This window comes from Scleropages formosus, chromosome 7 (genome assembly GCF_900964775.1).
Source record: "Scleropages formosus chromosome 7, fSclFor1.1, whole genome shotgun sequence".
Classification (NCBI taxonomy): Eukaryota; Metazoa; Chordata; class Actinopteri; order Osteoglossiformes; family Osteoglossidae; genus Scleropages; species Scleropages formosus.
The window spans coordinates 23,458,710-23,530,798 of record NC_041812.1 but is presented as its reverse complement, the minus strand read 5'-3'; the positions used below and the strand labels follow the sequence as shown (position 1 = coordinate 23,530,798).

Sequence of the window (72,089 nt, the reverse complement as noted above, 5' to 3'; positions counted from 1 at the left end):
TGTTTGCCATATGAAATATTTATATGAGAATAAAGCCTCAGGCTTTGTTTTCCTTACATCATGTTTGTCATTTCTGTCCAAACGATATCTTATCATAAAGAAGATAAGAGCTGCATTACAAGGTGAACTGCAGTAGCACTTAGTAAATACACAGTAGTTCTCCTAGATTTATGAGATTTATGCATTTTTCTTTGATAAAGAAAACTAAGTAGCAGGGTAAATGGAAATTATTTTTTTCCGATTTGCACATAAGAAAGCTACCATAAAGTCTCAAAATTTCACTAATGTCTGAAATATTAATGTTTTTTCTTCTTTCTGATTACCAGGTAACAGCATAAATACACCCACCCTCGTCAAACACTCCATTTCACATCTAACCTTTACAAGATGTGGCAGCTCCCTGACGATGCTTCCAACAAGAGATGCGAAACGTTGGAACCAATGTCCCACACGACGCGGTTTAATGCAGAAGAACAAAACCCCCAGTCAGCTGACACCAACCATGGAAGCCTACGGATTTTGAACAGAATTGTTTGTAGCCATTTTTAATTCAATCATCTAATGTAATTTTGATAATGTCTTTGGTAATAATACCAAAAACTACAGAATTCAGAAGGTTCCAGAGAACAGCAGAATATTCATAGTCCCCAAGTTTTCCTAACTCTACTACCTAAAAGTCTCAGCGGTGGCTGTTCCTTACAAGACAGCAAAATATCACAAAATGGAGGTTTTTTTTAATAGTTCTTCAGGAATAACATTGTTTTTGTGCCATCAGTACCAGCAGATATCTAATGTCTTGTTTAAACCTCAAATTATTAACTGCACAAGCTGACTTTCTGCCAAAGAATTTTATTACTCTGAATATCATTATATTCTTATAATATGAATAAAAGTGAAAAGTGAAAGATGCCTAGTATTTATAGAACAAATTGACAAAAGAGTCCAACTCCACAATACGTATGAAAGATACAAACAGGTCTGAATGGCAGAATGCTGGATGCAGTCAAAGTTCTTACCTTATAGGTCACGTTGCATTATGAAACCTTTTTTTCAAAAACTGAACTTGGTAAGGCACTTTTAAAATAACATGAATGGTGTGTGTCCTTTGTGCATGAGTCTATATTGACGATAAGATTAAGGCTAAATCTGATTACTCTTTCTTTTTACATTTATATTGACATTTATTCATTTAGCAGACACTTTTCTCCAAAGCAATGTACATCTCAGTATAAAACGCAGGATAGATGAATCCTGATAACCTTCCTACAATTTTTTTATAAGGTACAGAAACATTTACATACAATACAGGAGTAGTGGCTGCGTAAAGGCTTATCTGGGGATGATCATAAAGTTACGGTGCATGAACATTTACACCGTACGTGAGCAGAAGAGATCTTGGGAGACGTGAGTCCGGAAAAGGTGAGTTTTCAGACCCTTCTTGAATGTAGACAGAGTTTCAGCAGTTCTGAATGAGAATGGGAGGTTATTCCACCACAACGGAGCCAGAACTGAGAAGCTCCATGCTTTACTTTTCATGCATGGGACCACGACGCGAGCAGAAGTAGACAAGCGAAGGGGTCTGGTTGGAGTATAGCGGTTGACCAAGTCTTGTAGGAGCAGTTCTATTGATGCATTTGTAGGTAATAACCAGGGTCTTGAATTTGATCCAGGCAGGTATAAGAAGCCAGTGCAAAGAAATGAGTAGAGGAGATACATGGAAACGCTTTGGAAAGTCAAACACAACTCGTGCAGCAGCATTCTGTATCAGCTGCAGAGGTTTGATGCCAGTAGCGAGAAGGCCACACAAGAGAGAGTTGCAGTAGTGCAAACAGGATGTCACCACAGCCTGGACAAGTAGTTGGGGAGAGTAAGTTGTGAGGTAAGGACGGATCCTGCCAATATTATGCAGGATGTATCTGCATGACTGGGTTGTATCTTCGATGTGCTGAGAGAAAGATAAACTTGAGTCAATCATCACTCCCAGACTCTTAGCCAAGGGTGCAGGCAAAATGAGTGAGTTGTCCAGTTTGATCGATAGATCGTGACAGGAGGACAGACCATCTGAGAGGTGAAGAATCTCTTGTTTTGGAGGTTGAGTTGGAGGTGGTGATCAGACATCCATGCAGAGATGTCTGACATGCAGGCAGCAATGTGTGCAGAAATGTCTGATGCTCCAGGTGGAGAGGAAAGGATAAGCTGGGTATCATCAGCATAGCAGTGGTATTTGAATCCATGGGAGGCTATGACCAGGCCAAGGGTGAAGGTATAGATCGAGAAGAGAAGAGGATCTAGTGCCAAGCCCTGCGGGACACCGGTTGAGAGAGGCAGAGGAAGAGAATGAGAGCTCTACCAGACCACTTGATAGGATCTGTCAGATAGGTAGGACTCAAACCATCTTAGTGCCTTTCCATTGATCCCAAGCTGACTAAGAGAGGAGAGTAGAACCCAGTGGTTGACAGTGTTGAATGCTGCAGACATATCGAGGAAGATGAGGACCAAGGAGAGGGAGGCAGCACTAGCCGAATGAAGAGCATCAGACACCGCCAGAAGCACCATCTCAGTGGAGTTACCAACTTTGAAACTAGACTGATATCCATCGAGAAGATGGTTCCGGGTGAGGAAATCGGATAGTTCATCACAGGCCGCCCGCTCTAGACTTTTAGACAGAAAGGAAAGGAGGGAGCCTGATCTGTAGTTTTGGACCGAATTGGGATCCGGGGAGGGTTTCTTTAGAAGAAGTGAAATAAGAGCAGTTTTGAAGGCAGCTGGGAAACAGCCAGAGGAGAGCGAGGAGTTGATGATCTTAGAGATGAAGGTGGAGAGTTGTAGGGGGATGTTCTGTTGGAGTGACAATGGGATCGGATCAAGTGAGCAGGTGGTGGCTCTGTGTGACATCAGGAGGTCGGAGATTTCAAATTTGGAGAGCAGCTGGAATTTAGAGAACATAGCTTGGCAGGGAGGTCCAGCATGAACTGGACAGGGTGATGCTGAGAACTTGTCAGTGATTGCTTCGACTTTGTCTCTGAAAAACAAAGCAAAGTCATCAGCTATGAGAAATGAAGAAGGAGGAGGCAGTGGAAGACAGGGAAGAAAGGAGAAGGTAGGGACAGCTGGTAGTGTTCCTGCCTTTTTATCCAACGGTTGCAGGTTCAATCCCCACCTCTGGGAGTAGGGTACTTACCCTAAAATTGCTCCAGTAAAATTACCCAGCTATCTAAATGGGCAAGTAATTGAAACTTTAACATTGTAAGTTGCTTTGGAGAAAAGCATCAGATAAATGTAAGGTGGTAAAAAGACTGTGTAGTTTTTTTAGTTGCAGACTGTGTTTTGTTGTGGTAGAAGGTAGTTTTAGATGAAGAGACCACAGACTGAAAAGTAGCTAAGTAATTTGTAGGCACCCGGGTCCGAGCAAGTCTTGGATTTTTGTCATGTTCGCTCTACAGCGCGGAGTTTGGTCCTGTTAGCACGTAACGTATCAGTCAGCCATGGGGTGAAACTGGGGCATGCTGGTCTGGAAGATAGTGAACAGAGAGAGTCAAGGGTGGAAGATAGGGCAGAGAGGAAAATGTTAGTGGCATCGTCTGTTGATAGATCCAAGAATTGTGCAGCAGAAGGGAGAGTGGACAGTGTGGCAGAGGCAAAGCAGGAAGGTGAGAGAGACTTTAAGTTGCGGTGGAAGGTGATAATGGGTGCAGAAAAAAGGCGAGGAATTAGTGGTGAGGCAGGGTTGAAAGGAAATGAAGAAGTGATCAGAGACATTCAGCGGCGTGACAGAGAGCACTGGACAGCCACAGTTACCGGAAAATACAAGGTCAAGACAATTGCCTGCTTTGTGAGTAGCAGGGGATTGGGACAGGGAGAGATCGAAGGACCGTAGGAGCAACAGAAGGCCGCTTGTATGAATGTCGTCAACATGCAGGGTGAAGTCACCCAGGAGAATCAACGGAGTGTTCTCCCCTGGCAGAGAGCTCAACAAGATGTCAAGATCATCCAAGCAGTAGCCAAGAGGGCCAGGAGAGCAATAAAGAACAACCACAACAAGATTGATTGAGGCAGTGATAGAGACAGCATACCATTCAAAGGAGGACAGATCATGCAGGTGGAGAGGGAAAACAGAATATTCCCACCGGGTAGAGATGAGCACGCCTCTGCCTCCACCTCTGCCGGAGGTACAAGGGGTGTGAGAGAAAGAGTAGTTAGTGGAGAGAGGTGTGGGTGTGGCTGAATTGTCTGGGGTGAACCAGGTTTCAGTTAGGGCCAGGAGGTCCAGTGAGAGATAGGATGCATAGGATGGTATGAAGGCAGCCTTTCTCACGGCAGACTAGCAGTTCCAGAGTCCCATGGAGAAATTAAAGCAGAATGGAGGGTTTGACAGGTGAGAATAAACCAGGTTGCTGTTGTAGCAGGAGCATCCAGGTGTTCGGCGGTGGCGACATCGCGTGGCCCGGTTGCCATAGACAACTTTGATGGTCGACATGGATGACACAACATCCCTCGCGGCACACAATGCTGGTGGCCTTCCTTGGATGACTCCCACAGGTAGACTCCCTTGTCTTTGCACCTCAAGTCTTCGCATGAAAAGGCTGCCGCTGCGGGGTCACCAGCCGCTATTTAAACCAGGTTAATTCCTATGAACTGACATTCCTAATCGAAATTGAAACTACTCCAACAATGGCAACCAAAACAAACAGACGCGATTAATCAATCAACAGAGTCACGCCCACTCTCCACTATGGGATACAGAATTGTTTAGATGAAAGCGCGCCGTAACAAAGCACAAACTACAATTTAACAAACAAATTAATAAAAATACCACTGACAACTACACAAACACACAACCAATTACCATTTCCTGGCATAGGATTTAGATGCTGAAGAACTGAAACTCCAAGCCAGCACACATGGCAATATATTCTGAGTGTATGCATATAAATTCGGTCATCTCACACTTGTTTGAATGAACAAAAAGTCATCAGTTGAAATTCACATTATACTACAACTACTGAATATTAACACATTTCTGGGTCCAATTAATCATTACAGCATCAATATCTAATTTGCATGAAAATTATGTTCTTTAAAGAGACTATGTTTGAGGTGACAGGGTTACCTCATGAATAATGCATATTTATTATTCTATTCCAGATGCAGTCTGAAACGATAAAGGGATGTATGTTGTTTGTGAGTTGATATCCAGCAGCCTTCCATCTGCCAGAGCAGAGGAAGTATAGTACACATTTAAGAAACCAATATGGGCTCTATGACAGGACAACATTTTATTCAGGCATACTGAGATTTTCATTGTTATGGTATGTTTTTAAAGAAGGTTTGAGTATACTTCTGTATTTCATTTATTTGATTTGTACATGCCAATACTGATTCAGCCAAATTGTCTTGTCTCTTACTTTTTATTTACAGCCAGTCAGATCAATATTTAAAAATAGATGCTCTGTTTCTGTGGGAGATTTAATATATAGGTGTCACAATAGGAAGCTGTGATGAAGCATTCAGTGTGATGTGTTAGGTATGGCCAAGGCTAAAATAGCTTGCTGATTGCTAATAAGAAGTAAGGAATGCAAAAGCAAGGATGTGGCGAGTTACTGTGTTGCCCTTTCACACTCCGGACAAGACAGAAGATGCTTGGTGAATGCAATCCATCAAGAGACTGATACCTTGGAATGAAAGAATGTATTGAGGGTCTTGAGAAGTAACTGACAAACACAGCAGAGGTGAGAGGCTCCTGTCACCAAAATGGGTATCACTGACTCCCCCCTGTGAAGGAAATTGTCTGGTTTAACATGCTCTCTCTATTTTATCTACACATAATTTAATATACGTAAACTAAGTTAAAAAAATTGAAATAAATGCAATTCATAAAGCAAAGAGATATTAAAATGAAATGGATAATGTTATAAAATCAATCATTAAAACAAGCAGATTACTTTATTCATCTGTTGTTTATGTTAATTTCATTCAGCACCATAGCCTCCCCTTTAATAAACAAATTATTATGTAAAACAAATGTTCTGTAGTAATTTACTGTAGCAATTTACTTTCTACTTAAGTATTGTTGCAGAGAAACTAGTTTCATGAACATAAGGTCCTTACCAGAAATGAACAAATCGTTTTGATTTCCTGTGTGTCTACTGTGTATTTCCAAGTCACGCTTCAGTTTATCCTCTCATGCCTTAAGAACAGCAGGAGCTACATTCCAGAAGGAACTTAATGGCCATTAGAAAATTAATCCAAGGAGAGTTCTGGGCAAACTATTAAATCAGTTTGAACTGCAGACTCACAGAATGCATCAGAGCCATTAAATAAACATACAAAACATTGACTGATATGAAATATGCAGAAGATTATGAAAAGGATTTTGATGGTTAAATGAGTTTATGTTCAATACATTAGATTTAGCCTTGCTGGGATCTCAGCGGCTATTCCTAACGGCATCTTCAGCCTACAGATAAACTTTTATAATACAGGTTTCCTTCACATAACAAGTGTAATTTATCCATGAACATACACATAAAGAGAACTCTTCTAAAAAGTCTTCATTACAATTAATTTAACTGGGAAAATAGGAAATGCATTTCTGAGCCACAGAGGGTTCAGCTATTTTTTTATTCATAAAATAACTGCTTCACTTGTCTACTTCTGCTCACTTGGTGGTCCCACGCACGAAAGGCAAAGTGCGGAGGTTCTCAGTTCTGGCTCCATTGTGGTGGAATGACCTCCCCCGCTCACTCAGAACTGCTGAAACTCTGTCTGCATTCAGGAAGGGTCTGAAGACTCACCTTTTCCAGACTCACTTCACCCATGATCTCTCAAGCTCATGTATGGTGTAAATGTTCATGCACCTTGACTTTATGATCATACCCAGAGAAGCATTTACATAGCTGCTACTCCTGTATTGTAAGTAAATGTTTGTGTACCTTTTTTTAAAAAAAAAAAAACTGTAGGAAGGTGATCAGGATTAGTCTATCCTGAATTTTGTGCATCTACTCATGTGATGAACATCAGTGCATCAAGTGGAAACAAACAAACTAGGTTTACTTAAGAATCACATGCCTGCAGCTAGGTCTCTCTTTCTATTAATGTAATGCACAAATTGTTTTTTCTCTGAGATGTACGTTGCTTTGGAGAAAAGCATCTGCTAAATGAATAAATGTAAACATGCAAAATCCCAGGCTTGTCATTTAAACTTGGAGAAATATCATTTAAAAGCACGCACGCACGCACTTTCTGAACCGCTTGTCCCATACGGGGTCACGGAGCCCAACCCAGCAACTCAGGGCACAAGGCTGGAGGGACACACCCAGACAGGACGCCCATCCGTCGCAAGGCACCCCAAGTGGGACTCGAACTCCGGACCCACCGAAGAGCAGGACCCAGTCCAACCCACTGCGCCACCACACCCCCATCATTTAAAAGCAAGTACAGAATATCAAAACTGCTCCGGATGCCTTGAAATCCAAACTTAAGACCTGCATGTTTAAATTCACTTATACATTGCACATTTGTTCTTCTTTTTATAATCTCTTTCCCTGTCTGCACATTTGTTCTTCTTTTTATAATCTCTTTCCCTGTCAGAATACTATTATTTTCTTATTTTATTTTGTTGGTGTATTCTGTTGTTCATGTGCTGCAGGGTGGCACAACAAGAAGCTCACCACTCCTGGACAAAGCTCAGTTTCTGAAGTTTGCATGTTCTCCCTGTGTTTATGTGGTGTTCCTCCCAGAATCCAAAGACATGTTTCAGGTGAAATAGTGTCTCTAAATTGCCTCTAGTATGAGTATGTCTCTGGTGAATAACTGGCAAAATTCCGTTTGAATTAAAATAACAGTATGGGGAGAACAGGGTAAGATGAGCTAATTTTTACTTATCTTGTCCTCTCGACACAAAAAAAAAATGAGAAGTAAGTAAAATAAAAACATCTACTTATATTTCAGCATGTCTGCCATCAACCAAAATTATAAAAATGCATCTATGACAAATAGCCTTGCAAAACTGACTTCTCAAAAAAGTGGTCATGTGGCTCAGTTTGCCCCAGGTTAGGGCTAAGTTAATCCAAGTCATTGGGTAAGTTGAGATATCTGGGGGAAACTGACCATCAGTCTTTTTAAGTTTAAACATGAACATAATTTAATAAATAAGCAGCTGCACAGTTTTGAACTTGTGATAACAAACCACCAGAACTTAACAAACAGACATGCCACAGTTAAAGCTTCAAGACCACTGAAGAACAAAAACAACTATTCAACATTCCATTTATCAAGGTTACTCGGAAATACGAATTGTTGCTCCCTCCTTGCAGTTTCTTCATCCTTTTGAGGCTAAGGTAGCTTCATCAGCTCATCACTCAGTGGGAATGATCCCTCATTTTCTTTGAATGCAAAGGTGGGTTTCTCACTGCCAGTGCTGCCCAGGATTCTTCTCAAAAATCTTGTACTCACTTCGTCGAACTCAAGGCTCTCAACCAAGTCAAAGTAATGGCAACTCCTGCATTTGGTTGCAAAATTGACTATTACAAAGTCACCAAATGACAAATCTGAGATGTCAGGTTCACCTCTGTCATCCTCAGAGCTCTCATGATCAGAAGTGTCATCAAGTGGGATAAGAACATCACTGTCCTTAGAGCTGCTGAACTCTGAATTTTTTCTTCTTTGGGTTTCCTCTTGAGCTTTCCTTGTTCTTTGATGATACTTTATTTTTCCCTATTTTGTTCATTTTCTCTCTCTTGCTGAGCCCTTTCAATTGCCTGTTTTTCAGGTGTATCAGTCAGTATCCTTGTTTTTATGCGCTTTCATTTTGTTTGTGCCCTGGGATGCTGACCTTTGGATAAGGGTAGATTTTCAGTAGGAGACACATATCGAGTGTGTTTTGGTTGCAAATTTGGCTTGCTTTGGTGAAACACTTGGATGTGTAGGGCACAGTGAAGGCAGCTCAGCAGAGATAGAGGTTGAAACCATGGGTGAATCATCTGGAGCAGCAGGCTGCAGCTAAGGGTTTGGCCTGTCTGACACGACGGACGGCTTAAACTCTGCATCACAGAAAATATCTCTGTTGTAAGAGAAAACCCCTGTGGACTTGAATCCAGAAGAGTGAGTCCGTGGTGTCATTGCTGACATGAAAGTCTCATTCACACATCCAGGGATTTGGTATATACTGGCTTTTTTGCCTGGGTTTGATCTCATCCAGCCATCAAGAGCTCTATTGTAATAGGTCTTAAATGGACCACAAACACACTTGTCCAGAGGCTGCAAGCAATGTGAAGTGTGGGGTGGAATATCTAACCCTTGGGCAGATAAGCATGGGAGGGACTGAATTCCTTTCCTTTTTCTGCCACTACCTGCTTTGGTGTCTGCACTATTGTCACACCTGCTTCATCAACATTATAAATCATGTTTAGGGGGGAATTAAATTGAACCATCAGCCCAATTTGCCCTAAAACTTTTGGTTCACTTTGCCCCATTGCCACCACTTTGTAAAAAATGCATAGTTTAGCAATTCAGACAATAAAATAAAAATCAAAAAAATCAAAAACAGCCACAATTTACCTTTCACAAGAATTCTACATGTTCCATAAGTTCTTACACTGATGAGGCTTCCTTTGCAAAACGGCAAGAATTAGAGAAGCCAAGGCCCACAAGGGGAGAGCTACTCACCTTGTCTTGTACAATGTCACGAAGGTGCATATTTTGAAGTGAAGTTTCTGACCTCATGAGTTTACAGCTCATTATGCAAATTTTATGGTACAAATTAAATTTTCATGTAAATCAGAATTCTCAGAAAAGGAGTCTTTGTTATATGAGGGAAACCTGCATAATCTGTTATTATGTTAAAAAAAGGAATAATTGAGGACCATATTAAACTGTCTTACAAACAATTTGCCACATATGTAGACATACATATTGTCTTCATAATACATACCTTTAAACACACTGACTTTAATAATCTAAAGAAAAAATCTATCAAGTGAGGTAGACTACTTTGTGCAGACCACAAAACCATTTAGAACATGTTATAGTTCAATAAAAAGTCATTTACACTTTATTTTACACCTTTGTTACTTAAACACCACTACAGCTTGTTAGCTATGCATGTACTGTATGTTTGCTTAATTTATAATGTACAGAGATTGTATTGATTACATTTACAAATGCCTGAAAATACCAAGACAAATTGCTGAATTATATTTTTTTAATTTGCGTACACACACACACATTGTCTGAACCACTTGTCCCATATGGGGTCACGGGGAGCCGGAGCCTAACACGGCAACAAAGGGCGTGGGGCTGGCGGGGGGGGGGGGGAGGACACCCAGGGCGGGACGCCAGTCCGCCGCAAGGCACCCCAAGCGGGACTTAAACCCCAGACCCACCAGAGAGCAGGACTCAGTCCAACCCACTGTGCCACTGCGCCCCCCTTTAATTTGCGTATAGAAGCTGGATTTAAAACTTGTATTGATGTAGAAAGATGTTTTTCAGCTTTCTCATACTAATTCCAAACAAAAATTACATGAACTGGTTACCATCAATTCACTTAAACATACCGCACAATGTATAAATAAAGTATATAGCTTATACCGCTGACATTTACGGATTTTGGCCATGATTTCTGAAATACTGTCAAAGGGATTCAAAAGCTGTGTAAAGTACAGAAAGCCAAGCCTCGAGTTCTCTATATAGTTAGTGTCTATGTGATCACAGCCAAGAGGAAACCAGCCCACAACGCAGACATTCACAAAGACTGTGTTAGTTTCATAGGGCTGTGAACAGCTGAGGACCAGCTGTGTGTGTCAGTTCTGGAGAGGACTCAGAATGAAAGAAGCCACAACATGTAGAAAACCTTAATGTAGTGCATCTAGATTCAAAACAAACCATTACGATTGAGTCCATCACTGAAAGCAAGCATGGCGCACAGTTACCTTTCCTGTCATCCACCGTTTCAGATGTGGCGAAAAGCAAATTGTGCTACTTGCATCTCTTCAGTTCTCACCTCATGGACAGAGAGGGAGATGCATAACTGCACATCATGAATAACAAGAAACAAGTGTGAAATACAGCAATCTCGTCATACGTTAGGATCCCAGCACCAGAGGCATCCACAAAGAGAGATTTGTCCAACGATGTTACACTCCTACATCTTCCTACACAGTTAATATTTACATTTGTTTATTTAGTAGATGCTGTTCTCCAAAGCAACTTCCAATGAAGTCTATACAGTGTTACTAGCCCACACACCTTATTCATCAAGGTAAATAGAAAAGGTCACTTATCCATGCATCAGTGGAACACACTCTCTCTGTCACTCACACACTATGGGTGAACCTGAACAGCACGTCTTTGGACTGTGAGAGGAAACCAGAGCACCTGCAGAAAACACACGCAGACACAGGGAGAACATGCAAACTCCACACAGACCAAGTGGGGATCAAACCTACATCCTCTCATACTACCCCGGTGCTGTGAGACAGCAGCACTACTCGCTGTGCCACTGTTCCGCCCATACATATACATAACGTGCATATTTAAATATTTCAATAAACATACATAATTCATTTCAATTTATTTTTATAGAGAGCTCTTGTCACACAGTGACACATAACACTGAACAAAGGATCAGAGACACAATATAACTAAATGCTTGGCTATACATAAAATTGCTACAATAACTATGGAATTATGAAAGCTGTAAGTAAGCCAACGAGCTACAGGGGAAAGGAACAAAAAACTCTTGACCAAAAGACAAGGGAGAAAAAACCTCTGGGGGTCTAGGTGCCAGCGGCTGCCCACCATTCCTGGGCATTCTAGATTTAAAAAGACAGCTATTTATAACATTGTTGCTGAATGCTAATAAGTTTACGTCCTGGTTCGCAGAGTCACGTTGCATCCACCATGGCATGCAGTAATTAGCTTCTGTCAACATGATGTGCCGGTATCACGGCCAGCTTCCTCAGGACTTGTCATGAGGAAACAACGCTCAACAATAAAGAAAGGGTTGGTAACTAATGAAATAAAGAGATTACAGAGTTTTATGCTGAAAAGAGAGAACACAGCAATTATTACAGCAATCATGGATACACCAGAGTATACTGTACGTGTAAGTCTTAAACCTGGATTTAAAGGCTAAGACAGACGAGGCATTCCTGACAATAACTGGCTGACTATTCCAATATCCAATACTATTCCAAACTTTAGGCACTCTATAACTAAAGGCACACCCTACTACTGAGATGGTCACGTGTACTTTAAGGCAACCCACATCCAATGAACGAAGACAATGTTCTGAAACTTAAAAGTCAATAACCTCACTAAGGTAAGCCAAAGCAATGCCATTTACAGCCTTATAGTTCAAAAGTAAGATTTTATAATCTATTCTAAACTTAACTGGAAGCATATGCAGTGATGAAGAACAAATGTTGTATGGTCTTACTTCCTAGTTCTTGTAACAATTTTGGCAGCAGCATTCTGTACTAACTATAACCTGGATACAGTTTGATATGGACAGCCTGATAACAAAGAGTTGCCACAGTCCAACCTAGAAGGAAACAAAAGCATGAACCAGTTTCTCAGCATCTACATAAAAATCACCTTAATTTAGCTATATTTATCAACTGAAGGAAGCACAACCTAATCAATGCAGCAATCCAAGAAAAAAGACAGGTTTCCATCCAACAAAACACCCATATCCTTAACAAACACCATGAAGTTTAATTCATGAGTGGTGAAGACTGATGTTACTGTGTCAAGGGTTTTAACCACCCACCACAAGCACATCTGTTTTACTGGCATTCGGAGATTTAAGAAAAAAATATTTTTCATCCACAATTTTCTATTGCTAAAATAATCTTCTAAAGATACAATATGTGATAGGTCATCAGGCTTCAACATAACATATGACTGTGTCATATGCATATGAATGAGAACTTACATTAGGCTAATGAATAGTATCACTTAATTATAAAATATAGAATGAGAACAATAATGGACCCAATACACAGCACTGAGGCATGCCATATTCAACCACAGAGGAGAACCAAGGATGCAGTCATCAGATTTTATAAACTGTTTACTGTTAGATAAATAAGAAGGGAACCACTTCAGAACAGTGCCCTTTAGTCAAAACAAGGATTCAAGACTACTGAGTAAAATATAATGGTAAAAACGGAGCACTATAGTCTAGTAACATAATGACTGAGGTATGACCAGCATCAGGCAATACAAAAAGATGATTAACAACATGGGCAAGGGCTATGAGCAGGGCAGAAACCAGACTGATTTTTTTCAAATATATTATGATGATTAAGGGATCCAACAATTTGCGAAGGTAGAATCTTTTCTAAAATTTTGGATAAAAACAGCAGATTAGAGGTAGGTATCTAATTAATTGGGTCATTACAGTCAAGATCCGATTTCTTTAGTAATGGTCTATTAATGGTGATTTTAAGAGCATTACGTAACAAAGTATTAATGATATTAACAATAAATCAAAGCTATTTAATCGGTGCAGATGGCATATAGCCTAATATTACCAAAATCAGCACCCCTTACACTAGCTAGAACCGGAGTAGACGATGCAATTCAATTGATGCCTAGATGTTCTGTAACGTTTTGCAAAACACATAAATTCATCATTAGTAACAGAAACAGAATATCACATGATTAGAGGTGTTTACCAGTCATATTAGATATGGTGTTGAACAGAAACTAAATATTACTCCAGTTTATATTTACTTATTTAATACATGCTTTCTCCAAAGTGAATTACAATGGATACTATGTAGTGTTACCAGCCCACCCCTCAGTCACCAAGGTGACTTACACTGCTACATACACTACTTATAATGGGTTACTCAGCCATACATCAGTGGAACACACTCTCATTGTGTCACTCACACACTATGGGGAACCTGAACAGCATGTCTTTGGACTGTGGGAGGAAACCCACACAGAGAACATGCAAAGTCCGCACAGATAAGTGGGGAACAAACCCACATCCTCTCATACCACCCAGGTGCTGTGAGACAGCAGCACTGCTCGCTGTGCCCCTGTGCCACCATTCCACCCATCTGTAAGCTAGTCAATTTTCATCAACTAACTTTAAGTAATATTTAAACCTGTCATTAGAAAGTGCTTTTCTATATTTTTTTAGACAATCGGGCAGACTACATCATAAAAGTGCACTTTAGTTGTAAGCCATTTATTCTCTAATTTACATTTTAACTTTATAACATTAGTTGACTCGTTGAACCACAAGTTTTTTAGTTTGAATAACTTTAGGTTTAGCTGGAGCCACAAAATCTAGGGCAGGTTTTACCATGGAATTATAATCAAAGTCAGTTGGTCTATATCTGTGTTAAGTACAAAATCAGATTTGTTCATGTAATTCATACGTTCAAAGGTACTGTTTTCATCGAGACGTTGTACGGTTTTGGTTTTAATAGCGACGAGTGAAACCAATAGGTGTAAATCGAAGGTTAACAAGTCATGACCGGAAATAGTCTCATTTAAAGGAATAATATTTAGCTTACATTATGAACATCCACACTATAAATTACGAGAATATCGAGGTTACGGCTATGGGATTGCGTAGGACCATTCACCAACAACTTGAGTAAAATCGACGAGATTTATGAGAGACATAAAACTTCAAAAGAGAGTATATGACAACATGTCTATATGAATATTAAAATCACCCATCAACATTACTTAGTCATGAGTGATGACTAAATGGGCTATAAAGTTACTAAGGTCGTCAAGAAAAGAGGAGTGCTACACAGGTGGACGGTAGATAAGCCGGTAGATATAATTATGTTAACACTTAACATCTAGAACTAGAACTTCAAACAAAGTAAAGTTATCAAGATATGCGGAGGTTATTTGTGGCCCATTATTAAAAAGGACACCAACTCCACCTCCATGATGTACAGAATGAGATTTATGAAAATAATTACATCTGTCTGGAGCTACTTCAGCTAGCGGAATCATATGTGAGTCACATGATTGAGCCAAGTTGCGGTAAGAAGGAAGAGATCGCACTTGTATCTTAGTAATGTAGCCCACTGCGCTCGGTCTGGATTCGAAGAAGTCATTGTGAACGTTTCACAAGCTCTTCTTAACCTTCTCACACTGCCCAACAGGCGCTCTCGACCTTATAATCCCTTTCAGCCCCCACAGCAATTGAACAAATACTTTATTTTACATCTTTCCCACAGTTCCCAACTATTTACAATAAACACCTGCTCCCGCTCAAACATGTCGACACCCCGCTCCGTAACATGGGTGTTACAGTAATTAAATCATTTACCAAAGCAGCTTTACTAGTTAGTATGCCGATATTTAACAGACAGCATTTTAAGCTACTTTTGGGCAACGGTGGTGAGTTGAGTTTGTTTTAATGTTTAAAGTTACCGGTGCAAGCGCTGCTGTCTCGAAACCAAGTGAAACGTTGTGGTCTTAAAATAGTCTCTATTTGTTGCCTGTAACTGTTGCTTCCATTTATAGTACTAAGGCCCAGAGTGGACAGGGCACAAGAAAGTCCATCACATAAGAACTGACTACCAGTAGCAGAAGGAGTAACAGAGCCCTCACTGCTGAAAAGAGCAAAAGGAGATGACCCACAGCTGAGTCAATCCTGTAACTTAGAGGCCATGTTCTGAGACAGTAAGAGGCGGGCTGTACACCATCACACCTGAGAAACCCTGGCCTTTCCCAAGAATCATCCCAGTTGTTAAATGATCTATGATTACAGCAGGACCACGTTGTAAACCACCAACAATAACTTCTGCAATAGCAAAAAATGCCCACTGTTGAGTCTTTGGTTGTATTATATAAGTAACATCAGTGAAACACAGCATTTCGTTGATGCTTATAGTTTAAAAAAATTAAATGTAGTTAACTGTACTTAAAATCTTGTTTGTACCTCACAGCAAAATATGAAGAAATTATACATCAAGAATACAGTACTTTATTCAAGGCTGTCTATGCTTCAGTAGCATGCATCATTATCCTTAAGGAGCCAAAAACAAAAGGGAAACCCAACCACAGCTGTTATCATAAAAATGCCAATAAAAGAAGGCACTACGGGCCCTTTGGATTTTACACCGAGTGATCTCTGACTTATAATTTGTACTTTTGTAAGGTGATTTACAGCACAGGTGTGTGCAGTTCACTGTAGGTGAATGGTCTTCAGCAGAGGTCATTCAACAGAAGCTAAAGCTCTGCAGGAAGACCTGGGTGCAGCTGCTACTACTGGCTGGACAAGAGAGAATACAGTGACTGCATTGTCCACAATTATACAGAAATGTTTAATATAAACTATAGAATTTATGTTACCAATATAAAGCTGTAAACTAAGGCATGTTGAAATTTATATTGTTATTATACTTTATTGGGAGGGAAAATCAACAGTTTAAATGTATATAATCAATAAATATATTAACAACTTTTGCCTCATTTTTAAACTTTTTCTAATGGATCATATTCAGGCACAAAAAAAATGAGAAGAAAGCAGTATACGTATTTTATTTCAAGTGTACAGTGAGAGATTAAGAACTGTTGCTGCTCACTGTTACAGAGATATGGCAACAAAAAGGCCAAATGAGCCTCTTGCTGGCAAAGAGCAGCTACTGCACTCACTCTTCCTGCATTCCAACCACTGACTCATTCTGAATTCCAGTTCAAGTGACACATCTGTCAAGAGCTCATTACAAAACATAGAAAGGTCTTCTAGGTCTAAGAGTTCGCATTGATTAGCACTCTCTGCCCGAGATATCATCTTCTGTGTATGTGTTAACCTATACACTTGCAAGGGAAACCATTATTGATCCACACAGCAGCTTTGGAATCAGACTAGAGGTACATCTGAGATGCAAGAAAGCAATCCTTAGGAAAATCAACAGCATGTAAACTGGCTATGTAATTCATTATGACACACAGGGACACCTGTCTTAAACTAGGTGTAGTCAAGCTGCACAAAAAGGTGAGTTCTCTTATTTTTTCAAAACATGACATTCATAATATTAGTGAAAGTATGCTAGTTCTGAGTTAACGTTAATATTGATTTACAAAGAAGGGTTAAACTGGTATAAGATTTCATTATTATTGTAATATGTTTATTTTGTATATTCCTTGGTCCAGTTTTAGATGTAATATAAAATTATCAGTGTCCATATGGATAAGCAATGCATAAGAAACTACAGGCCAAATGCAAAGATTAATGTGGTGAACACCATTTTCCTTTTTTGTGTCTCCTGTGAAAGAAATCTGAGAGCAGGCACTTGAATATGGGATATCCTGAAGGAACAGGAGACACCAACTAAAGACCAAAAAGTTGTTGCTTTTTCCTTTAAATGAAGGCGCAATGCTCGCAAACGAAAAGTACTGAAGGTCATGACTGGACATTTTGAAAAGTTGCTTTCAGCTGCAAAAAAGACTGCACGTGAAAAAATTAATGGTGGTTACTAGATCTCTGACTCCTGAACACTGAATGAGGACAGTTGATAGAAACAATTAAAAAACCATTTGAAAAATAATTGCAAGCGTGAATAAACATTGCTGTGATAGAATGTCAAAAATGATTGCAAGGTGGGAGCTTCTAAAAGTTGGAATTGACAGAAATCATTTGTATCCACAATCAGTCCACAAAAACAAATAAACAAGAGCAAAGACCACAAGAACAACTTTTCCGTTGTCTTTACAATGGTGTGTTCGGTGAAAGCTTTAGGGTGTCTCAGGTCAACCCACAATGCCTGCACCCAGCACTGAGTTTGATCAATATGGTACCGCCAGTCATTTTGTAGGAGTCACTGGCTCCCACGATAGCTGTGAACAACTATTTTACAAGCAAGGAATACAAAGCAATTTCTCTTAAATAGTTGCACCATACAGTGCAAACAATGCCTCAGTACAATGTTCCTGTTATTCCAAGACACTAATTCCATCATGCACACCAAAAAACCATTTCATTGGTAGTTTCACAGGGGATGTGGTGGCGCAGTGGCACAGTGGGTTGGACCGGGTCCTGCTCTCTGGTGGGTCTGGGGTTCGAGGCCTGCTTGGGGTGCCTTCCGACGGACTGGTGTCCCATCCTGGGTGTGTCCCCTCCTCTTCCGTCCTGTGTTGCCGGGTTAGGCTCCGTGACCCCGTATGGGACAAGCAGTTCAGAAAGTGTGTGTGTCACTTTCACAAAGTGGTTTAATTCTTTCCATAGTAACCCCAGGCATCAGATTTAAACATTACTGAACTTACTGAAAAGTTCAGAGAATGTGATTTTCCACATTCTTCAACGCCCAAAGAACTGGAGTCCTTTCACAAAGAGAAGTGCAATTTCAAACTAGGCTCTGATGATCACTTTTATGACAGCATTCCAAGACGGGTTAAGCCAGTTCTGAAGGCAAAGGGTGGCCATACCAATTTGTATTGAGTTGATATTCATATATGTTCTCATTGTTTTCAGCGAAACATTCATATGGTGTTTTCATTATTTTTCCAGTACCACTATTTGCACAGTTTCATTGATCTCATTCTAAGGGGTTTTTCAGTCAGTCATTCAGTTTCCTGTTCTCAAGACAGGGTTATGATGCCATCAGGCTGAGCAGGCAAGTCCAAACTGCAATTTCCATTAAGGGACATGGGATCCCCAGGTGTTCCCAGAATACCTGGGAGATGTAATCTATCCAGTATGACCTGGGTTTCCCACAGGGTCTCCTCCCAGTGGGAACTGCCTGGTATAACTTCAGCTGGAGCTGACCGGGGACATCCTTATGACATGCACAAACCACATAAAGTGATTCCTTGATCTGTAAGAGGTTAGACTGTAGGAAAATAACAGGAATACGATTGCAGCGGTAGAAAGCGTAAGATTAGAAAGACCTTAGAATAATGCCTGGGTAATTTTATGCATGTAAGAAGTAATTACTATAAATGAAATGACCCATGTGAGTTATTTATTTCAGTAACTTAAGTAACTTAATGAAGTCCAGGACAGAAAGCGCTAAAAGCTGAAGTAAGAGAAGTCAGTGAGAGCCGTCCCACAGTCACGTCTCCACTGAGGAATCCCCTTCCTGCCACACATTATGTAAAGCGGTGGGAGCCACTAGCAAAAAGAAGCACCGCACAGTGGCAGCTCCCAGGATGCCGCAGGTTTGCTGCTGTTTGAGGCAATTACCACAGTACACCTGTACCGCCACCATCTCCTGTGTGAGCAGTCGCATGGGGTCTCATTAGCATTGCAGCTGTACAGGGAAGTGCATAATAGCCCATAATGAAAAATGCCAAATTCTCAATCTAATAAAAGTGAAATTGATTAATGAAAACCACTTTCGAGGGACGAGTTACACTGTTGTTGGAAATAAAAAATGATGTATTAATCCGCCACTGTTACAGATGGTTCTACCCTCCTGACAACAGCTATTCATTTGAGATGCTATTAGCATGCATAATTATGCTAATTAAGTAGTAATTAAGTGTCAATTCTTCAGAGACCATTTTTTGTCTATAATTTAATATAACTTGGCTGTTAAGATTTATTAAAGCTTTTGTTTCTCACCACTTATTCTTAATCTTTTTTTAAATAGTAAGGGGAAAAAATAATGTTAGATTTAATTGCTTTTGAGTTCATTTGTACTGGAGGAAAAAAAAAAAAAAGGTTTGAAAAGACTGTGCCCACATTTCTATCGAGGAAAAGTCTCTAACGTGTTGTGTGAAACTGCAGTAACACAGGTGAGAAAATTCAATTGAAGTTGGAATACTGGATTGGTTCAACTATGTTTTAATTTTCCTGTCATATTTTACTTTTCATATGGAATTAAAAATGCAAATATTTTCATTTAGTACAGAAAACGGAGTATTTTCTAAATCCATGCATACTAATGCATGTACAACATGAACCACCACCTAGATTTTTACATTCAATTTTCCTGCTATCATCAAAGAAAACATGAATCACTGTCCAGTGTAATAACTAATGCCATTCACTGTTTTTGGGGTTCAGTGTGAGATGTTGAAGCTGTTTACAATGTTACACTAAATGTTTCAAAACTAGGTTAATGCTGTATGCGCTACTGCAAAGCAATTATCTTAGCAAATGAAACACTTCTGAGGCTGAGGAGGATAATAAATAAACTACAAGTTTAATTAAAGCAATTAGGCAAAATCCCAGGCGAAACATGATAGCCAGGGAAAAATAAGCCCTGATTTATTCTGCTACACATAGTTGGAGTGAAACAGCTCCCAGAGAGTGCACAGAAGAAGAGAAATGAAAGCTCCAAACAATCACGGGCTGTGATAAACTTAAGGTCAAGCTCATTTTCACTGGCATGTTATAACTTAAACTGGACTTTATCATTGGTCCTTCAGATCTCATGGGGGTCTATGTCCCCAGAGCTTGGTTAAATGGGCCTTATAACCCCTTATGGATGCAACGCTGATGTTGCCTCATGACAGCCTCTGGACAACTGCGATTCTGCATTGGACAAGCGGCTGATGAAAGCAGAAACAATAATGGAAATATAAGAACAATCTTAATCTTTAATCTGACATATCAAAAAATTCTATAATGTCCTTTTGAGAGGTTATTGCAAAGTATTTCAGATATATATATATGTTTATATAAGATATCAGACAAAGCAGAAACCAAGGAAACAAAAAATGAACAATTCCAGAAATACAAATTTGTGTTTAAAATTATATTTCTAAGCTAATATCCTTTGCATTGCCACAAGTTACAAATGAACAATTTACAGCATACGGTCCTTAACGGTGTCCTGCAACATTAAAGGTGGACAAAGAAGAAAAAGTGGTATTTCATGGTATTTATTTATACTTTTAAGTTTATCCGTTAAGAAGGACATTTCACTGCACTTTAACCAGCTTTTCAAGTTAACCACTTCAAAGTGTCAGAAATATTTATGGATGTTGGCGCCTTGCCTTTAAGCTCTGGTGACCATGATAACATCTCACCATACTCGTACAGAAAATCCTCTGCCTACCCCAATCTAGCAATACTTCTTCATATCACAATAGGGTGTGTATCACCATCAACTATGCTTGCTTAAAAAAACAGCCCAAATTTTCCAAGGCTGCAGTGAAAACAATTCTATCTCTACCAGGACATTTTAGGAAAGATAAAAGTTTTATTACAAACCCTTGAAAACTGGTGAAACTGCAACATAAAACAATCTAAGATTCATAAACTCAAGTGTCCTGCTACTGTATACTGCTGTTGTAGAGTCTGTTGGATTCTGCTTTATGTTATTCAAAATATGCTTACATTTATTCATTCAGCTATTGCTTTCCCCAAAGCAACTTACAAAGTTAAGCTACCAACAATTATTTACCCATTTATACAGCTGGGTAATTTTACTGAAACAAATTAGGGTAAGTACCTTGCTCAAGAGTACTACAGCCAGAGGTGGGGGTCAAACCTGCAACCTTTGGATCCAATAGCAGCAACTCTAACAAGTACACTACCAGCAGGCCCCATATTGCAAAACTTATTTTCTGTTCTGAGGGTAACAAACACAATTGTTTCATCCATGTCACGCCGAACAAAGGACGTGCAGGATGCTGGGCCCAAGTGCAGGATCATTTATTTAAAACCGAGGGGTCAGACGTGCTCTCATTGTCGGGGACGGGCAAAGGGTCAGTTAATCCGCGGTTAGGGTTAGAGCGAAGATCCAGAGTCGAAGTCAAGAAGTGAGGCAAAGGGCCAGAACCCGGGGACCAAAGAACAGGCGATGAGGATGAAGGGGAACAAGACATGGCATTGAGTGAGGATTGTTGGCACTGAGGAGACAGCTGTCTCAAAGAGATTCCACGAGTGCGAAGGGGCTGGGGAGTGTCTTTTAAAGCTGAATGCTCTGATTATCTTCAGGTGTTTGATTGGAGCCAGGTGCTGCTGACTGCGATGTGGGTGTGGATGTGACAATCCACATTTAAGATCATTTTCAGTTCAGAATTTCTTACAACTATGATACAATTAGACACCAAAAACCCACTCTAAAATATTTTTAGCCAATACTCTGCTAGAGACAAAAGGGAAGCTAGAATTTTCACCGAAAACCCAAAAAGTATCTTCAGTGGGAGTCAAAAAAGACCACTGTTAGCAAAAGGGTAAGCAGAACCACAGCTCTTTTTGAAATGGCAGTGTGGACAAAATCAGGGCTTACTGACAAGCCAGATGTTGCTAAGACAAAAAAAGTAATTTAGGAGATTTTAAAATAATATAATAAAGGTTGGTAGCATAGTGGTTAGAGCTGCTGGTTTTCGACCCAAAGACTGTAGGTGAAAGTCCCACTTCCAGTTGCAGTGCCCTTAAGCATGGTACTTGCCTTAAATAGCTACAGTAAAATTACCCAGCTGTACAAAGAGGCAAATAGCTGCATGTAGACTAACATAATACGTTGCTTTGGAGAAATGCATCCGCTAAATGAATATATATTTAGTACAAATACACTGTATTGAAGCTTTATTCCCAAAACAGAAAAAAAAAGAAGCATTATGAGTTCTTTAACAGTAATAGAAAAAGACAACTTACAATTAGATGATAGAGGTAACTTGTTGGTCTCATTAAGGTAACATAACATTAATTAACTACATTTATCTTTGTGCAAAAAGTTTTATGTAATTCCAGGGAAATTATTGGCATTAATATTAGTGCACTTAATGACACCTCTTTTTCAACTTTTAAAGACAAATTCAAATACAGTAAGACATTTTAAAACTGCTTCCTCATACCATTATCTACATTAGGAAGACCATGAAAAATTACATCCTTTTCTAGAAAAACCAGGTTTTTGTAGAAGAATCCTCATCTGGCTGCTTGATATGTGACTCTGCAATCCAGATGTTCCAAGTCTCTAAATGTACTGATCAGCACATACTCTAAAATATGAACATTTGAATATGGTTTTATTATAAAAATGTTTCCAGGAAAATTCTCTATAGAAAGAAACCTTTTTTCTAAATATATCAAAATTATTATCTCATGAGCTCAAACTGCCGGTTCAAAAATAACATAAAATGTACGCAATCGTCCATTTTGTCATCCTCTACTACAAGCCGATTTGCCATGGAGTGGTTACTGATGCTTAGAGTTTTATCCAGTTTTCTACAGTAACAAGTAAACTAATAAAAATACTAAACAGTAATACTTCAGTATCTTTTTTTTAACAAAGTCCCCTGCAGAAATTTCTGCCTTACATGTCAGAAAGTAATTATCAATTCAGGCAAGGGTCTGTACCAAAATTAGCATGTCAGCGAGGTACAAAGACGTTTCGTTGCAAAAATGTGTAGACATTTTAAATCTGAATGTGTGAAATATCACTTAAAGTTGAACCACTGAAGTTCAGGCATAATAATTAAGACAGTGGAAGTTAAGTGTCTGGCTCAACGGGCAGAGCCCATGACAAAGGATTCTTCCTCTGCTCAGAGCTGGCAGGAAGGATAGTTGCCTGAGGAAATTAGAACGTAAATCCAGAGAGGCAGACAGGTGTTCTCATTGGACATGATAGCATAATTTCATTATATGTGATATATGTCACACTGGATCAATAGACCAGATAGCCCCAGGTAAGAAAAGGGTTTTACTTTGTGCCAAACTGTGGGCATCAACATTTTTTTCATGCAACTGAGCCTGGTTCAACAGCACACACTGCAGCCTCATTAGAGCACACTTGACAGAGAGCAATTTCTTACTGAAAGGTGATGTTAAAGAATAATTTATATAAGCCACTCTGCAGAATGAAATGGAATTTGCACTCTATGTCAGCCAGAGTCAAAATCCACATTTTCATATCATGGTAACATGACATGGGAGATTAACAAAGCACTCAAAATATGAAAAAAAAAAAGAAATTAGGATTCTTAATTATTTGCATAAAAAGACTCCCTACTGACCAAGCGGTCTAAACTGCAAATACTGTATATGGAATTGAAGCTGTTTTACCGATTATTCTGTCATACTGTACAAGTCTATCTCCTCTCTGTTTATATTTACCGGTGAATTTCATTTGATATTTACCAGCGTATGACTGGCGTAGTAATAAGTGATAAGTTTATGATTGATCTCAAAAATATCCAGAGCTAAAACACAAAATATTCAGAAACTACGAAATCAGTCCTCTAGTTCACAACCTACAGTGTCAGCGAACTGTGTTTTTTTTTAACAAATTTTCAGGCTACGTGTAAGTACTTCCTCGGGGAAGGAGATGAAATAGAGGGAATGACAATACTTCCACAAGGTAAAGATTTCTACATTCTCAGCTTGGATGATATATTCATTGTTCTTCAAAGCTAGCGACAAAAAATACTACAAGGACCAAGAACAAAAGTAAGAACTTTGTTCAGAATACTGAGTGACAACCAACAGGAATTACCATTAAAAATCAACTCTGAAATGTTATCACTTCTGCTAGAAACACTCAATTGAATACTCTTTTCAATATCCTAGTAGTCACAGACTTACAATAAAGACCTTGTGTACTCCAAGATGTCTGGCAGTTTCTTCCAATTCACATATTTCATCTGTAAAGCAAAACAGTAGCTATACTGCATGCCAATGTTATGCAAGGGAGTATGCATGATTTTTAATTACTATTATAGCTAATATATTCAACACTAACAATATGTAAACATCTACCAGACCATCTCTTCTTCTGCAGAACACTTCAGGAGTTGTGTTTGTAGACACAAGAATGAACAACCGCTTCTGATTTGATTTCTTGTCACTGTTAGGCTGCTGAAGCACTCCAGAGGAAACACCTGAAATGGCCTGATGATAAGTGTTCCTCTCCTGGGGATCATTTTTGTTGTTATCCCAGGCCTTTTTCACAATATTATTCGGGCAGGAGAAACAACAGTTCTCGAACCCATAATGCCAGATGACAGGAAGACACAGGAGACATCCTGGGGCAGAGAGTGTTTCATGAGGCCAGAACCTGGCTGGTTTTCCAGATTACATCCCATCATCTCCAATCCAAGTGCAATTTCTATCTGCCTGATGTTTTCCTCCTCAAACATTTCAGCTTGAGCTTTACCAGAGGGAATTCAGATTTGAGCCGGCAGACGGAGTTGCGCGACGACGGCTGACTGCTCTTTTCAGCTTTGTGGTGCTGGGACGGCTTTCAGAAGTTTCACCCTCCACCATTTGAGGAATTCATCTTTTTGGCATTGCTGTCAGTTCTTCCTGGGTCTGAGGCGGGGTACATGGACGTTTGAGCAAAGTGGCAGTGCTTCGTTGGTTCACAGCACTTGACAGGGAATATGTTCGTGCAGCAATCAGGCTGGTGGCAGCTAGGCACATCAGGCAGCCAGAGACATGCTGTGCTTTGTCCAGGGATCCTAGCAGTTTGCTGCGGACATACATGTGAAGGAATTCCCCCCAAAATTTTCGGCTTCGCAGTATAACACAATTTTGTAGTTTTGTGTACAAAATAAGAAATAATAAATTATTCTGTTCTAAACAATGTATAATAATAAAGTGAATTTTTGTTGCATCACTGTATTTAATTTAATATGCATTGACATTTATTCATTTAGCAGACACGTTTCTCCAAAGCAACAAAGAGTTGCATAGAGTGTGTTTTGAGATGTGGGGGGATCCTGTAAATGCTATGCAGGGTGAACCTGCAGGTCCAAGTTGTGGCTTCCACGTGTTGAGAGAAAGAAAGACTTGAATCAATCATAACTCCCAGGCTCTTAGCTGAGAAGGTAGGCAAAATGAGTGCATTATCCAGTTGGATAGAGTTCACAAAAGGAAGATGGGCCGAATGGGCGGTGAACGATCTCTATCATATACGGATCTTTGTAATATATCGTATTCCAGGGTGATCCTGAGCGACACATTGGGTGGAACTTGTGTCTTACGCCTTGAGGGCTGTGGGTTTAAATGTGGGCTAAAATCCTGTGTGAAGTTTGAATGTTCTCCTTGTGTTCACACGGGTTTCCTATCAGTGATCCTGAATTGCCCTTAAGATATGTGTGTGTGTGTGTGTGTGCGCGCGCATGTATCTGTATTTGTATTTGTGTTTAAATGAATGAGCGTGCGATTACCCTGTCTTCGTATCCAGGTCTACCCTGCTTCTGAGATACAGTAGGCTTTGGACAAATGGTAATTTATTGTGTATGGATGGATGGATGGGATATCATATCCCAGAATAATTACTAATTGAAATGGAAAGTAGTAACACAAAGATAATCCAGCAGTTTTGTACACAGTAGACAGCCAAAAGTCTTAAATCACACTGCTGTTTCACACCACTGTTCTGTAAGCAGCAGTACATCGACAACCTTACCACTTTTACTTCAGGAACACCACACAGGAACAGTGCCATAAAAGACAATGAACACATCAGTTCAGTGCTCCCTGCTTGTCTAAATTAAACACTATTTTTATAGCAAAACTCCAAAAAATATCATATCAGGCTGTTAATTTCTTAAAATAGTTTAAGGTATTTTTACATTTGCGATTTTATGCAAGATGACCAGGGAACTTTAATTGGACTGCATATTTAGCAGCAGTTCAGTTATCATTCTTTCTCTGTACCTGTTTACACAGCCTCCCGTGAGCACAGACTGATATTAAAAGCATGGTAATTGCTGATATTTTTACACTGTTTATTAATATTGTTTACGGACTCTTTAAGACAACAGCATATATAAAGAATTTTCTTAAAGGCTTTATGAATCATGTGCATTTGACAATATATGCATCGTGTGATTAATGTGAAAACAGCCAAAACATCTTGGCAAAACCCCAGCAGAAAACAAGGTGTATTAAAGACTGAATGTTCATCTGAAAAGAGCTCAGTACAAAATACTGGAAATGCAACTGCCACAGTGGTAGAATAACAAACTTGTCATTAGAAAAAGGTCTACAAATTAAAGTTAAACGTTTCCTTTTTAAGTCATTTACTGTTCTTGACTGGTAGTTATTAATACAATAAATGTCTCTGTTACTATCACTTCATTAAAACAGTAGATATTATATAGTAATGCTTGGTGGCATTTATACCCCAGTTTCAGAGAACAGCAACTTGCTACAGATTGTTTATTTGAAGGAAGCCACAAATAATGGTCATTAAACCGTCAGAGAGCTGGCAGAAAATCACATTAATGAAATTACTTAAGGTGGGAGCATGGAGGCCTTCCTCTAAGAGAGGGGTCAAGGAAAATGGCAAGAAACTATACTTTTTCTCAAATAAATAGGCGTTTGTGAAATGTAGAAAAATATATAATTAATGCTGAGACAAAGATGTTTTGCTGCACGCTGTCACAGGAAAGCGGCCGCAGAATTCAGGCTCCGGCTATCCCGGGTTGTGGGACTGCAGCTACCCTGGTCTGGCAACCTGCCGGACAGTAAATCCCACGCCATGTGACCGCGCTTTCAAACAGCAACAAATTACCTGGTCTGCAGTACGCAGCGTGGTGCTGGGACCCCACAAGTGACGTCTCCTCTCTGCTGCTCCCCGCTGAGACAGAAAAACACCACCTCAGCACTGCCAGTCATGTTTGGTGATACCTAATGGAAACAAAATACATGCACAAAATGAAAACAACTACATGAAAAATTTCAGCTAAATAGAATATTCAAATACCTTTACGCACTTTGTTCATTCAATTTATAATATTAAGCTTGTTATTTAAATATATGCTGATGATGTATGAAATTTATTGAAACTGTCCTTTCTGTGATTATCCTTTCTTAGGTGTACTTTGCTCTGAGCACAAGATTTGGAATAAAATGAATTAAAATGGAATGCAACAAAATAAACATTTGCAAAATATAAGTTTAAATTCTACAAATCTAATTATAAACGTCACAATAATTATTTTTTTAAATCTTTACATCAGCCACTATTTACTTTTTTCCTTGCATTATTTGATTTATAGGCTGTGATTGTACATTTATTTTCAAAGGTAAATGGAAAAAAAAAGAATGTCCTTCATGAGCTCACAATTTATTCCTTTGCTGAGATATTCCTCTAACGTGAAAGAATGCAATGAATGCCCTGACATACCACGGTGAGGCTGCAGCGGAGATCCACTTCCTGTCAGTCTATGTATCCGTACACAAACACGGATGCCCCTGGGGCGCATTCCCATTGCCAGCTTTAAATTAGCAGCCAGGCCAGGCCCCATCCCAGAGCCCAGCTGTGCCAGAGCCTGTCACCTATTTGTCAGGGAAAGTTTTCCGCCCGGGAACTTTATCCATTGGCCTCGTCCCCGAGTAACGGAGACGTGTCACCCAAAGAGGCAGCAGCGGTCATTTGTGATGACTGGACTCAAATCAGAGCCTGCTGTCTCTGTCAACAGTGGCTTCACCCACGGGCTATAAATGTCACTGTAAAAGAATGCTGATGTGTCACGTTTGGAGGGGCCAGCGCTCAGACGGGGATGCACGTTCACAGGGAAGGGGTCAACACTTTAGGTGGGATGGTGTTTTCATTTTTCAGTGAGGGACATGGAAAGGGGCTTAAAGTGGAATACGCTTGAATTCTTACCTAAAAATAGCACGATAATGTCATTGCTCAAGTGATGCTGGAAAATTTGTTCGCTATATCTCTACTCTACAGATGCTACAAGTAATGACTGTATTCAGAGCACAGGCCTAGCCATTAGGGGGAAAGCAATTCATTGTCTGGAAAGGTTAAAAAAAAAAATTTAAAAAAATAATCACAGATGTATCTTTTTGGACAGAATTAGATGCTTTAGGATCAAGTTTCATTTGCTCAATAAAATCATGAAGATCATACTAGGCAGACATTAAAATATTTGTTTGTCAGTTACTTGGAGGCATAATCTGATGGATAAATACAAATTAATTTCTCTCTACACATATCAACCCACGTTGTTTTTTCATTATAAAAGCTATTTGACCTAGTATGTCTGATTACCATGTTTGTTAAAAAAGAAAAAAAAAAAAAAAAAAGAAAAAAAACACACACAATTAGGACAGGGACAATCTGCCAATAGTATTCTCATGTCGGCAAAAACCGGTGTCTCACTTGAAATATTGTCAATATCAATACTGGGCAGTGTTCTTAAAATGTAAATAGGAGAAATCTGTCTGAAATTTGGATAAAATTAAAGTATGGTCACTGCAACTGGAAAATAAAGTATTTATCAGTCCAGATCAATATGATTTAATTTCTTTGTCTCATGAAATTACAAATTCCATGTGATTGTATGTTTATTTTGGGGAAAAAACAATATCACCCTCTAGTGGTGTTCCCTAATATAAAGCACTAAATTAACAACAAATTAGTATTTTTGTCAACAAACTTTATAACAAATTGATAAATAATAACGTTATGAACGCTTTACTCCAAAAAAACAGAACTTACAATATTTCAAGTTTTAAAACAGTTCACTGAAGCAATTCCAGTTCAGTTCAGCACCTTACTAATGGAAACAATAGCAATACAAACTATCAGGTACTATGGACGGAACACACCAGCAAATGTGTTACTCTATACAACCTCATAAAATATTTAACACCAAATATTTAATATTTAAGGCATCTGTTCAGTGCATTTAATAAGCCCATTCCAAAGCAAATGCAAAGGAACAGCGAGAAGTCCAGTGTTTAGGGCAGTAGCCTTGCGGTCTGAAGGACTTGCATTTAAATTATCACCTCTGATGCAGCACCCTTGATCACGGTACTTACCCTGAGCTACTCAAGTAAAATATGTCATTGTGCAGAACTGAAAAAGACTTCAGCTAAGTAAATAATTTTCATAACTTTAATTTAAAGTTGCTTTCTACTTCACACACCCCTTTATATTGCACTACTTTTTGTAAGAATACATTGAAAGGTGCAAAATAATTTAAGCCTTCAAGTTGCTTTGTACACCAACTACATGTGTTTCAGGTATTTTACTTAGAGGGCAAAACAATCTTGTATTATTATATATATTTTAACATATCTTAAATGGCATTTACTTGGACATATGGATAAAGGTTCTTAGTATTGCTCTTTGTACTAACAATACCTAATCTGCAATGCATATTCTTGCCTAAATCTACTTAACATTGTGCATTGATTACCGCCAAGTGCTAATTGGCAGAACTAATTTATTTATGAACTTGTCAGTCCAAATCATTGATTAAGAGGTCCTTCATTAAAGATTTAATTATATGCAAAGAGAAAAGATTTGCTAATGATTGTGATTCATCCAGCTAAGGATTTGTACAGCAATAGAAACGTTCAGAATTTTCATAACAGTCGCCTTTGGAGGCAGGATCTGGTTGTGAATTTAATTAAAACGATGTCACCAAAACACTTCTATAGCACAAACTGTGTGTGTGTGTGTGCATATATATATACACATATATATGTAAATATATACACATATATATATATATACACACACACATATATATATATATATACACACACACACACACACACACACACACACACACACACACACACACACACACACACACACACACACACAAACAATTATATATATACGTATATAGCACAGGAAGGGGTGTGGTGGCGCAGTGGGTTGGACCGCAGTCCTGCTCTCCGGTGGGTCTGGGGTTCAAGTCCCGCTTGGGGTGCCTTGCGGCGGACTGGCGTCCCGTCCTGGGTGTGTCCCCTTCCCCCTCCGGCCTTACGCCCTGTGTTGCCGGGTAGGCTCCGGTTCCCTGTGACCCCGTAAGGGACAAGCGGTTCTGAAAGTGTGTGTGTATAGCACAAAGTGTCAACAAGATATAAAACTGTAAATGAGACAGGCATACACAGGCAGTCCCCAGATTACAAACGACTTCCGTCTTTAAGTCGGATTTGTACGTAAGTCGGAACAGTTCGGTATGGCGGGGATATAACGTCAGTTTGTCAAATGTATGTTTTAGTATATCATATCATATACTTTTCTATGCATAAAAAGCATTAAAGAAACACTCCCAGATACACTAAAACATCTTTAACATGACAATACAGTAATAATAATAATACAGTGTAGTGATGTAACCATAACAATAATAAATGTAACAACGGTATTTATAATAGAGAGAGACACAGAAAGTGTTAATAAATGTTATGACTGTCATGATCAACAGAGGACACAAAGGAGGCTGGACCCAAGTGCTGGACCATTTATTCGGAATCAAAGGGCTAGATGTGTTCTCGTGGTCAGGGACGGGCGAGTGATCAGAGCACTGAACAGAGGCGAGAATCCGAAATCGTGGTCAGGGGACAAAGCAGGCGGTCATTATCAAAGAGACGTGAAACGGGACTGAGGAACAATGAGGGATAGGACTTGGAAGAGAAAAGCAAGGTAGGTTTGAGAACGCAGAGGGGACGGTTGTCTTGAGTGAGATTCCGCAACTGGGAAGAGACTGAGAAGTGTCTTTTTTAGCAGAGTGCTACAGTATTTATATTAATGTGTGTAAAACACTAAAGAAACTTTAATGTTCACTTTTCCAACGTTCGTTGGCATTTCACCTTTTTCCGATCGCTTTATTACTTCCACTTTACTTAGTTTCAACCATGATCGTTTTCCTTTTCTTTCATGCATCACCGTCACTTGAATCACATTTACACTTTGGTGTCATAGTTAAGAGGGTAAAAACAAAAAAAATTAAAGACAAATACAGTAACACACAAGACACTTAACAGGAAAAGAAGGAAGTCCTTGTCTTACTTCGGGCTCACACGCCCTGTGTACGAGCTCAGAAACTGCGCAATGTTTTGATGCGCGTCGCAAAGTAGCGCCCACTTGTTATTACGAATCATTGAATGTAGCTCAAATTTTTAATACACTAGGCTTTATTGGGTGTGGTTCGTAACTACGGGTTGTACATAAGTCGGACGTTCAAAACCCGGGGACTGCCTGTAACTTCAAAACACCAGCATCAACTGTTTACCAGATCAAAATGTTGCCGTTATATTAATTTGCATGTGAAAAAGTGTCTAGGTATCATTTCTAAGCATTTCTGTGGCTCTCTGATGTGTGCTCTTTGGTACTCCTTCCTTCACAAGGCTTTAGTAGTACTACCATATTTTACAAGAAATACCCTCGTTCAGACTTTAATACTCAGCACACTCAAGACATTCACCAAGGCTGATGTTCATATCTTTGGTGCATTTTTTTTCACCTCATTACAGAAGCATCATCTCTGACATCCAGCTATCCCAGTCATAAAGAATCCTTCCTTGTCGCATTAATTTGCAAAGAGGTGAGGACTTAGGACATGGTAAAAGGGGTATTACTGTAATTACTGCTGCTGCCGGACTGTATTACTGCTATCATAACAATACTGCCACTAGCTTTACTTGAAACAGGTTTCACACAAACGCTTTAGGTTTGTGGTTTGTTTTACTGCTTAGTGCTGACATCTAGTGGCGCTTGTTGGAAATTGCATGAAACACTTTCTGAAAAGCAACTTTTCCAGGACACTGAAAACCACTGCATTGTTAAAAAAAAAAAAAAAAAAAAAAGAACTATTTTAGTTGTATTCGTGCATTAGTGACATTTTCAAACTGTTTATTCCTTACCTGAAAAAGGTGCTATGTCGCGCAAGGTTTTTTACGTGTAATTTGACAACTTTGCAGTGAATGTGTGTCGTGTGGAGCAGGTACGATATGCCTGAAGTAGAATTTCCATGAACTCGAATTTTGGCGAAGGAATTTTACCTCAGGAAAATGTAAAACGTTATGAAATTAGCAAACGATACGAGGAAAACTCTACTGAGACTCTTCGATCATCAGCTGCTGGATCAAGTTCTGATTTCGCTCAGCAAACGCTTGTAAAATATATCTGAGGTAGTTTGAGTCGCCCTGTTTTATCTGCTTTCGTTAGCCAATATCTGAGGTAAAAATGCTAATTTTTTAAAAGATTTTGATTTTTACGTCCAGGAGGAGGTTTTTTTTAACCACCGGAGAATCTACTGTAGCCTTGTTAGTTGAAAATTATATACCAGCTATCCTTTTTCTGCCTCTTTACCTTTGCAATTTTGCTGCAAAAATAATTAATTGGTTAATCGTGAAAAGGAGCGCTCCTTGTCAGTCTGTACGTTGCGTTATTGCACTGCTGACGAGGCGGACGCTCCGCTCTTCTCGAGATCCACTTCTTAACTGTAGGCGCAGCTCACTGTAGCCACCAGGTGGCGCTGTAGCGCGGGGCTGAGAGCAGTGATTTCCTCTCAAGCTCCGCATTGCATCTGAATACATTGATATCTGGGCCTTTTCTTCAAAGGGACTTATTTCAGACAATTACTTCACTTATGGTGAGATTTGAACCTGCAACCTGTGGGGCCAAAGACAGCAGTGCTGTCCCTTACACTACATTTATTTATTTATTTAGCAGATGCTTTTCTCCAAAGCAACTTCCTGTGAACTCTATGTAGTGTTATCAGCTCACACACCTTACTCACCAAGGTGATTTACACTGCTAGATACACTACTTACACTGGGTCACTCATCTATACATCAGTGGAACACACACACACTCTGTCACTCACTAACTATAGGTGAACAGCATGTCTTTGGAGTGTGGGAGGAAACCAGAGCACCTTGAGGAAACCCACACAGACATGGGGAGAAAATGTAAACTCCACACAGACTGAACAGGGATCAAACCCACATCCTTTCACACTGCCCAGGTGCTGTGAGACAGCAGCGCTACTCACTGTGCCACCATTAGCAGTTACTCCTTACACAACTGTGAGTAATTGTGATAATGTGACTTGATTCTGTAACAATTCCAACAAAACTGGCATGTGTTTACAAGGAGACAGCGGAGAATATTCACATACTGAGGGGTATGTTCTGATGTTTATAGTGTCTTTACAGGGGTGTGGCTTTCCTGGAACCCCAGAGCCATGAAATGATGTCACTTTCAATGCACTGCATTATGTTTATATACTTTTTCCAACACCTTTCCCTAAAGTGAGAGTTTATTATGTTGCTTATGGTGATTTACCCATCTATACAGCAGGATATTTTTACTGGTGAGTACTGGTGAGACTTTGTGGCATCTGGAGTTGTGACTGAAGCAGAAATTTTTACTGCTGGATGTCCTTCAAGGGGGGGTGCGATAGTGCAGCAGGTTTGGCTGGGTCCTGCCTTCTTGTGGGTCTGGGGTTCAAATCCTGTGTGGGGTGGCTTCTGACAGACTGGTGTCCTGTCCTGGATGTGTATCCTCTGCCTTCAGCCTTGTGCCCTGTGTTGCTGGGTTAGGCTCCAGCTTGCTGTGACACCACAGGGGGCAAGCAGTTTCAGACTTTGTGTGTGTGTCCTTGTCCTTCTTGACACACACACTCACCATTTACCCACACTTAGGAGCAGCACTGAAAAGACCATTGACTGGTTGAGGTCAAGTACCATGGTCTAGGGAGTAAAAGCAATAGCCAAACCAGCAACTTTCAGACTTCAAGGCAATGATTCTACCTGCTTCCCCTCACAGGTAAAAAACAGTATATGTAATTTATTCAAACAACATCTGGAGCTCTTGGGAGAATTCTCTCTTTAGTATTTGTTTTTAATTCACTTTGTTCACAGGAATACAATCAGGGCTTCTAAATTAAGCTCTTATGTAAAGTGTTGGCATGAGTGCAGAGTCTCACTCAATAGCAGACAGATTGCGCTGATTGAACTCGTAAGAGTGGAAATTTCTGGAAGCCTCTGTAATTCTTGAAGAATGACAGCTTCAACAGAAGCAGTCAGTGTAAATCTAAGTGGAGGCCCAGGGAGAACTAACAGGACTTTCGTAACATTGTGACCATTTAGACAGCTGAGCATTTTTGTGAAGATGTATGCATTTTAAAATGTCTTTATTTATGGACAAACCTGCCATAAAATAAGTATTCTAAAAATGTCATTAGGCATAGTTCTGTGCTTGAGTTGCCATCTAGTATGTTAATTCTGTCACTGTACTTCTGATTTACGAAGCCTCTAAAAAAATCCTTCGTAAGGTTCTTCAAAAGATGATCTACTGGAAGCTGCATCCTTTGAGAATAAATGACATTGACGTTTAAAAGACAGTAACTTGTTTTATTGTCTATCTTTGTAAGAAATGTATATGCTGCCCCTATACATTGAATCATTCTTGAGAGGAGAGCAAGAAAAGTTCAAGTCACGAGCATTTTTCAGTCAGGGCAATGCACAGATATTGATATAAAACACTTGAGCTGGTAGAAAGATTAATACATTCTTTAAGTGTACAATAACATAGCTTTTATGCTTTGATCTGTGAGGCACTTTCCAGGAGGCCGATGACCCTAATCCACCTAATAGCACATTTTTCCATTAGTGTGTCTCTGCTGGGGTCACCAGTACAGTCAGCAAACACCAGTGTCACTCAGATGCACATATTCACTCACATATAGTCAATAGACTTCAGTGGAGGCTGCTGCTGCTGCGGGCTTTTCAAAGGAGAAAGACCACCGTGATATAAATACGTCAGACACGGTAACACATTGCTGTAATAATCAAGTCGAAGACAGACAAACAGTTAATTCTGCTCTCAAGCAATCATTTAGCTCTTCGTCGCAAATGCCGATAGTGTGGTTTCCGAGCAAAGGCCGGCTGGAGAATAAAGAACAAAAAACTCAACGTTATGCTGTATTGCGAGGCTGCATGATTAGTAATGCGCAGGTCTACCGAGATTCAGCAGCATTCACATTTGACATTTATCAGTGTGCCCATTATTCCAGAAAGTGTTGTACTCTCAAATCACTCCATAAAAAAAGCAGTATCACAAGAAAATCATTTCCAGACAGTCACAGTAAAGTAAGTGAAAAGGTTTGCCAGGCCTCGGGGTAACACCATGACAACGCACAGGGTCCGATACATCTAGAGAGAGTTCGCGTGCGGAACAAGTCATTTCTAGCACATACTTAGCATGGTGAATCCATCTTCTTTTGCTGTATTCGTGTCTTCACTTTCCCCAAGTCACATATGAACTGATCGCATAAGACATGCTTCAAAAATCAGTGAGACATACAAATGTATATTCATTTTAGACACACGGCTCTTCTGTTCCGCTTTCCCTCGTTCGTCTTACCCGTACTCCCCGCCGCGTGTCCGTTTTTCTCGGGTCCATCAGCGTCGCTTCGATTACTGCAGCGCTATTTACTCTGCGCGGTCATCTCCGCCGTGACCCTTCATTTCCGGCTCAGTCACTCGAACATGGTCGAGGCCAGTCCCGTTTGCCTGAACGTTTCCGCCACCTGTTTGGAGTGCTGGATCTTGGCCGAAAGGGCCTCGAAGATGTCGTTCTGGTCTAGAGCCGTGGCCGTCTTGTAGATGAAAGTCCCCAGTGATTCCAGGCCCCTCAAGCCAAGGTTGACCCCGCAGCCTGGCGGTGAGGAGGGACAGAAAGCTTTTAGTTTCCCGTGAGCGCAAGGCACACCGCACACCGTTGCGCTTCGTTCTGGCCCTTGCGTGGACTCGGCTTTCCGCACCAGCGCACGGGGCTCTGTGCTGCACCGAGGCCAAACGGAAAGCGGCCACGCAAATGAAATCTGCTCGTGTCCCTTGCCGGGAAGCGTCGGGAGTCGCGGTGATGAGCGGAACAGTCAGGTGGCGTGAAGGGCACAATATCCGCTGTAAAGGACGGTGTCTGGAAACACTAATAATACAGCGACTAAACCGCAACAGAACTTGCTATTTGGAAACGATCCCTGAGAACTGTTTCAAATGTACAAAGTGTGTTTTGAAAAAGTGATCCAACGTCTCAGCGCGATGAAGGAAAGAATATATTCAAAAGTCATGTTTCTCATTACGGCAACCTTTTTTCCCCACTGTCCTCTGGCTTCCGAAAACTGTACACACCTGAGCTGCAGCCTTAAGCTTAGCGCTGTCCGAGTGTGATCGGCGCCGCGACTCGTATCGTGTGTTCCGCGTTCAAAGTAAACTGTTTCGATCTAATTTAATCACTGTACTGTTTTTTTTTTCTGAAATAGCTGCAAGGCGCAAATGTTCTTCCCGAATCGCGGAATGACAACAGAAAAGATTGATCACAAAAATATTATAAATAAAGCATTTATGCCACTGAAAATGATAATAAATGTAAGCTTACCAAGATTTTTTCCTTTAGTGCATACACTGTATATATGCACTAAAGGAAAAATATATATAAAGATATATGAAACGCTACATATAAATGCTTTATTAAAAAAAACTATATATATATATATATATATATGTAATGGGTAATGGAATGGAATGGGTAAACGCTAAGCAGCTTACCACTGTAAGTTGCTGTAGAGAAAAGCATCAAATGAATAAATATAAATATTGCTTTGGAGAAAAGTGTCAAACAAATGAATAAATATAAATATAAACATTAATGTAATTTTCAGCATCTTCATCACTCAGACCTGGTCTCTCTGAGGCACTGAAATGGCATCTTGGGTGGAAGGTACTGCTAATGAGGACCTGTGATATGGCACTTAGTCACACCATTTACTGCTGGCCTCGATCGCTCAAGTGGCTCTTTTCCGAAGAAGGAAAAGCACAGCGAGAGCCGTATTCGGTACCTCTGCTGGAGAAGTGCAGCAGTCAGGATGTTATTTCCGTGTCGACAGCACTGAGTCCCGTACGAAGAGCCATCGTCTGTGCCTTCGACCGGGTTTTACCATCTACTGTGTCATGCCTGTCTAATTTCTGAAATTATATTTCATCTCCAGTGAACCACATCTTATTAAGATGCATTTTATTTCCTTTTCTTAAACTACTTGGAGTATCCTTTATATGCACCATCTGCCCTGAATTGTGTACTGAACGCAAACATTAACATTAATTGTTAATAATTTGGCCGTATCTGTTTCCTGAAGAACTGGCATTGCTGGAACAATAGACCCAGAGCAACCAGCACATTACAAATGACACGGCATTTACTAATGGAGTTAGTGTTTTCGTGGGAAAAACAACGTAATCTTGATCAATGGTCATTTGCAAATAATATTCAATTGCAAATGTCATAGCTAAGTTCATAATGAGAAAAAAAGAGACAACTGAATTATCGCAAATTGTGTTACGTTCGTGGCTGTTACACTCTAGCATTGCGCACGCTGTCCTCTTTGCTGATTCTTGGAAACCACACTGCTGGGAAGAGGTGTGAAGGACAGACATAGCAGGCGAAGTACAGTGGCAGTAAAAAGTTTGAGTACACCTGGGCATCACCTGTGCAGGAGAGCGGAAGCGGAGCGACACACAGGCATCCTACCTGTGTGAACCGCTGCAAAGACGCAGCAGCGCATTTACGTTTCTACATTTAGTCGACACTTTTCTCCGGAGAAACTTACAATTACTCACACATTTTTACAGCTGGTTAATCTTACTGGAGCAATTTTGGGTAAGGACCTTCTGCGGTGTTACTACAACTGAAGGAAGGATTCAAACCTGCAACCTTTGGGTCCAAAGGGAGCAAGTGTAAACACTATACTACCAGCTGCCCCCCCAAAAAGGGGGGTCCGAGAGATCTACATTGGCAAGGACGGGGTTCAAACCCACATCTTGGGAAAGACCGGAGCCTAAATCCAGCACCTCAGACCGGTTGGCCATGTTACCTTCTGTATGCTCAAAAAACTAAAAAGTGGCCCCAGTAAGTCAGCTCAAACTGCTGACCAGTACAGCGCCTTAAGATTTTGTACACCCAAAAGAGAATCTAGGGATGGCAGCAGGTACCGTGGACTGAAACAGGGTTGAGTGTTCCCCAGGTGTCTCAGACTTACAGGCGTTTCCAACATTTTCCAACAGCGCCTTCGGCAACACTTTGTACCATTGCCATCAGTGAAGTTCAGGCTTTGGCTGTTTTCTGACGCTTCTGATGATGTTCCTTTTATAATAGGGTCACCGTTTACGTGGCTTTACATCAAATGAGCTCATAATCTGCATTTACAGGTGGCGTTACTACTCACTAGGTATTGGAGGGTCAAAAGTATTGCATTCACATTTATTTATTTAGCAGAAGCTTTTCTCCAGAGTGACTTCCAATGAACTCTATGCAGTGTTATGAGCCCACATACCTTATTCACCAAGGTGATTTACACTGCTAGGTACACGACTTACACTGGGTCACTCATCCGTACATCAGTGGAACACACTCTCTCTGTCACTCACACACTATGGGTGAACCCGTACAGCGTGTCTTTGGACTGTGGAAGGAAACCAGAGCACCCTGAGGAAATGGAGGCAGACACAGGGCAAACATGCAAACTCCACACAGACTGAGCAGGGACTGAACCCACATCCTCTCGCACCAACCAGGTGCTGTGAGTCAGCCATGCCACCCCGTACTAGCAGTAGTCCTTTGTGGAGTTATGTGTATAGTGATACTGAGGCCCACATTAGGCTTGCACAGACAGTGGGGGGGGGCAGGCCTCCCCAGAAAACTTCACTGATGTTGCCATAGTAAAGGTTTGTTCATGCTCACCTGTATCAAAGTTCAAGACACGCGCAGCCTCACCCTCAACGGTCACTGCCACGTTGTCACCCTCGATGTAGGCGGCGCTGACCCGCCGGTGCGACAGCATGATTTCGAACAGCTTGCGACTGCACTGCATGTGATGCAGCGTGAGGTCGTTCAGCCGCGGCTCGATGTCCGTCTTGTAGGCGTTGAAAGACTGGTGAAAGATGTTCTTCATGACCTTCGCAACAACGGAGAAAATCAGCACATAGTGAGCTTTACCCACACTGCACATTGAACCTTCTCTTTGTTTTCCACAAACAAACATTCGCCTGGGTGCCTTTTTCTCAAGACAACCGAACGACTACCTTCAACCCTGCAGTGCCGTACACAATGATGCCAAACACGCACACACACACATTTTCTGAACCACTTGTCCCATACAGGGTCGCAGGGAACCAGAGCCTAACACGGCAACACAGGGCATAAGGCTGGAGGGGGGGGACACACACCCAGGATGGGATGCCAGTCCATCGCAAGGCACCCCAAGCGGAACTCGAACCCCAGACCCACTGGAGAGCAGGACCCAGTTCAACCCACTGTGCCCCCCCACCCCCCTGATGCCAAATACTTTAGCTTATTTTAGAACCAATTTATTTTACTCCCATTTATTGACATGATTTTAACATTTTACCTTGGGTACACAGCACATTCAGTATATATCGAAGTGAAATAGTTATTCCAGCAGCTCTGTTTATATAGCTTTCTTTAACATGTCATTAAGTTTGCACATAGGAAAATCTTTATGATTTATTCTGACTATTAAAAGAAACTGTTTACATTTTAATATTGTATAGTGCTGTGTAACTATTAAAACATGGAATGATATTTCTTTCGACAGATTGCGAAACCTGTTATATACAGTATGAATTGCGCTTTGATCTTCTTTCTGAAGTGTTTAAAATTTGAAATGGGCTGACTTGTTGAATAAGGCACGAATGAACTATTGTTTCGATTACAAAATCAAAATATTTATCTGGCATCAAATTCAGTCTATTTTTGCACCTGTAGCCAAAGCTGGTCAAAAGTGCTTCTGGTGTGATGAAGGTGAAGTGCGTACTTTACTCTGTCTACAGCAGAGACTAAACCTAACCCTAACCCTAACCCTAACCTTCCGTTTCTTTAAACACGTCTTGACCTTGACACCCAGCGCTATCCGTAAAGAAAACATTGAAAAGAAGCCATTTCTTCAAGTTTCTCTGGGGCTATGAGGAGCCTTACTTTCCTACAAATATATATTTGGCAAGGGGAGGGGGCAGTTCAATGGTCGCGTGGTAATTTCATGACTTTTTGTACCGTCATCTACAACCCAGAAAGTAGATCACGAGTGACAGCGAAAATGTCAGCGTGTCACTAAAACGCAAAGCGCAGCCCCGAGCCTGAACCTCTGCCAACTCCAGCAAGGCACGGCACCATCCCTCCCGCTCTCCCACGCCAGCTAAATATAGAGGTGGTGAAGGCCTCCTTCGCTTGCGGCACCGCGGATGCCTCCGATGACACGATCCATGCGGCCCGCCGGCACTGATGCATGTGCAGAAAGTGGAGAAAACCGCAAAGTGCGCACGTCCGTCTGACCACCATCAGTCCTGCTCATGTTGTATTTCATAGTAATGCCTATTAATATCTTAACAGCAGTTTGAAAAAAAAAAGTTTCTGCACCGTAAGCACGGTTCAGCAGACACATTTGTTTTCAAATCCACATTTAAATAACCAAATTCACATTTAAATGACCTTTCGCTGTCTGGTTCCTGCCACGCTCTTCGAAGAAGAATACAATTTATGTTCATAATAGATACCTAAAACCCTTTTGCATCACCATTTTTTTGTGCTTCTGTACTGCATTTCTGCTTTTTTTTATTTATTCCGTTTTCAGGTTCTTGTTGAAAACGAAATATATTTATTACATTATCTACTAGTTATGTTATGAATTGAAAATCAACAACACACCAATTTGGATTAAATCAGATGAACTGTTGGACTACATGAGTCCCGTAAATAGAATTAACTAGTGAAGTGAAGGTGTAGCCATGAAAGAGAAAATGCTAAATGTTACCAAGGGATGAATAAAGGCAAGAAGAACCTTTAGACAAGCTGCTAAATAACTGAGTCGCTTCTTATACAAAGGACACCGGCAGACGACGGGGATTTCAGCTAATCATCTCCATACTTTCAGTGGACTCCCACAGATGTGCCTCATACAGCCGGACAATAGACCTCATCATCTTGACGTATCTCCGGTCTATTCTGGGCCGCAGAAAGAAGTCATCGGTAACCAGGTAACGGCATGTATGTGCACTTGCATGAGGGGCCCGGAGCAGAGCACGCTTAACGGCTGCCCGCGGTGGCTCATTAGGGCTACATGTCACTCCTCTCACCTGTCACTCTCCTTATCATCTCCCAAAATGATTATGAGAATAATCTGCAAAGTTCAGTCTACCAGAGCACAGCCTGTGGGAAACATACTTTCTGTTTATGGCTCCCTGAGCTTTCACAAAATTCCTTACAAAATTTTACACAATGAAAATAATTTCCAAAACGATTACAAACTTATTTTTTACTTTGTAAAATCTTTGGATAAGGATATGAACACTATACCGATCATACAAATACCCAGTGATGCTCATCTGCACCACAGAGATACAGTAGTTACAGCCACATGAAACACTTTGGTCATGTAATGTCATGTTATTTTCACAACACAGTGGAGTGATTGGACAGCACTGCCAACAGTAGTGTAGCCAGTACTTTTAGCTGGGATAAGGACAAAAAAAAATCCCTCGTAGGGGTTTGTTAGATCTTGCCAATAAGGATGATCCCATTTCTTCCTCTAAATTTCAAGTGGTCCGTCGCCATGGAGATTCACCAAACTGTTGAGTGACGAAGTGACCACTTTTGATGGTGTCAAACAAGAGTCCTCCAGAAGGGATGAGCCTTAACGACAAAGGGGATTCAGTCAAAGCACTCATGGATTCTTCTTCTCCCATAATTGCTTTGGACTTTGGACTTTATGCAGCCTATCATGCGCACGTTTTCATTCACAGCAAGCTACAGTAATAACAGGCTCTGATTTCTGCAAAGACTCACTGGCTCTGTGTAATGGGTTAAAAGGCTCAGCGAAATAGTGGGCTGCATAATGATATGTTTTAACATTAAAATAATCACTGATCACCTTTTAAAAGTGGAAGGGAGCAGCTCGCTTTTCTGTTGTCGGATGTTAAATTAACTGACCAGCTGGCAAAGGGAGCAAGAGGAGGTGCAGATGTCCAGTTTGCCACAGCTCAGTGTAAGCGTACTGGTCATTTTAGTTTTTTAAGCACTTGTTTTTCTGTCTTCCAGTCTAAAAACCATTATATTTTTTACACAATGTTGTTTTTTAAGTTAAACGAGTACATTTTGAGCCATGGGTTATCTATTTGCAACTTTTATCATTCCAGTGAATACTAATGAACACCAAGAGCAGCCACGATGATGCCATGTGTTGCAGGAGACTCTACTGTAGCACATCTGCCAAGAGCATCAGTGCACTATTTGTTCTCAGCAGAAGAGAAAGCTGGTAAACTAGACTTTTCTGAAAAAAGAAAAGTGTGGATTAAACTAGAACAAGAAAACTCTGGCACTATCACTTTCGCTAAATGTCTGTAAGTCTGGGTTTCTACTGGCGTTAATTCTTCATGGATCTATGGCACAGCCATTTCAGATGTGCCACAGCTACACCAATCTTAACATGATGAAACTTGTTCATCTTGGCACTTGTGAGATAGTGCACTGGCAAAAAACTTAAAAATTATACCTTACCTGGTGTATACTGGCTGTTTCCACATACTAGTTGGTCCAAAACCAACTGATCATTAATGCATAAGTTTAAAGGCCATGGCTGTTGGACTCACTGAGGAGTTGGCGGTGTGCCGCAAGAAGCGAACCATCTTGGAATCCGATGCTGGGCAAACCAAGGCCATGTAGCGGTTGCGGAATGTCCCGTATATCTTCAGGTGGAACCCGGGCTTGACGGTGGCCTGTGCTGAACTGCGGGTCTCTTTGACGGCATCAACTCCGTAGGCAGACAGGTCAAAATACAAACTGTGAGCCCTTATCTCAGGTGTGGGGACCTACACCAAGGAAAAAAACTGTGAATTAAACGCAAGGAGAAATAAATGTTCCCCTTTGGTACTTAGATGTCCACTATTATGATTTATTCTGACTGCCACTTATCCACCAAAGAGCACAGCTGAAGACCCTGAATGACCGTGGTACATAATTTTAGAGATAATACTAAACCTTTGCTCCAGAAACATTTGGTGTCACACATAGATCATAAAAAACCTGAACTCAACAACAGAATCCAGCGCATTTGGTTTTTGGATGAACATGTGATCATCTCATAGCAAAGGCAGTACGCAAGACCATTGTTAGAGAAATTTTGATATGGAAAATCACTTTAAATTTCATTTGCTGAGTTTTGGACATCGATGCACATAATGTTGCGGTAATTATATGAACTGTTAGAAGAGGAGAGCTTCTGAGGGTTTTAACTTCATCTGGATATTTTTACACCGTTGGCTTGAAATATGTTATCGAGCTGTTTTTAAAGAGAGTCTCTGTGTTTCACATTGAAATTCCACTCGGCGTTTGCTGAAGTCCTCTCGCTCTGTGCTAACTGAGGTTGTTAATCCATCATTAATTGCTTTTCAGTAATTATATTGCCCATACTGTGCTTCAGAGACCATCGTATATTTTGTCTGTCTCCTCTGGACAACAGACTGAGGTGGAAATTGCTTTTTATTTGCTCATTATGCTCATTTTTCCAAGCACTTTTTATTCTTCCTCTGCTTAAGAAAGCTGTTCATCAGCTGCTCATTAATATAATGTTCATTGAGAAAACAAGGACAGAGTACCTTTGCACTCACTTAATGGACATAATGTAAATGATAAAAATAATTAGCGCCTTGCAGCGACAACATGAAGATCTCGTACAGCCGGCAGGCCGTCAGAGTCGAGGGTCACAGCAACAGCTGGACCTTCATCGCTCCCTTGTGTTGGCCGCCACAACTTGATCATCACGCTTCAGCTCACAGCTGTTCACTGCTTAGTCTAGCCCTGCATTCCTCGATAAGATCAGGAGACACGCGGCACAAACTTATTACTCATATTCCACAGACTCAATGACAGTGACGGGTACACGCCATCCTGCCATGACCCAGGGCCTGCAGAGACAGCTCGAGGAAAGAAAGAGCCGTGGTATGACCAGCATTTAGCTGATGCTTTTCTCCAAAGCGACTTACAATGTTAGGCTTCTAACAAGTACTTACAGAACCAGACAATTTTTTTTTCTTTCCTTTTCTTTACTGGAGCGATTCAGGGAAAGTGCCTTAGTACTTGGTGTAGTACCTTGCTCAAGGGTACTACAGCTGAAGGTGAGATTTGAACCTGCAACCTTTGGGTCCAAACCACTACGCTACCAGCTGCCTCAGCAGCTCTGAAAAACACATCTCAGCATCTCATTTGTGCTAAATTACACTGAATCCAGGGGAAAACAAGGACTTTGAAATAGATGTATTTACGTCAACGCATACAACTTGATACTGCAAAACCACTTTGTTTTGTTACTGGTTCCCTCAGCAGTGGAGAAAAACCATGTGCTGCAGCACTGCAAACCAGCTGAGCTGTGCTGCACAGTGATGTGGAAAAGGCACAGAGAGGTACAGGAAAAAAACAGACAACAGTATATCAACCTTCTTCCACCTTGTAAAAAAGTGACTCTGCGTGTGTTCTCCTATCCAGCCCTTCACTGTATACACAGTAGTGTCTTAGCAGCGAGCAAAAGAGACGTGATAAAACATGGACAGACCTTTCCTTGAACCCATTATTGGGATCTGCTTGTTCTCTGGGCCTCATAATAAACCATCACTCAACCCTATAATAAAGAGCCCTGCTCTTCTCTGGGGAAAGTCACAGAACTCGACAGCGGAACTACAGAAGACACAGCTATGATCTGTGTGCAGTTCAAGGGGACATTTTACTTTGTAGGACAAAAAACTTTGATCTCCGGTTCAGTTTGTGTCCTTCCTGGGTGATTCATCACCTACTGCATGGATAGTTCATTCTCGTATTGCTACTGTTCTGCTTGTATTGAATGACTGCATCCTCAAATTGGTGCCCGAGTCCTACAATTGAGTGAAAAGGAATAGCTCTGGCATAAGGACAAATATGACAACCAAACACAGCTTTTAACCTTGGAAGACGGTCTGGGAAGAAGCAGGCAGATTGGGTTTGTAATTAATGTTTCTCCGTCGGTATTTTGTCTTTATATGTATACCCCCCTGCACTTGTGGTGTGTATACGGTGGTATTGTAGTATGATGTTCAAGAGTGTCGGTGATGGCTTTGACATTTTGTGTGCTCTGGTTACACATTTGCATGTGCCATAGTACTTTTCACGACAGGCAACAGAAATAAAGTCCATCCTTGGACACAGAGGCCAAGACTCAAGTTAAAGTGAACGGACGGGAAGGATGTTCATTCTACCTTCCGACTTCAGTTCCATCACGCTGTATATGTGATGATACACACAGCAATCCAGCCAAAACCATAATATCACCTTCCTGCCGCAACTGAAACATTCCTCTTTCTGGTTGGCTTTTTACAGAATTTGAACTTCTCTTTTCATCAAAATCACCAAGTTAACAACATTTTCAGGTTCTATTCAGACCCTTCTAAGGGTTCCGATATATGAACCTCTGTCCGTTACTAAAAGACACGACTTTTCTATCTTGCTCATGCCAGAAGAAAAAAATATTCTGGTTGTATATATATGTCATCACGGAGGGGATGTGGTGGCGCAGTGGGCTTGACCAGATCCTGCTTTCTGGTGGTTCTGGGGTTCGAGTCCCGCTTGGGGTGCCTTGTAATGGACTGGCCTCCCATCCTGGGTGTGTCGTCCCCTGCACCCTGTGCAGCCGAGTTAGGCTCCAGCTCACCATGACCCTACTTGGAACGAGCCACTTCAGTCACTGTGTGTGTGTGTGTGAGAGAGAGATATGTCATCCTTTCAAGTGTGTGTTCAATTAGATGGGAGACAAATCCACATGTCAACATTTTGGGGGTCTGCAGATGTGGAAGTTAGAGACAATGCCTACTTCAGAATTTGAGCAAACCCTGATTTTATTAACATATACTGTTATTCACTTAATTTTTTCATCAGTGTGGTGTTTATGTGTAGCGTTCACGGCATTTCTTTTATGAATTGTTTTGTGTTATTGTCCAATGTATATATGAATCCGCTACATGAAAGATTTAAGTGAAGTGCTTAAAAAGAATAAAAGATAATATACAGCAAGCACCAATCCTGAGCTACAGCACTGACCATGTTCAAATTAAACTTTGTCTGCCTTGAACTCAGATGGAGACGTGGAACAGGTGTTGTTTGCTGAACACGTCATCTGCCCGTCTGCGTCACCCATGTCTTTTCTCATCTGTGCCACATTTTACTACTTCAGCACGAATTATACATTTCCTTATTGCCATTAGATGACATACCAGCGAGTCACCATTGGTTACGTTCACTGTGTTTGTGCAACCTTTCGTACGCAACTGCCATCGCATGCACATGTAGCAGAAACAGACGTCAAGGCTAACACAGAGCACCCTGGATACTGGGCGGACGCCGTCCCTGCGCTGCCCCGAACAGCATCGAGCACGGCAACCGAGGCGACGGCACGGCAATGTTTCCCAGCCGCGCTCGTTGGTTTCACGTCATGTGCAATAATCACTTCATTTACTCTTTTCAACTGTGATCTCGCTGTACTCGTTCTTATCACTTTGTTACCATGTTGCCGGTGACCTTACGCTCAGTACAGAAAATTAATTCATAAGAAAAGCTGCGAATGAAAATGCCCCGAATCACTCAGCATTGTTCAGCAGGACACACACAGTGTGTATGTACAGCCTTTCATGCAGTGCTTTGCTTTACGCCCAGCCGTAGAGCATCATAGTGTGAGCTAGACATCCTGTGGCTCAGATGAAGAATACAAGGCAGTAATTATACAACTTAAAGTATCCTGCTGAAATGTGGCTCTTTGCTGAACGCCACAGAGTTGAACATGGGCTGGTCTCTCTGGATTAACAGGCTATCGTTCCGTTACTGAAGGAGATCCGTGTTATTCGAAGGAAGCACATTAAAAAGGAGAAGCCCCCACACTCATCACATCAGCATGACGAGTCTGTGAAAACGGCAAAGTGCAATTCTGACCTTGATGCAAAATGTTCCCCAGAATCTAGTGTTTTTCAGTGTTATATTGACTTACGAATCTTCACAAGCAGCAAGTCCTCCATATAGTTATTGCACACAGAGTATGCCGAAGTCCCCCCGCGAGTTCGCTCACCGGAACTGCAGCTAGGAAAGGTCTTCTTAGACAGCAGCTCCTCACTACGCCCTCTTTCATAGCCTACATTTGGACGAGGAGGTCCAGAAAAGCAACCAGAAGGGTGTTTGTGGATCCCTTTGTGGATGTCAATCCCCGTATACTGTTTCCACCACATTAACATCCACAGAACTTTTTAGTACATTTTTATTTATGGATGCTACAATCACATGACATCCGGTCACCTTAAGGATGTTATTCTTACTAAGCATTGATGAGGGAAAAACGTCTATTGACAGATATCTGGCGTTGTTTTCACAAGTGATTGGAGAGCCTCACGGCTCACCTGTCTTTGGTCGAGCCTCTCGATGGTGGCATTGGCTCCATAGGCGTTGCAAGACTCCACAATGTAGTCAGAGCTGATTCCCAGCACAGAGCAGGAGTCGCCGCAGGAGCCATCAGCCACCACAATAATGCGTGGCCAGTCCGGCGCAGGGATCCTCCTCAAGTAGTCATCTGTGAACTAGAGTGAGACATGCAAACAACACACAAACTACTTACTTTTTTCCCACTAAAGTATATTACTGCTACTAGCAGACAGGAGCATGCTTCAGTCCTGCTGAAAAAGAAATAAACATCAGGGCATACTGTAATAATTATTGGCAGACTGCAACAGGTAGGGGGTACTTCATCAAGTACTGCATCCTTCATTCAACAAATCTACCTCCTCTGAAAGAAATACAGTGTTATTTTTGTGGGAATATTCATTGCATTTTTTCTAATTGACATCATCTGTCACGCAGAACCGAGTAAGCGGGGGCTGCTAGACCCAAGCGCAGGATCGGTCGTCAGTAACCAAGGGATCAGGCGAGGTCTCGTTGCTGGGGATGGGCGAAGAGTCGGTCGATCGGCGGTCAGGGTGAGAGCGGGGATCCAAGGACGAGTTGAAAGCCAGGGATCGGAGACAGGGAGCGAGGAACGAGGAAGAACTAGACATAGCGCAGGAGGAACGGTTGTCTCAGTGAGATTCCGCAATTGTACGGGAGCTGAGGAGGGTCTTTTAAGGGTGCATGTACTGATTGGTGTCTGGTGCTTGAATGGTGCCAGGTGTTGTCGAGTGTGATGCGGGCGTGGACGTGACAACATCTTTCACCATTTACACATCTGGATATTTTATTATAGCAGCTCTAGTTAAATTCTCTTTTTTCTGTAACGTACATCACCTGGGGAGTTGAATCGACAATCTCCAGGTTACAGGTTAGTATCACTTTGCACTACATTTTCTACTACTCAAGATGCCTTGTGTAAAATTGCACAATGTCACTTGATGGTATTTTCTGTGTCCTCGGGGGTTCCAAGGTCACAATAATTGAAGCTGCACAAATTTCAGGAAGCAATATCAGCATGAGTCTTATTTCTTATGGAGGCTTACGCACTAGATGATGTGGTCTGAGACCCAGATTATACCATCGCCATCGTAAAATTCAATTCAACCCGCAAATTGGAGATGTTGGTGTGTAAGACTTGCGGTACTGCAGGTATAAAAGTCATGTTTTAAGGAGGACCTTGGCCTTGTTACACTGGCACAGAGAATAAAGAGCTGCTGGCTGTCACTTCTGCAGAACTTCATCGTGTTATTTCTGTAACTCTTCCAAACACCACAGAAGGAATCGTGATGGCATCCTGAGCGAGGTTCACGATCCAAAAACCATGTGTTGTTTGCATGGCCAAATCCTTGAAAATTAGTCATAATACTAGCAATGCTGTCTGTTCCAAGTTCTGTCAAAATGCATTTGCTCTGGTTTATACAAAATATTTGATCAGTTTCATCAGATCACTATATGTATATTATTTATTTCCCTTATTTATTTGTTTTGGTTATGCATCTAAATGGCTCTTGCAAAATAACTACTCTACTACCAATAATATGTTATCTCTTACCAAGGATATGACATCAAATGATATCTGATATGGACAAAGAAATCCTAAACAGACAATGGACCTGGTCAACATCTTATGTCTCAAGCAGCTCTCAAAGTTCCTTTAACAGCAGAAACAGAGGTGGCAAAACATCTAATAGTAAGCACTGATGAGCACCTTGTTCAAGAGGATCTATTTCCTTTTGCAGGTCTTTGAAACAGAAAAGCTAAAAAGTAAATTGAGTGTTATTATAAGCCGTGCATCTCATGGATGATCATAACTAAAGAAGGAGGAGGGCAGATGCTTTCAGAAGCCTGTGTTGAGCATTTCACAAAAGAAAATGCCCCACCTGCAGGTCCCATCCTAACAGCCTACAAGCTCATGTGGAAAGTAAACAGTGAAAAGTGTGCTCGGTAGAAAGGGGAAGGACTGTGGTCATGCTGGCAGGACGACGAAATCTGCGTTTACGGTGATCGGAGTGAAACAGTTAATACAGCAGACAAGGCGCTGTTGTTTCCAGGGCTGTCACTGACGTGCTTTTCAAAACCTCAGACATGATGACTGCTTAGGCAGTAGAAGACTTATTGAAGTGTGATGTTTGGAAAATTAAATGACAAGGGTGAAGGCTTTGGGGGCTTGTGTTCCTACAGGGTCTAAAGGACAGATAGAGTGAAGGAACTGATGCAGAATATGTGTCTATTAAAAGTAAATCTTTTCAATGCTTGTGTGCAGAGAGGAAAAAAGGATCTTTTCGTTGGAGTTTCATTAGTCCGCAGCAGCGCCTCTGATGCACAGGGGTACAGATAAGGTCTTCTGTCTTGTGGCTGTAGCCCTTTATTGTGATCGAAACAGACTTTATCAGGACGCGTTTCCTTCATCAGCGAAACAGTATGAACAAAAATCCATTATTGTGAGTAACCAAACACCGCGGCCAGTTGTCATGTGTCAGCCTCCATCAGCGTCTGGTGAACATCAGTCTGGTTCAGGCAGCCCCGCGACAGAAGGAAAGCATCCAGGCCAATAAAACAAGCCATCGCAGTGCCCACCTGCGCCATATGTCCACCTAATTCAATCCCATCGATTATCGCTGGTCATTTACGGCACCTTCTGTTTACAGAAACCCCACGCTGTCATTGCGTAGCATTCATTAGGCCCATGCCTCTGCTGCATTGTTTCCGTAGGTGCAGGTAGTGCCCCGCAGTCATCCGATGGCCCTCAGGCGCACAGAGTCAAGATCACCATCGACCAAAGGGAGCACAGGAGCAGCAGAAGAGGTACATCAAAGATGTAAACAGTGTTTACATCCCATAATGTTTTCTTCAAGGTCTTTCAGTAGTTAAATGACCAGTACCAACATTCCTGGAATTTGATTGTGGCATTCAATATTACCCTAACTAGCCTAGTGCACTGTGCTTATGCAACAGGCTCTGGACTATCATCACCCTGTTTTGTAAAAGCAATTAACAATACTGAGTTTGTGACTGGGTGAATATTCTGCTTTATTACAATGTTATCTTAATAATCACGATTACAGTGTGAAATGCAATTGACGCCGTTTTCATCTAGCATTAAAATTAATGTTGGCGATATTTCAGAATTAATACGTAAATTCGGTAGAAAAGCAGTTAAATCTCTATAGATAGAATTACAGCACTTTCATGTAATCCCCATATGACATATTTGTACCATAAGATGGATCCAAGGCTGTTAAATAAGACATTCTTATAAGTAACAGGTAACACAGCAAAAACTGTCGAAACTCTCACGCACACAGTCTGAAACAGCTTGTCACAAGCGGGGTCACGGTGAGCCGGAGCCTAACCGGGCAACACAGGGCGTAAGCCTGGAGGGGGAGGGGACACACCCAGGACAGGACGCCAGTCCATCGCAAGGCACCGCAAGCAGGAGTCGAACCCCAGACTCACCTGAGAGCAGGACCCGGTCAAACCCGCTGTACCACTGCGCCCCCACTCTGTCTAAACATGTTTTGGCAAATTCAGGAAAAAACAGAGTTTCTGTTCTGTTTGTGTAGAACATTATCTACTGTAGATTAGTCAGTAACAGTGTAAATTTGATTATGATAATTTTATTTTTGCTGAAGCCAGCGACTAAGGTACACAAACAGTCACATTTAAACTCATTCGCAGACAGATAGCTTGTATCTGGTCCGAAGCGCTTATCAAACAGGTTGGCTTCAATCCATTCTGACAGATATCAAATAGGGATAATGCATCTTTATAAATGGATTACATTCCCCCAGCCCTGATTCATGACTTCTTAGAAGAATTATGTTTCGAGTCAGTATGGAGCAAGAAGATCATCCACATCTGTCACCCACTGCCTGGTTAATGGAAAAATTCTACTTCACGGTTTATTGGATCACAGACCATTGAATATGATAAGAGTTGCAAGCTTTTACACCCTGAAATAAATATGATGTAAAGCGCAACAAAGTCAGATGATGAATCCTTGCTGTGTCCTCCACAGAAAAGCTCAGAGAATAAAGAGCTGGCTGTCACTTCTGGCAGACCATGTAAATCTTCCTAGCTCCACGAAACTGTTTTCCACGGGAAAGACGGCATCGCATTTTAAATAATGGCGCTGCCAAAATCCAGTTTTTGACAGATCATTGCACATCTTGTGCAATTCATAAATATACTAGACGTGTATAAACTCACAGCAAAGCCGTTGCTTCCGTAAAATAGTACTCTGCAGACTATTTTTAGCTTCGGACACTAATTGCACAATATTATGTAATTCTTTTAATGATACAAAATAAAACTTCTTGAAATCAAGAATTTGCTTCATTATTGACCAATGTTTAGAGGTAGGCCATTTTTATTATGTACTCTAGGTGTCTGAGAAATACAAAAGGAACGTATATAAAAAATACATATGTGCCCAAAAACTGACAGAAAGATGTTCTTAAGAGGGACACTTTTTATTTAATGCTTAAAAATATTTAGAAATATATTTACTTTTTCTAAAGAGTGGCTGCCTCACAACGCCTGCTAAGTCTGTACAGAGTTTGCATGTTCTCCCCATGTTGGCATGGGTTTTCCCTGTGTCCTCTGGTTTTCTCCCACAGTCCAAAGACATGCAGTCCAGGTGGACTGGTGATGTTACTTTGTCCTTAGTGTTTGAATGAGTAAATGACCGTGTGTGTATGTGTGTGTGTGTGTGTGTGTGTGTGTGGTTATGCTGCGATGGACTGGTATCCCATCCAAGGTGTACCCCCTTCAGCCTTACTCCCAGTGACGGGGTCCAGTTCACCTCAACCCTGCTCAGAGCAAGGAGTTATTGAAATCGGATGAATGGATGCACTGTCTCAACCTTTTCGGTTCCTAATAATTAGGGGAAATCATGGGAATATTTGTAAACAGTGACGCAAATTGTCTTTTGGCGTCACGATGTACCAAAATGAACGATCATTATGTGTGCTGTACAGAGCATGTTCTAATCAATTTAGCCAAAGAGGAACTATGCAGTCAGAAAGAATTTGTTCAGATCATATGCCTTTCGCCAGACAGGCCATGCTGCAGCTTTCCAACTGGCCCTCCTTGGCCCAGAGGCGCTTGGAAAGGAAGGCGGTACCTCACGGCAACTGTAGAGGTTCTAGGACCCTTGGCTGAGAGTCAGCATGGGCAGTCAGCCAGAAAGATTTGAAGACCCGAGGCTTTTCGACATACTGACACATATTACTTATGTCAAGATTAAATCAAGTTCAAATGAATACCAGTGAAATTTCGTTTCCCTTTTGTATTGTGTCCACCTCATTATCACAGTTATGCAATGTAACTAGTTGAAAGTAACCTTTTGTATTTAACTCATTAAATTTCCCTTTCCAGTTAAAAAAATTCATTTGCTGAAAGCAAAGGCATGACAAGGGTGAGAGCAGGGGGACGTGTCCTTCCAAAGCTCAGGCAACCCTAACATGGCCCTGTATTAGTGCATGACTATTGCGGCTGTATGACGACTGTATGATTCTTTGGTCCCCCATACCTGGTTCTGCTCCTGACAGAAAGGTAATCTGGAATGAGGTGTTAGAATAAAATGGACTAAAACTACTCCATCAGCCTTGTCTAAAGAAACTGTGCACAATAACTCGGACAGTGGTCTGACATTAATGCTTTATTTTACCGCCGCTACTTTTAGACGAGAAAAAATCAATATTCATCAAACTTGAGAATCAATGGCTATTTCTGTAGCTGCTAAGAGGTGACTGCTAAAAGTGGAATGAGCCATGTTCACAGGCAGACAAATTGTATCATTGCTGAAGCTGCATAATTCTAAAAGTCTGAATTCTAGGAAACCTGTCATGTACGTGTAATACGGTAGCTTCACTTTGCTAAGATTAAGTCTCCTTGAACGGGCTTCACGCGGCCATTCAAAAAACCAGTGACAAAAACCTTGTCTCCATCTATTTTCTTGTTAAACCACAACCTGAATTCTTCTTTTGACGCTGGTACATAGACTGCCTGCTTTTACATACTTGGCACATAAATGTATTTCTCTCTTATGGTCTCAGTTCCTTGTGCAAATGTGAGGATAACTGGAGTGTTTCCATTTCATCTGGTTGAAAAAGTGACCTTTCATTTGTATGATAACTCTAAGGAATTCTGCCGTGTCTGGTCTTGATGTAAGTTGGGCAGCTGTGTGTTGGATAAAGTGTCCGAAGCTCGTCCTCACAAGCCGTAGTTCTCAACAGAAATGAGTTATACAGACAGTGTAAATTTCATCAATCAAAAAAATAAATTAAAAATGAATATTATCCTTAGAGGGGGTGCAGTGGCGCAGTGGGTTGGACCGGGTCCTGCTCTCCGGTGGGTCTGGGGTTCAAGTTCTGCTTGGGGTGCCTTGTGACAGACTGGCGTCCCGTCCTGGGTGTGTCCCCTCCTCCTCCAGCCTTACGCCCTATGTTGCCGGGTTAGGCTCCTGCTCCTCACAACCCCGAATAGGATAAGCGTTCAGACAGTGTGCGTGTAGTATCTCTAGATGCACGTTAGTTCTTAATACAAAATTCAGATAGTATTTCGATGACAATTAATCATAATTTGTTTGTAACACCTAGATAGATACTGAATTAGTCCATGAAAAAGTACCCATGTTTACATGCGTCGCTTGGTTATTGAGAATATGTGTTAAACAAAAGGCCCGGAAAAAGAAGCAGGGCTGTTGTCGGTCGCTATGGAGCATCCAGCTGCTTCTTGCTGCGAACAATGAACTTGACAATAATTCACCCATTTACAGAGCACGGCGTTCACACCGTATCAGGTCAGAGTAAGTATCTTCATCAAGGGCAGCGCAGAAGGATGAATTCTAATCCCGCACCTTCAGATTACAACAGACCTAGCCACCGCGCCACCTTCTGGCCGCCCTGCTTTTAGAAAAAGCGCCGTAACGGAAAGACAGTCGCGCACCCGTTCGCGTAAGCGCTTACCTTGGTGCCCAGGTGTACTTTAACATCGACTCTCTGCTTCTTCTGCTCCAGGATGCTCAGCAGATACTCCTGGAAAACGCCGATCTTGGTGAAGAAGTGCTCGCTGTGCCAGCACCCTTCCATGTTATCGAAATCCACGCCGAGCCCCAGGAGGAACTGAACGCTGCGGGGGTCCAGGGCGATCTGCTGGGGTCTGCAGAGCAGAGCCGTCCTGGAGCGCTCGTCCAGCACGGTCAGCTTCAGCACCTTGCCGGAGCGGACAGCGACCAGGGCGGCCGTGAGCCCGACGGGACCGGAGCCCACCACGAGCACGGAGACCCTGGCGCGCCACTGCCGGATCCCGTCCAAAGTGACTTTGAGGAGCACGTAGACGAGCACGGCGAGCAGGGTGCTGAGCGCAGTGTCGTACGCCAGAGCGCGGTACCTCTCCTCCACGCTGCCGTTGTTGTTGAACTGCTCACCTCTCCGGCTCTGCGCGTCCACCGCATCCATGGTCTTGGCTGGCTCACGAGTCGCACGGCATGATCGCACTCCTGGAGGGAGGGAGACGTGGGAAGGCAGGGAAAGAAGCGACAGCGCAGTTTGCGCTCGGCTACTAGTCTAAGGCGAGTGAGTGGACCGGAGCGCTGGAGCGCGGCGCCGCGCAGCAGGGTGCGGTGAACGAGCTCATTCTCCCGTGGAAGCGCGGAGCTGCTCCGTGCAACGCCGGTCGGCGCTCCCGCTGCGGCTCCACAGCAGATGCGCGCGAGTGACTCTCGGGATGTCTCTAAAAACGATTCCGGGGGGGGTGGAGGAGGAGGAGGAGGAGAGGATGGGGAGGAGGTGCGGTGAGTGTCGGGGGGGGAGCCCAGTTTCTTCGCTCCTCTTCCCGCAGAGGAAGTTGCTGCTGTTTCTCGTCGAGACACCCGCTACCTACTGCTCTTTAAAAAAGTCAGATTTACTTTCATACTGATTAATCTGCCAGTTCTTCACTAACTGCCTTGTCACGTCACACGCGTTCGCGTATTTAAATGCTTTGCACTGATCTGCAGTGCAGTTCACGTGTGTTCATTTGGAAGAAAGTTCGTCAAATGATTGTGACACTCTAATATTACGTTTCATTGGTTCTTCACCCCACTGGTGCGCATGAGCGTGGACCTCGTGGCTCTTTCCCAGCTGAGGACTGCTGCGCATCATTCATTGGGCTCACAGAAAAATGTGCCTTTGGAAACCAAGGCCTGGCACCATCTGAAAACGTCTCACTTCATCATGAACCCTGCACTGTTTCTTGGGTGATTTCCGATTACTTGTGAAGTTAATGGGCGCAAGTCTGTTGAAATCGTAGTCCTTGTCATTCTTCATGAGTCATTATGGAACCCGGATACAGAAGGTCCCTGTTCTAGAATGCTAATATTAATATAGAGTATCTCATGGCCTTGCGTTGTACAGCAGGGCTTCTCCCCTTAATAAACAATGGGAAATGCCGTTAAAGGGAACTGATGTGCCATATGTACAGCTGAAAGGCATGCAGGCCTGTTCAGTGTTTCACATTTTGCTTGGGATGTTTTACGTTCTGTTTGGGTAACTTAAAAAAGTGCCTGAGATAAATTGAAAGTGAAATATGAAAATCTGGGAAGTACTGTATAAGTCGACACTTTATGCAAAACTAGAAGAAGCCAAATAACAGTGAACTGATGCTCCCTGGAGGCGGACGATGTGGGAGGAAACGCAACATCGTTTTATATTTGTCTAACGCTTCTCATCTAAACAATACCATATCTCATAACATCATTCTTATTCTTTGTAACTTTTCTGATTTCGTAATAACATTTAAGGCGCTTGGGTAATTTTTATAGGAAGCTCTAGGTATATGCTGTAGCACAGTGCATCAAACAGAAGGAAGAATGTACTAACAAAGTGTTTTGTTCTTTGCTGTAAAATACACATGCATTGTACTAAAAGGTATGAACCTATAGCCCCCTAACCAAATTTGTGGAATGTGAGGCCACCGTATTTTGAGGGAGACTTTTTTTCATGACTTTAGGAATGTACTGTCACTTTAAGTAATTCATGGTTTCTCATTTAGTGGTGATGATCATGCTGATAGTTTCATTACATGTGCAGTATTTTCTTAAAACAAACCCTAATAATGGAAGACATTTTATCATTTAAGAAATTTATCATTTATCATTTTAATTATTAATCATTTTAAAATAAAAATATAAAAACTTGCTTTTTTATTTTTTGAGTTAAAATGAGCTCATCTGGTGGTATAGGAACACATCTGTGAGGATAAAGTGTCTTGTGGGACACGGTCATGAATAAGTATTGCTAAGTCTGCAGAACAATGTATAGCACTGCATCATATAATGGGAACCATCTTGTAATATACAATACACGGTCTGTTAATAGTTGTACTAGCTGGAAAAGGTATTCAGTAATTTCAATAAACCAGAATCTATCCATCTAACCAGAATTAGAGTTTAGAACGATTCTTACTGATAATTTTCAGCCATCAAAAATCGGATCACTGAAACCAGGTCTTTCTTATTGAATTTTTTGTACGTATATAAACATCTATTCACCCAAAAAAAGAGTGAGGGAACAGAGTGATGTGGTTGCAGACAAGTCACCATGTTGGCTTATTTTAGCAGCAAAAAGCGAGTGTGACTAATGTGAATCAGAGTCACCTTCGTACGTCTGTAGGACTGCCCCAGAGCATGGTGCTGCAGTTGTCATGGGAAACTGACTGCAAGCACAGGTGCTCCCGGGGTGAAATCATGGCAGACCACCAGGCTTTATAACCACACATTAAAAAATATCCTCTTGTATAAATGAGTAAAAAATTGTAAAGCTGCTTGTTTTATAGTATAAGTCACCTTGGAGACGAGTGTCAGATTAATTAAGGTTAATAGGGACATTTTTATCTGTAGGCTTTTTGCATTTTTTGTAAACACATCCGGATGAATACTAATACAGCAACGCTATTTTAAAATATAAACAGAAGCAGGTTCAAAAATGGTTAGAGTTGTCCTCTTACAATCTGAAAGTTCTGGCTTCAAATCCCACTTCTAGCGTAGAACCCGTAAATAAAAGTACCCTGAATTGATACAGCAAGAATACACTGTTGTATACAGGTGTAAATCACTGAAAAGTATCTTATTAGACCGTGTAAGTCGCCTGAACAAGGTGTTACCTAAAGAAATAATAACACATCAAAGTCTGAAACATAAATAAACCATACGTTTGTATAGCTGTGGTGATATTGTCATGCACAACATTCCCCATGCAGATTCACAATTTTGAAACACTCACAGTACGACGTCAGCAGTTATGATGTTTAATATACACAACCGAAGAAAGATTATATAATTTTTTGGCCCATGGCTTTCCACCACATGGAAATTTATATGTACATTGTTTAAACTAATGAAACTAACCATGCCATGACTGTCACGTGAGATGATCCTTCTGCCTGTGGTGGTGGCCTCCCCTGGCTTTCGAGTTGGTTGGTTTCTGCCTTTGTTGTGCTGACAGCTGAGAAAAACTGACTACAAAGTTCTACCCAAACAGGAAGAGCCATTGCGGTGTTCTTCATTTCATTTGCAGATCATTTACATAAAACATGCCTTCGTTTACAGCTGACTTCCAAATGGGCAGACGTATTATTTTAAACGCCACAAAATACATGAAAAACATATTCAATATTTAGCTGTAAATTGAAGGCATGGCATATGCAACCAATAACCAATAATCAAGCATTTATGTGTAAATTTATTTTATTTCAGTGTAATGTGTGAGATAAATTGTGATCCTGTGAGAAGAAAATACACTTTAATGCTTTCCCATCCTTAACTAAGCACCTGTGGCCACAAAGCAGTGTTGTGGCTTTTTTTGTATTTAAGATAATGTCCTTCTCCTGTGGTCGACATGCACCAGCTCCGAAGCTCCAGCACTGGCAGAAGCATGGCTTGCCTGTTTTGCTTTGTGTTTCTCAATATCTTTGTAGTGAAAAACAATGAATCACACATTGATGCAGGAGGGTGGCAGGTCCTAGAGCCGTTCCCTATTCATCCTGCTAATAGCGGATCGCTAGGGTTCCAGAGCCTTGGTGTCAGAATGTGCATCCCTGCTGCCACCGACCACTGATTACACACTTGACCAGACTGGGATTAAGGGAAAGAAAAAGCTGAGAAGAGCAAGATGGAAACTGAAGATAATGGTAAAAGGAAAAAGAGAGCATGATGGTGGGATCATTTATATTGTGCTTATTTTTGGATTGGTGTGCAGGTAAAAGCACGACACTTGTACGGAGCTGCGCGGGCTTCTAGGTCATGCTCCACGTACACGGTAACAGCACAGCACGGTGCAACATGTCTGTGTCATGTGTCAGCATTGATCACTTTCAGTTCACACACTTGATAAGTCACTTTCCAGTGAATTTCAGCTAGAGGCGAATGGCATGGAGCTTCTTGATAGCATCTTGGAAATTTAAACCATGTTTGTGTACTGGTTCTCTTTGTTAATTTCCTTTTTTTATTTTGGATAAAAGGAAAATTTTCATTGACTTTTTTCCTTAGTACCCCCAAGTAAGCAGGATAAGAATAATGGTTTTTGCAACCTGGCTTTATACACTCTTTCTTCAAGTGTTTTTTTCACTCCAGGTTTTGATCTGCTTTGAAATTTTTTATTTATTTATTTATTTGTGGTCTTTTTTTTGTTTCCCAATCACCAAATTCCTGAAAGTTGCATTGAGGAGCCATGACACTCTTTCCTGGGCAAAAGGATATGAGGATGAAGGCCTATGATGAAATCTTTCAATCAGAACCCATTGTGAGACTGGTTAGAGATCCTTCGGAATAGCACTTGCTATTGTACGCTTCTGAAAAATGATTCCTTTTTTCACTTTTTGAATTTGACAGCAGCACTGGCTGGGGCTCTGGCAGCCCATTAAACTGCTTACAGATAAAACTCTGCAGGAAGCTCCTACTTGTGCTCTGATACTATATAACTTTTCATAAATTACAGTACAACTGCTTTCATGGGATGGGGTTTTTTTAAATACACAATTTTCACAGAATTTTTAAATCTTCATTAGATTTATTTTTATATATTATCTATTCTAAGATAATAAAATAACAAATTTGGACAAAGAAAAAACAAGTGTAGTATGTATAATCTGGAAAACAACAACATCTATTTGGGAAATACGAAATATGATTTAAAATTATTATTAGTTACTGTAGTTTGTGCATTGTTATCCAAAATAAGTCCAAAAATAGCACAAACTAATCTATCTAAGGAGATATTACCTATAGCTACCTGAAAAAATTGGTATTGTTCTATTAGCCAGGTTACTGACTTAATGCAAAATTAATTGTTTAAAAGGGCTCACGAAGCAGAATAAATAGTCTGTTACTATGACTGAAGATTAATTATCAGATCAATATAACTGCAAGTGCAACTGAAAAGGCTAAAATCTCAGCAGGATGCAATATTGAAGTATGGACCGCAAAAAGCTATAGAAAATCCTTCAGAAACCACCTTGCAGCCTTTACTTAAGTACTATTATTGTAGCACAAAAGTACAAAGACGGAATCAGTTGTGTGCTGTCCTTCCAGATAGATATTGATTGATGCTGAGGCTGAAAATACCAAAAAGGTTTTTATTCTGCTGCTCTATGCCTTAGCGATGCAATTGTTACACGTAAGAAAAACAAAATCTTTTGAGGGTGCTCAATGTTATGCACTGATGTGACGAATTGCACGTACTAACTGTTTCTAGTTATTTCCTACCGTTTTTTCAGCACAGGCATGAGTATATGTAGCTATATCTACTGGTTTTATTCCTGTAACAGATCATAAAAATGCTGCGATGCTCAACTGTAAGACGATATGGGAACGCAGGCCTTCAGGCTCATGGACACACGTTGGTTCCTGCGGAGATTTCCCTTAGGAACGGAAATCTCGAGGAGCTCGTTCCCAACAAAAGGGCACAATCACATGTCCGCAGTGTCAGAGAACATTTCATGCGCAAATCGGTCTAATTAGCCATCTGCGCACGCACAGCACACCCCCGCCCCACCCCGGTCTGACTAGATGGTCCTCGTCAACAACGACAGACAAACAACAACAACTACACTACTAGAACAAGTTCTTATTTCTCTAAAAATAATTGCTGCTTTTCGGGGGGGTGCAGTGATGCAGTGGATTTGGCCTGGTCCTGTTCTCCGGTGGGTCTGGGGCTCGAGTCTCGCTTGGGATGCCTTACGACGGACTGGTGTCCCGTCCTGGGTGTGTCCCCTCCCCCTCAGGCCTTACGCCCTCTGTTGCCGGGTTAGGCTCTGGTTTGCCGCGACCCCACTCAGGGCAAGGGGTTTCAGCCAGTGTGTGTAATTGTTGGTTTTTGTTTTGCTTTTAAAAAACTACAATAGTGCAAAGATATTTAATATAAAGAATATACAATACAGTATGTGAAATACACAGTCGCTACATGCTCCAGCTGTTGATTGTGAAGAAAGTTTTCGAATAGCTCTCGGTAGCGTGGACCATGAAAGCAAGATGTTGCATTCTGGCTAATTACTTGTACCTTATAACACTCTCTTTAGTGTAAGTGCACCTCTACACAAACAGATAGCACTTGTCACAGCTGAAACAGGAAAGAATGCTAATGATCCTTGGAGGCCGCAGGGAGAATGACAAGCTAAGCTCCTCTCGGTAATTGGTTTCCACCTTTGCTCCAGTGCCTGGCAACATGCTGCTTCCAGCTGCTCTGTAAAAAGGAAAATAAGGTACTAATTAAAGATGCCCACTGCAGATGTATCCAGTTCCAGTGTGTCTGAGCACGCAGTATATGACTCCATGAGGTCGATGGCCACCTGACGGAGCCATCTTTTTATACCTCTAACTCTTAAAACAATTAAGTCCTTTAAAATTCAGTTATGATTCATGTTTGCCCTAGGACCGTAAGTGTAGCCTGTGAGCAAGCAGGTCTATATAAAGATGCTTATAGAGAATCCAGCAAACACATCCACCTTAAACCCTCCAGTCCACCTGCACTGCAGAGGCTCATCAGTTGTATTTGACTTCTCTATAACTACTTGCTTTCTCATCTCACACAAAAGAGTAACTATTTACATTAATTTATTTAGCAGACACGTTTTTCCAAAGCAACTTCTAATGAACTCTATGTAGTGTCACCACCCCACACACCTTATTCACCAAGGTGACTTACACCGCTAGATACACTACTTACACTGGGTCACTCATCCATACATCAGTGGAACACACTCTCTCTGTCACTCACACACTATGGGTAAACTGGAGCATGTCTTTGGACTGTGGGAGGAAACCAGAGCACCTGGAGGAAACCCATGTAGACATGGGGAGAACATGCAAACTCCACACAGACTGAGCGTGGCTCAAACCCACATTCGGTCTCGCCACCCAGGCTCTGTGAGACAGCAGCACTACTCACCGTGCCACCGTGCTGCCCACTTCATATTAAAAACACATTTCAAAAATTTAATTTTGAAATGTGCTTTTAATGTGAAGGTAAAAGCTGCAACAATTGCTGTGTATTAAATGCTTTGGTTCATAACAAATCAGTGTTTGATGTTGATGTATGAAGTGTCATTGTATATGAAGTGCGAGATGTTGTCTTAGTTCAATAGGCTGCATTTTAGAATTTCTCAAAGCTGGTGATTGCAACCTTATTATTCCTTTCTGTGTCAGATTGATTTTACAGCTTTTTGAAAAAAGAAATTGTTGTGGGAAGTGGAATCCAGCCAGTTCATTCACACACTAAAACACCTACAGAAAAGTCCTGCATGAGCATGTCCTCTGGCCATGTGCTATGTTTGCATCATGGATTCATCCTCCAACCTCCGCACCATTAAATATCAAATCCTTTCCAGGAGAATCAAGGTATTTTCATTGCTGTTACTCTCCATTGTAAAATGTTAAACGGTTACTAGTTCATAAAGGTTATTAGTTAGTTTTCAGAAGGACTAGGCCATTATGTGGCCCTTTCTTAATCATATGGTGAAATACATTCAAAACTCTGCTTTCCAGCATCTTAAGATGTGATTTGTTCAAAAGCAGTACCCAGTGTTAGAAAATAGCACAGCTGCTAGATCAATATTCATTACGAATCTGTGAATATCCCAAAATGCGTGCATCAGCCCAAATTTCCAATTCAAAATTCCACCTCAATTTTTTAAATGGTTTCATCCTCTTAACCAGCTATTTCTCCAGCCTACTACTGTTGCTCTCTAGCTCTGTGTACAATCAGTCCACCTCAGTGTCTTTGCTGTCTGTCTTCTTTATTAATTTGTTCATAATTATACTGTGCCTGATCAGTATATTACCATCTTTATCTCTGTTAGCCTGAAAGACACACAAGCTAAACAGCTGAGGTTTGCAAGGGCCTTACATTACATCACCAGTTGTAATGTATTACATTATATTGAGAATTTACATTGATATAAAGTGGATTAAGGGTTATAAAGAGTTATAGCTACCATGATCTTATCCAGCTCTCTAAACATTCCTCTGTATCTCAGTCCACCTGATCAAGGTGTTCAGTGTAACACCTGTACTGCGGAAAACTCTGTCATCTCAGAGAAGCATTCAGTTGCCCATAATGTGATCCACATTTTTTGACATTACCTGAGCAAATGTCAGGAACAATTCCCTGTATGGTCTGACAAGACCTATTAGGCTCAAATGAGAGTAAATGTCAACTCGTCTCCAGGTCCCGTTAACTGCCTCGGCAGCAAAATAGAGATAAATGAAGATGACATTTGCCTCTTAACATTTCCAGAGATTTACATAATTTGCCTCATAAATAATAGCATAAATGGAAAACCTGTACGTTATTTGACCTAAATCAGTTAAGGATCTGTGAAACTCTTTGAAGTTCAATACAAGGATAAGAAGTCACAAAAGGAGATCTTATATGTGCCCTTTAAACTCTTGATCTTTACATTTCTGCTTTTATCTCACATGCAGAACACAGAAATAATTGTCTAGGAAAGTGCCTAGGTGTCCCAAAGGGAAAATGGGTGGGAAAAATATAGTTTAATGCAATGATGTCATGTGCAATCACAGCAGAGTACTGGAAAATTATTACTAGCCATTCAGTTTAAAGCTGTATCTTTCATTCGTTACAATAGTTAACCGCAATGAATTCTCTCCTGCTAAAACAGACAAAAAACATGCCTCTGAAATGGTACAATTATGTTACTGTTTTGCTTATGTCCAATGATTCAGTGCTAAAACCTTTGAAAAGGAGTGTGGAAAATTTCCATCTATACACCTACATCACGAAAGGGTAAAGCAAAAATGACAAAATGATGGTTTGGTTTATGCAGACAGTTGCAGACAGTGGCCTAGTCTTCTCCAGTGTTATTTGGCCTTCATATTGCCAGTGGGATGACAGGGTTCCTGCCTTTGGTGAAATGAAGGGTGCAAAGACACCATCCGTTCCCCAGTTTCCTGGCACTGGAGCTCTTGAGTCATATCCTTGCCCCTCTTATGTCTGTAGCAGCAGCTGTAGAAGTGGCCTCTTAAAACAGGGCATGGGCAGTCCATCCAGAATGTGCTGCAGGAAGATTTTTTGAAAACATGCAATCATGGCATCAACAGAGCATGATGTGTGTTGTTCAAGTCACAGATCAGCAACCTACTCAGTGAAATAGATCAAAGAGCAGAAAAGATGGCGTTCCAGGATTTATGTCCCAAGTACATTGAGTTGACTCAACGGTTTGACATTCATGCTGTTGGGATAATGGAGAAGCACTTTGACTATGCACCTCAGGAGATACGTGAAACATCCAATGATACCTGAGGTTTTGCAATCCAATTACAGTAAACAGTTAGAACTGAGAATAATAAAACTTTTTTGATTATGTCACTTAAAATTTGCAGGGTAACTGCCCATAAAATGAAATAGATATTAGCAATAATTACATAAATGGAAGCAGTGATAAAGGTGATAATAGTCATCATACCTACAACCTAGAAGAATTATTGATCACATGCATATGCGGTGCTAGTCCTCATCCTTCAAATGTTTTCAGATTTCTTCAAAAATCATACTCTACTTCAGCTTGATGGCAGGTACCCTCAAAGGCAGACCCCTTAATAGGGAATTATTACAATCTGATATGTTTTAAATGTATAGTTAGAGCCTGGTGATGACTGGTGATTCATGACAGGTGAATGACTGGTGACATTTGACACAACTGTTTCTGCCAAATATGGGTGGAGGAGTTTAAAAGAAAAAACCCTGGGAACTGGGGTGCTATGGGGTACAGATTTAGCTGGAAGACTGTGACAGTCCTGAGTTCGGTGGGGTTTAAACCTGAGTCCTTCACATGCAAGGCTGCAACTCTAACTGCTATGCCACGTGGCAGGTGTTAGAAACAACCCCCAACCCCCAACACATGCTGATCTTTGAGATTGATACGAACGTGAAGTCTCTTGGGCCAGTAAAATTTGCCCTGACTTCATGGGGACGCTATGAGCCAGCTGCCCAGAAACAGTCCTTTCCCCACTTTATGAGGGCTCAGCAGCGTGTTGGCCTTGAGAGATAATGAAAACAAACCAAGCTGGATCAGATAAGAAGAGCTAGCGGGATATTGTGGGCCTAAAAATAGGCACGCATACGTTCTTCTTGGAAATATCGTTTTAAAGGTCCAACGCACTGCTCTCGAGTCAGTCTTCTATCCAACACAATGTCAGTATTTTTTTGAGAAGAAACTGATGAGAAGCATCTCCGATTCACAGATCAGCCTTTGTAAGAATGCAAGTGACGCATTATTTCAGCTGTAGAATTTCACTACAGGAACACCAGTGTCCAGCTTGTGGCTCCATAAATATTCAGTTTCCAGAGCTAAAACACAAGAGTAGAAGGTCAGCGTATGATTGCTTTAGGGGCACTTACTGCCCCTGAACTCTATTTCTAGCCAATTTGTTGACGTCAGTTCTCCCCAACAGAGAAGAGATACGAACCAGTCCTTTCAACTCCAAGAAACTTACTTATTAACTTAACATGTGCATTATTATCCCTGTGTACTGGTGACAAAGCTTGACAGATGTTTGCTAGTGACACACTTCATCAGCATCAATGTTGTGTAATAATATTTAGTTAGAGCAAAAGTAACATTTATTATTAAAAAATGTTTAATTCTTCTAATCAAATCAAGTGCTAAGAAATGGCATGAAACAAATCTTTACTGAATAATGGATAAAAAGAATTGTTTTCTCAAAGTTAAACTGGCTTTTTTATGATGTTCCGTACAACACCTCGACCCGTGTGAACATCCACGACGTTAACCTGGGAGCTCAGAGCGTCGAACGAGAGACCGCCAGGCTGCTCACATCTCCAATCCTTCATGTTTGATATCCGTTTGACTCCGCGCCGCTGCAGCTCTCGCTTCTGGACGTATAAAAATGTGTGTTCAGGTACTGCAGCGAGATTCATTGTTGCTCTTGAGCCATAACTTTGCCTTCCTTCCGGCTCAAGGATAACATTCAGTTTTAAAAGCCTAACATTTCTTAAATGTACAGTATAGTAGCGATGTTTCTACTCCGGTAATAGCTATGTCCCTTCGATTCTGGGAACTTTGAAAGGTTAAGATGTTATACACATCAGAACTTGTATTTATAAGAACCTGGGGCTATAATGAAAATAGAAAGCTCTCAAGCAAATTGTTTGTACGTATCTCCCCTAAAGCCATATGCTACATTAGAGCGGTTAGAAGAATAACGCAGCTATGAATCAGCCCAGCTAAACATTGCCAAACAAAACATTTTCTCAAGCTGAATGCCTGTGTAACAGATCATAAAACCAACACTAAGCAGCGTTCAGAACGGAGCCTAAAAATAGTTTGAATTAATTGCAAAAGTCTGAAGGACCCAATTATTTACTTTGCTTATATCTAATATTACTTTCAAACATTCGACCCGCTTTCATTGTCAGTTTGAAATATTGGTCGCGGAGATGTTATTTTGTCTTGTGCAGCTGCGCTTACCAAATAAAGATGTGGCTTTCGGAGATGGTTTTAGAGAGGCCTGGAGTTTAAAGATAGAGTAGAAAAAGTGAGGAAAACGTTGCAGTCACATGGAAGTAATAGCTGCGATGGTGTGGTTGCGGAAGCGAAGCGCAGCAGGAGCCTGCGCTGTCAACTCGCTGTGTCCCGCTGCCGTTGAAAAAGCAAGGTTTGCGCACCTACTGCGCGCCCTTCGATGCCCCACGGACAGGGAAAGTAAGAATGTGAAGAATTATGAATGATGAATGACTCCCAGTTTTTATTGACCCCCCCCCCTTGAAATACACCACTCGAAAACAGAGAGGCCTGCAGTGTTTTCTCACACGTTTTCCATTTGCAGTGCGGTTCACGACACGGTGCGTTCGGGTCTTTCTTCACGTATTCGAGCCAAGTCAGAACACGGCTCCGCGAACCTCTGCAATTCGACGCTGCCTTTATGTTGCCATAGCTACGGTCAACAGTCCTTCGTCACTATGAACACGGGAAGATTTTGCCGAATCTTTTCTGAAGCGGCGAAGCAACTGTGTGCAGTCTTTCTCAGTCAAGGTTGCATATTTCCCCGCGTTCTGCAGCTGTGCTTGCATTGAGTGAAATGAAAAACACTTTATTTTTAGGCAGTGCACACTCTGACGGCTGCCTCCCCTCAAGAAAATAACCCCAGTTCTGTGATTATGTGAAAAGATATTAAGCAGCCCCAGCTGAACAGCACCATGGTCACCCTGGCATAAAAGATTTCTCTTTCTTTTCAAAGAGCTCTCAGCATTTGAATGGCATGCCTTTCTGATGTTCGAAAGGTGGGCGATTTTTTTCAGAGATCCACGATGGAGGATGGATCCCGGCATTTACAGACACAGACAGCCCTCGCTTATCCGTCCGCTGTAGCTCCATCAAGGATGCTTCCAGAAAAGAGGACCTAGCCCCGGTTCCCACATGATGCGTCCTTGTTGTGTGTTAGCTGTCACCGCCTTCACCCGGAAGGCTGCTCTGTGTGTGTGTGTGTGTGTGTGTGTGAGCCTTGTAATAACAGTGCTGATTTTTCCTTGAAAGCAGCTGTCAGGTTATTTAACAAATGCTGTTTGCTCAACCTTGCATTCCCAGGGTCAGAACTGCTAGATAAAGCACAAGACACATTCCAGTAGACAGTTTAAAAATGGGAATTAGCTGCGGCGTGCATCACGGGTGACAGCGCAGGAGGGAGAGCTCACACCCACTAAAACACCGGGTAGCAATCTTCATAACAAGCTAATTACGAACTCGCCCCTTTCCGAATCATCATTTCGCATCTCCGCAGCGAGTTAGAGTTGCGTGGGGGCAGAAGAGACTGGGCTGTGTGTGTGTGTGTGTGTCCTGTTTGGGTTCTCTTTCACTTCCACAAATGCATTGCGTCTTTGTTTAGTCTTCCTTTTTACACTAACGTTAAACCATTTTTGTGGCTGGGTAATTTTTACCATGTCACTTCTGGCTAAGCACCTTGATGAAGACTACTGCAGAAGGAGGTGGGATTAAAACCTGCAACCTTTTTCCATTTATACTTTAGTCACTTGGGGTCTCAAACAAAGCAGGTAGTACAGTTGTTAGCACTCCTGTCTCTAGCTTCAGCTGTTGCAGGTTCAAATGCCATCTCATGCTGTAGTACTCTTCATCAAGGCACTTACCCTGAACTGGTACAGTAAAAGTTACTCAGCTGTATCTCCAGCTCATGTATGGTGTAGATGTTCATGCACCGTAACTTCGTGAGCATCCTTAGATAAGCCTTTATACTCCGGCATTGTATGTGATTGTTTGTGTATCTTATACTATAAAAAAAAAAAAAAAATTGTAGGAAGGTGATCAGGATTAGTATATCCTGAGTTTTATGCACCTGCTCGATCGATGAACATCGGTGCATCAAGTGGAAAGTAAACTAGGTTTACTTAAGAATCACATGTTTGCAGCCATGTCTCTTTCTCTTAATATAATGCACAAATTGTATTTTTGCTGAGATGTACGTCACTTTTGGAGAAAAGCATCTGCTAAATGAAAAAATGTAAATGTATATATAACCAGGTAAATTATTGTACGTAATTAATATTGTCACAGCTTACTTGTTCTTAACTGACTATATCGTTTTTGGCTGTGCCATTGCATAATAATTTAATCCAGTTTTTCAGAATACCCACCATTCTTTAAGGGCCTAAATCGGTCAGATGTTTGGGTATCGGCACAAACTCAAACCCACTTAAAAATGTATGCATAAAGGTCATGGATAAGTTACACTGAATGCACACGCTGGAACTGCTGCACTTAATCGGATCTTCCGAAACAGGAGTGACTCCATCGCAACCATTATCTCCAGCACAGTTCTATGTACAATCTGCTCCTGTGATCATCTCATCTGGTTATGGGCCACCTGTTCTGTAAACGCTGTGGACATTTTTTGTACATTTAGATTTTTTTTAAAAATCCAGGGCTTGGAGATTTAAGCATTATATTACTTTACTCCGGATATTACAGTAGTTATTAAAAGGATTCTTAACACAGTGCTTACAATTACTTTTAAATATCCATATTAAATTCATGATTAGTTTTCATGCAACTGCTTGGCTCATTATAATTTACAGCTGGTCTCTTTCTGGGACTGCAAATCAACTCACTGTAACTGGTCCATGAAAACAGTAATACAGTGGTCTGAAGTGAAAGTGAAGCGGTTTAACTAGATGATCCAGCAGCACTGATTTTAATAGACGGCCTATTTACAAAGAATTATTGATTTTTATTACTTTGTGGCAGATTGGCTTGCACAGAGGAAAAACAATTTATCTTGCAAAGAATCAATTGAGCTTGCTAGAATTCAAGAAGACAGCCTAGCCGAGTGAACCCTTCGCTTTTAAACTCGGAATTGTAAAGTGAGACAGGTTATGACATTTAATTAATTAGCATTCACCTGAACCTTGTGTTACAATAATTGTTATAATAGTTTACATTTATTCATATAGCTAACGCTTTTCTCCAAAGCGACTAACAACGTTAAGGTCAAGCGCTATAAACTAAGTGAGTGAGATGCCTGAACAGGGACTTGAACCCTGGACCCTCAGATTAAAAGTCTGATGCTCTACCAACTGAGCTACCCAGGCTCTAACAGTAAATTGCATACGGGGGAAAAGAAGCAGTCCCCGTGGGCAGCAGTGAACGGGGTGGTTGTTAAAAACTGATATTAAAAACTGAGACGCCTACCACAAATATGGTCAATAATGATACGCTATCCGGCGCCATGTCATGGGCTCCTTCTGCCTAGTTCCCGAAAAGCCATTAGAAGCGTCCAAAGGAAAAGGCATAATTCACGTTCAGTGATTATGAATCACTGTAAATTATATACTTGAACAAACACAGAACAGCGTGCCAGCAGTTGATGTGGCTGTAATCGCTGCTCTACATGGGGAGTCTGTGATTAGAATCTCACGACTGCGCCGAGGGACAAGAAACGGAGCGGTTTGCAGACTCTGATGAAGGGGTACGGTCACGGGAGGGGGCAGCAAGATGGAACAATTCCCACCAGAACGGCAATTTAATTAGGGAAGCTGTGCCACCATTCTGATGAACCCGACTGACGCAAGTTGAGCAAAAAAATCAGAAAAAGTCATTTGCAGCTGCTCCTCTACTGGGGTCCCCAGTATAATGGGGTGTGCAGCAGCACCAGCAGCAGCAGCAGCATCACACATGACCTGTGAAGTCCTGTATGAAAGCATAAGCCACCAAATGGACCGAGAGCCCAAATCTCTGTGCCAAAGCGTTTTACTCAACACGTCAAAAACAGTCACGGGTGTCTCTTCACCAAGGTGTGAAAACTGCGTTAATCTGAGGTGTGTTTGCTTCTTTCGTCAACGTTTTAATGTTTAACTAGCATGAGGAGGCACGAGAGCAAAGGGCAGCCAGCGGAGCGGAGGTGACTGAAACACCATGGTGTCGAAGCAGTGGGACTCTGTGACAGCTCTGTGATGATGGGGTCATCACAGGGCACCGTCTGCATGGGAGTCACTGCTGAAGTTTGTCTCCTGCAAACAGGTAGGCACCGTTGGACTGACCGTGCGAGTCTGGATAGGAATCATCGGACCGGTCGTACAGAAATAAACTGCGAAGCGGCTCCATGCGGCCGAAGGCAACAAATACCGGTTCGGCACATTCAAAGAACGCTTTCATTAAGGTCCTTTCAAAACGCCACAAACGTTAACGTAACACTGACACAGGATAATTGAATCACCGCTGAGGTATCTGCGGACAAGTCAGATATCAATACAGCTGAAGTTTAAACACCCCACATTGCGGCACAGATATGTTAGTCTAACTGCGAATAAAATGTTTACGAGAATTAAGGGAAGAATTCAGCTTGGTCGGTTGGGATGAGGATCCTCTCGAAATTTTGTTTATCACTTTGATTCAGAGTTATGTTTTGTGTTTTTTTACTTCAAATGTATTTTCTCGGCTTTGTCAAGGTCGTAAAAGTTCGGAGTTATTTGGATATATCCAAACATTTACATGAAGTTTAAACAAGCAACTAAGAACCTCTCACCCAGGCTTCCAAAGTACAACAGCATTTTTCAAAGCTAAAAACTGTTTGTCCTGCTTCTTCTAAACATAAACGACCCATTATTTGATTCTTAAAAGGTTTTATTTCAGCTTTATGGTGCAACATATTGTGTCCCTCTCACTGGCGCTGGTGATTTTATCAGAATATTTTGATATTCTGATGTCAGAATGTATTGCTAAACAATATTTTATCTTTCACGTTTGCCAGTGCAGACATCGATCTCTCTCCAGCTCAGATAAATCTAATGAGCGGATTTATCTTTGTTACGATGTGCTGAAATGGGAGTATGAACTGGTGCTCAAATGGGAATACAACGGTTTTAAACATCAAAATACTGTTCAGACTCA

At 41.3% G+C, this 72,089-nt stretch overlaps 1 protein-coding gene and 1 non-coding gene across 2 annotated transcripts; both read right to left on the bottom strand.

The window, feature by feature from the left end:
* Positions 1 to 35,004: 35,004 nt before the first annotated feature.
* LOC108926195 (uncharacterized) lies at positions 35,005 to 55,897 on the bottom strand. Its single transcript, XM_018738767.2, has 5 exons — positions 55,145 to 55,897; positions 48,131 to 48,307; positions 43,316 to 43,534; positions 39,396 to 39,609; positions 35,005 to 36,314 (listed from the first exon to the last, which is right to left on the bottom strand). Exons 1-5 carry the CDS (start codon positions 55,634 to 55,636, stop codon positions 36,136 to 36,138), a joined length of 1,281 nt encoding a protein of 426 aa, XP_018594283.1. The 5' UTR covers positions 55,637 to 55,897; the 3' UTR covers positions 35,005 to 36,135.
* A 14,321-nt stretch (positions 55,898 to 70,218) lies between these two features.
* trnak-uuu (transfer RNA lysine (anticodon UUU)) lies at positions 70,219 to 70,291 on the bottom strand. Its single transcript has one exon. It is a non-coding gene; the product is annotated as a tRNA-Lys (tRNA).
* Positions 70,292 to 72,089: the final 1,798 nt, after the last annotated feature.

What these genes read in the sequence shown, in the direction of transcription:
- LOC108926195 (XM_018738767.2), bottom strand. Translation starts at nt 55,636, where the DNA reads ATGGATGCGGTGGACGCGCAGAGCCGGAGAGGTGAGCAGTTCAACAAC. An exon ending in AGAGGCTCGACCAAAGACAG is followed by an intron (nt 43,535 to 48,130) that starts GTGAGCCGTGAG and finishes TCCTTGGTGTAG; the next exon opens with GTCCCCACACCTGAGATAAG. An exon ending in TGTCTTGAACTTTGATACAG is followed by an intron (nt 36,315 to 39,395) that starts GTGAGCATGAAC and finishes CCTCACCGCCAG; the next exon opens with GCTGCGGGGTCAACCTTGGC.